The sequence below is a fragment of the Numenius arquata genome, chromosome 21 (genome assembly GCF_964106895.1).
Source record: "Numenius arquata chromosome 21, bNumArq3.hap1.1, whole genome shotgun sequence".
NCBI classification, from domain to species: Eukaryota; Metazoa; Chordata; class Aves; order Charadriiformes; family Scolopacidae; genus Numenius; species Numenius arquata.
In genome coordinates, this window is record NC_133596.1 from 4297721 (window position 1) to 4368310 (window position 70590).

At 50.0% G+C, this 70590-nt stretch overlaps 1 protein-coding gene across 3 annotated transcripts; it reads right to left on the reverse strand.

Moving 5' to 3' along the window:
- Positions 1–10941: 10941 nt before the first annotated feature.
- On the reverse strand, positions 10942–55803 carry RPS6KA1 (ribosomal protein S6 kinase A1). Of its 3 annotated transcripts, XM_074162152.1 has the most exons (23): positions 55632–55803; positions 48968–49012; positions 32057–32110; positions 27157–27273; positions 25086–25167; positions 24726–24806; positions 23890–23969; positions 22979–23085; positions 22349–22386; positions 22075–22217; positions 21448–21518; positions 21109–21197; positions 20813–20877; positions 19706–19808; positions 19268–19395; positions 18675–18800; positions 18126–18215; positions 17720–17878; positions 17338–17499; positions 16651–16727; positions 16363–16480; positions 14091–14228; positions 10942–13770 (listed from the first exon to the last, which is right to left on the reverse strand). In XM_074162152.1, exons 1-23 carry the CDS (start codon positions 55692–55694, stop codon positions 13648–13650), a joined length of 2259 nt encoding a protein of 752 aa, XP_074018253.1. In that variant the 5' UTR covers positions 55695–55803; the 3' UTR covers positions 10942–13647. The 3 variants fall into 3 exon arrangements, with proteins under 3 accessions (XP_074018253.1, XP_074018255.1, XP_074018254.1); XM_074162154.1 differs by lacking the exons at positions 32057–32110; positions 48968–49012; positions 55632–55803 and adding an exon at positions 30971–30980 and having other exon boundaries at positions 12622–13770; positions 18675–18821; positions 19274–19395; positions 27157–27266; XM_074162153.1 differs by lacking the exons at positions 32057–32110; positions 48968–49012; positions 55632–55803 and adding an exon at positions 29984–30031 and having other exon boundaries at positions 12622–13770; positions 18675–18821; positions 19274–19395.
- Between the last annotated feature and the right edge of the window lie 14787 nt (positions 55804–70590).

Genomic DNA, 70590 nt, shown 5'->3' on the forward strand with positions numbered 1-70590 from the left:
GCTCTTTCGGGTCCCGGAGTTTGCCACCCTTTAAACGTGGAATTGTGGATCCTCTCTGGTGTTGCAATGCAACTCTTTGACGCACACACAAAAAACCCCCCGTTCCTCTGCTGAATCCATGAGTTTCAGAGATGCTGGGACCACTCAGGAAAAGCAGGCAACACGTAATGAAATTACGTGGAAGAGAAAGATCCATTATAGCAAGTAGGTACCCATAAATCCTGTTAGCGACCAAGCATTTCCATAGAAATTTCCTCATTCTAGATGCCCGGCACTTCTCAGGAGCTTCCATTTCCTTAACGCCATTCTCTAAATAATGTTTGTGGCTTCGTTTACAGACCTAAAATCTGAATGTAAGTTGAGGGTGAAGGTTGTCCTCGACCTCCTGATCTCTCTGAAGTCGCTGTCTCCTTCATCAGTTTTAGCTCTAAATCATGTAGTTCAGGGTCTACTGGAAAGTGCAGCCTCCAGCTCTTGAGGACAAAGAAACATCTATTGGCTTTACGCTCCTCCACAACAAAGTCAATTAATGACTATCTGTGCTCTGTTTTAGGCCGCAGCTCTCTTTTAGTATCTTTTAGTTAGTTGCTCTCTTTGTTGCACTTCTATTATTTCAGTCTTTGTACTCCAATCAGTACAGAACGTCTTGTAAATATATGTATTTATTCTGTCAGTCTTGTGCTGCTTCCCTTCTACCATCAAAATATTAAAACACAAAAGCTCGCTGATTACTCATCAGCAGATCTGCGAATTTACTCACAGACAGCTTTCTTTGGAGCAAGTCAGCAAATTAAAAACAACGCCTTCAAAAAACTTTGGCCGAGAATCGCTTGTTTCCAGATCCTTTTTTTTTTTTGCCCCCTCAATAAAAAAGGCAGGTCCCGGGGAAAGCCAATAAACAGCCGCTATTGAAAAGCCGATGGCGCACCACATTCTGATGCTGGTTGTTTCGGAGTAATTGCAATCTCTCTGTTTAGATAGCAGGGAGATAGGAAAATGTCACTTTGTCTGTGAGTCCCATAAGAATAAATCATCCTGGATGCTTCAAGGGGATAAAGTGTCTACCAACAAAGAGCTGGTTCAATAGTCTTAGACTGAAAAGCTTTACGTTGCCTGGTAGATAGTTTAAATTATCATGGAAGGATTATCAAAAGCCTAAAAAAAAACCAAACCCAACATATTAAAATGAAGAACTCAAATTCTTCTTGTCCAACTGCAGGAAATTTGAGTGTTGGAGAGAAAAAAAAAAGCCCACAGCTCCCTCATTTCATGAACTCTTAATTGAGGAAAAGTGGTTTATTCCTAAATGTCCTTTTAGTGTGCTCTAGTCTGAGTAAGTTATTGTTTGTCCTCTTGTTTTTATGGCAACCACTCCACCATTGACTACTTTAATATTAACCACTTGAACGTTTTCAGGGATTCCTGAGAGCTGTGAGTGATAATGTGCCTCCCGCGCCCGCAGCCCAGCACCGGGATCCTCCGCACGACTGGGTAAGATGCAAAGATGCCCCTTGAAAAGTTTCAGGTTCTGTAATTAAGCATAAATCAATTATCCTGGCTGGATTTTGTTCAACTAATGATGTTCATTGCCTGGCCGGCAGACAATTTAGAATTTGAAACCACTTCATAACTGATAGGTAAAGATTTTGCAGTTGGAAGTGATTTACCAGTATTGTTGATAATAGATCCACTGCAAATCCCTCTCCTGCTGTCACGTTAGCTCCCTAGCGCTGGGGAGAAGGGCAATCCTGCTTGCTTAGGGCAAAAAAAGAAGATAATGTGGTTGAGAATTGTGCTTTCTTTTAAATAATTACCAGATCTGGTGTAGTATTTACACCTGTATTTTTAATGTTCCAGCTGACAACGTTTCTTTTATTTTTAAAGTTACTCCAGCGAGCAGAGATCACTCTCGATCCGGACTAGCAGAACATAGTAAAAAAAGGTGTTAGTTTTATGTAGCTGCCGTTCTCGCGCTAAGCGCATATTAAAGAGGGAAAGCTGTGGTTATCAGACCCGAGTACTTGATACTCGCTACTCCCACATGGTACGTCTGAAGTGATGTTACTGAAATATACTGCAGGAGATTCCGCTCTTCATCTTTCAAGCCTCCTGCTAGGCCTCTGGCGGAGGATGAGGGAAGTTTACAGGAGATTCCCAAATGGGAAAGGAAGGAAAAAAAAAAAGTCAGTTAAATGATGTATTTGTGAATCAGCAGCTGAAGAAACATTGTCATGTGAAGGGAATCCCACTATTAATGAAAGAAAGGTTTCCATGCCTGCATGCTTAAGTGAAAGCCCATGTCACACTGCAGTCCAGTCACAGCTCCTAAACCCAGCAAGCTCACACCGTTTCCGTGCCCCAAGCGCAGGCAGCGCAAACATGGGGGAGCAGAGAGAGGAGGCACCGTCTGGTCGAAGGAGCAAACCCCCGTGTTCACCTCCTCACTGGAGCCAGCGCTGCGGGTCCCAGGAACTACAGTCACGAGGATGAGGAGAGGTGGAGATTACCGAGCCAAAGCAAACACGTTAGAGAAGTCAGGCGAGTCCTTTTGGAGGAGGAAGTTTCAAGCACGCTTTTCAACCCATCGCACGACCTGCTTGGGATCGGGCAAGGCTGTGTTAGTCCTAAGGCCAAAGAAGTAAAATGCAGGTAGAAGGCAGAGGTGTCTCCTCTCTGTGGCTGCCGAGGAGAGGCAGTGAGGAGAGAGCACAAAGACAGAACAAAAAATTGCCAAGGCAGCATGCTCACTTTTCAGAAAACACCCATTAGTGGAATTGTTTTCTTTGCTCAAATTTGACAAATCGGTTCAAGCCCACACACATCCTGCAGGATACATTACACGCCAGTATCCTCATTTCCCAAACAGCTCTGTCACCCTACCAGTGATCATCTGTCAAAGGCGCCTCATTGTAAGTTGTAGGCCCTCAAGACAAAAGAATTCAAAATGTTTATGCCCTTTTTTTTCATGAACAGAAGATGCTCCTACGTATAAGCTAAAGACAAAGTAAACATCAACAGAAGCGGCTAACTCCGTTCTATGTTTTCTGGTGATGTCGAGTTGCCCCCTTACATATCTTTTTGCTGTTCCTCTGGCCTCAACAGATGTAGAATGGTATTCCAAAGACCGCTGATTATTTCCATTAACTGGAAAGAGAAAGAAGCTGTAGATGGAGTTAAGAAGAGAGAGAAAAGCAGTCTGTGCCCCAACCCCCAAATTTTCACAATGCACACGGGCTGGTTGTGTGAACTAGACACAGAGAGCTACAAGGATGTTACGCTGCAATCCTACTCTAATTCTTGCACATTTAAGGCTGTATCTGATTCTGCATTTCTATATTTTCTATGTAATTACAGTACGTGCAGGTTATGGAGTAAACCCAGTTGGGAGTGGTGCAGTGAGAAGGGGAGAAAAGGTCTGTATGTGGGTGGGTGGGTTTGTCTGTGTTGGTGATTGCAACAATGGGTGAGTGCAGTGCGGAGAAAACTCTTGTCTGGGGAGAAACTGAGATAAAAATCACGACTTCGTGCTGCGAGCAGTTATTGCCTCCCTGTAGAATTACAGAGCACCTGCTCAGGCATAATCCCAAGCAGGTTACAGCCAAGGAAATAAAAGTTTCAGGCTTCTCAGAGTTGAGGAGTTAAAGAAATCTAAGTGTCCTTGCTGTAAATGGAAGGTAAATTATTCATTCTCTCTCCCCCCACCCCTTCCCTCCCTCTAGTTCAGTTTTTCTTTTCATGCTTTAATCGTTTTGACACCAAGCTGTACAAAAGTAATTTAAAATTAACATGACTGACACTTGGTAGATAGCAGGACCTAGCGCAGGGCTCCACCTTCTACTCAGGACTGTGGAGAGGGGCTCTGGATTGGCTGCAGGTCCTGAGGCAGCTGATGGGGACCAAGGAAAAACACGGCAAACAATTAATTTGCTAATTTAGTTTTCTGTTTAATTTGAAACCAGAAAATTGTCAGGCGCTCATCAGCCCACGAGCAAGGCTGAGTGGACTCGGGGCAGAGCTGCGCAGAAAGGAGGAGACACATTTGATCAGCCAGCAAAGTGATTTCTTCTGCCGGTACCAGTGGCATTTAATAGGCTCGATAGAGTGTTTTAGCGCTGAAGTTCTGCAGCACGGGGTTTTGTGTCACCTCTCCTCGATCCGGTGCATTTTGTGCCCGTGTTAACAGCCTCTTTTGCTGGGAAAGAGGTAACGCGCACACGCCTGTTACAAAACAGCCGTGAAAAGTTCCCACCTCAAGCCCAGAACACGCCGTAGCCCTTCGTTGAACGTGGTACCTCCAAACGATGCCTCGGTCAACCAGAATTCTTACAGGGATAGCTCCTGTGCACGATAAACGATGGTGAGGCACAACAAGCCAGTATCAGGACTAATGTCCTTTGATGGAGAAAGAAATGCTCTAATTTGATTTCCTCCCTTCAACTGTGAAGGAGAGTATGTAATTTCAGATCTGCGTGCCGTGGGCCCTTTACGCTCGGTTTTGGGCCCGTTTTTGATTTAGTAAATTGAATTGTATCGTATTTATTTCACACGTCCAATTCGGGATTTCACTAGTGGCTCGTCAGAGCAAAATTTACTGGTGCTGAGAAACCACCGCAGCCCTGAATTTCGTCTGGTACATTGGCAAGGATTTGCTGTTGTGCGCGCGAGTGGGTGTGCGAGAAGTTGCGAACACATTAAATCAATTAGTTGGTTACCAGCAGAGGGAGCGTGGGTCAGGGCCGGGTTCAGCAGGGAGGCAGTAGGCTAAAAATGGGACCGTCTCCCAAGGAAGAGGCACAGCACAGCTCTCTCAAAGAAAGACTGTTGCAGCATCAGCAGGATTCGTTTCCTAAATCCAAATGAACCGAGAGATAGGATCTCATTTGCAAATCTGGGACCTTTCTTGGCCTCCCTCATTCACGGATTTCCTCTTCCCTTTCTAAGTGATGCTCTCTCTAAGTCCAAGTCACTAGATGGTACTGTTGCTGTTTAATATTGACGCCCCTGTGGGCCAGCTATTTGGGAAACTCGGATTTCTGCTGAGAGCTGAATAAGGGCTGTGTAATTTGTCAGGGAGACGCAAGCGAGGAGCCAGGGAGAAGAAGTAGGTCAGATCCGGTTCCTCGGATTCAGTTGTCGGAGGGGGAGCAGAGGGGTGGCAAAGATCTCATCCGAGCTGGTTTGCTTCCAGGTCTGCTGCCCGAAGGGGACATGGGATCAGGCCCTCATGGAAACCCTGCGAAACCCAGGTCTGGGTCAATCTTGCTCATCGTTAAGTGCTGCTGGGGGTGGCTTGGGCTCAAGAGGAAGGAGGAGCCCTCTGTGCCTGTGGGTGGTGGAAGTTGTGTTGCTGATTGACCTCGGTGCATGTGGACTCAGGCGGCAAAACTCGACCTCTACAGCACACTAAAAGCCAGCCCGAGTTGAGCCACTGGTTGCCCAAATCCCTTAACCGTTCAGAAACACCCCCAAGCTTTCAAATGACATCATTGCCTGTGTCCCGTCCCCGTTAGGAGGTCACCAACCTCTCCATGGCGCATGGTAACAAACAGGTTATTGTGCTCTGCTCCGCAAACAAGCCCCAGCCTTCCCAACCCCGGCAGAGAGAGACTCCTTCCTCGGTCAGGCAGCCCACGGAGAGCTGCCTGCCCTGCCTTCACTGGGGTTTCTATTAGAGGGGAAAGTCAGGCCAATTAAATCAGGCAGCATTGAATCTCTAATTGACATAAATGAGACAGACAGACAGCTGGGAAGACTGGGGTGGTGGGGGGGAGGGAAAGGGGAGCAGGTGCCCTGGATGAGAAAGGGATGGAAATCCAACCTAATAGTACTGCTGCTTTTCTTACTCGGTATGTTTATATTCGCTAGCAACATCTTGAAAAGTGGCTGAGCTCCCGCTGGAGAGAAATTAGTGACATAAATACGAGTTACAACCATTCTGTAGTTGATTAGGATGTTCCCCGAAACCTCCAAACAGACCCAAAGCAAAAACAAAACAAAACAAAACAAACCCCCAAACCCTCAAAATTACTTTTTTATTTGTGCAGTTAAGTAAAAAAATCTGTTTTTCCTCATGCAGTTTGAACAGAAGGCCTCGCAGCTGAACAATTACAAAATAATTTTAAATCATATTTGTTTAATTTTCCACTTCTGAGCAGTGCATGTCTAGGTATTTCCCCCTCTCCTTTTAACCAGGGAGTGCCCTTTTTCCTTGAACAGACCCTTCGAATATTAATTTATACGGAAATAAGTTATTTAAATTCATACGTTTCAGAAGAACGAGGCATAAACGAGGAGGAACTTACCGAAGTCCCATCCACCGGCACCGCGGCTGGAACCAGAATTACCAGCCCTTGGGCGGGCGGCTCCCCAGGAGATCCAGCTGCCTCTCCCAGGGTGGTGCCTTCATGGAAACACAAACTCTTGGCCGTTTTCTCCAAACACCCATCTGCGGGTGAGCGGAGGGAACCTCGTGGGCAACAAAAACCAAGGGTGAAAAAGCAGTGGTTGCAGGTTAACAAATTGGGGGGAAATTTAGTTTTGCTGTGCTGGTAAATCCCCCAGTAGCACAAAAAGCAGCAACTCTGGATTAGCTCTTGCAAACCAAAATTAAAACAACCTGTATCTTATTTTTAAAACAGCGAAGATTTGCACATCGGGGTGCAAGAACGCCAGAAATGTTTTTCACTTAACATTTCCAGAAACTTTTGAAGTCTCTTCCCGAATATTTCAACACATTTTCCTTCACCGTTTTCCCAGCTGGGATCATTTTTGCCAGTACAGACAATTCTTCTTGGTATCCATGGGAATTGCCTCCATAATTAGACGTGCACCCAGTGCACAGATCAGAGCCTTCAAACCCAGCAGCTGGAACTAGGAGGCGGGTCTGATTAAATCTGCTCTGCCACAAGGAGAAAAGCCAGCTTTAATGAAACATCAGAAGCGCTCCCTACCCCTTCTTTAAACAGCGCAGGCAAAGGGACTCCGGTTTTACTTGGCAAGTCGCTGCTCATCACGAGCTCACAACTCGCTGAACAGAGAGCGAGCGTAGCAGCAGCTCATCTGGGGCCTTGAAATTGGGGATCTGTCTCATTAAAAAGGCTCTAATTGCCAGCAATGGCATTTATTAACGGGGGCTCACAATATGCCTCCAGAATTACAGTGAGGACTGGCAATATTAGCAGACGCAGACCTCGATCGTTTAGGACAACCCTCGAGCCAGCAGGATCAGGGTCAGCTCCTAAGTGTCTCGTAGAAGAACAACTTCTCACCTGGGTTTCCTGCCCTGACCAGAAGCGACCGTTTGTGTCCATCCACCAAAACACACGCACAACCAGCCGACAACTCTTCTGTTTCACGGGAAATAAACGATTCCTATCGCTGCACACCCAGTCTGCATTTAACAACCTGCTGTACAGAAAAGGGAGCTGGTGAAAAGAGGCAGATGGTTGGATAGAAATTATTAATCCCGTACAAGCTTTTTTTTACCTTTATTTGCTGCTTCCGCTTGGTGTCACAAACCCCAGCACTACTGGGGGCTTTCCCCCGGGCTGACACCGAGCTGAGCGGTGGCAAAACCACGCTGTAAACCCGCATTTCTCTACTTTTTTAAAAAAATAGAGCTGGGAGCTGGGGTGGAGAAGACACGTTAAAATTACAAGTAGTTTGGTGGGTGGGAACAAAAGCGACTTTTAACAAATAATGATTTTCCTACGGCTTACGGCAGCAGAGGACACGGCGGGGGCTGGGGATCAAACACGGCTCTGGTCTAGACAGAGTTGCGATCCCCACCTGCCTTAGAAGTTCCTACAGCGCGGGATGAGGAGAATTTAGCGTATCGTTTCCCTGATATGATTAAAATGCAGCTCCCTGTCCTGGGGTACTGACAAATCCTGGCATCTAGAGGGATTCAAAACCGCGTCACCGTTTCCGCTGCTGAAGGAGTCACTTTGGGAACACGGGAGGGGAGACAAGCGATGCTCATGGATCCCAGCTAACGGAGGTTTCCTTAAGTGAAGTTTGAACTCAGCCCTTCTTGTAATTCTTGTAATTTGAATATCATTTTCACAAACCTTGCAAGATGCAGATGAATGAGAGATTCCTGGCTTTGAGTCAAACGCTGCGGTAATTAAATGTTTATAAAACACTCTAAGCATGCAAAGTGCTATTATCGTAGACAAGAAACCAACAGACTATGGCAGATTGGAGCCGGATTTTGAGGCACAGCAGCAAAACACAGCTCATTTCTCCCGCTACATTTCTCTTTTGGAGTTGCTAACGGAGGATTACGGAGAACATTACCAGGTTCCTTTTATTATAACCAGAATAAGTCAAACCAGAATTGCTTTCTTTTGTATTAACATGTGTGATTCAAAAGTTTTCCCCTCTGCAATAAATACCCGAGCAGAGGGCCAGCTTGCTGCTCATCTCGTGAAGGAACTACCCCAAGGGAAACGAGAAATTGCTGCTACTTCTGATCTCTCACATAAAACTGAAGAGGATCCACCTGCTACAGGTTTCTAACACCATCTGCTGTTTAAAAATAAGACAGCATTTGAGCTAAGCAACACACGAGAGTCTGTACTTGTTTGATAAACCAGAAGTAACACCAGCTCGTCTAGGAGGTTTGTGCAATTGGCACATTTCACTTCTTTTAAGCACTGAACATATTTCGGCTTGATCTTAATTATGAAGTGAATTATTTCTTTGCTAGAAGACCCAGAAACCCAACGAGCAGCAGCTGAAAGCCAGGGCCGCACCACAGAACTTAAATCTTCATCCACAGTCGTGAGACCTCAACCTCTCGGTACTGAAGCAGATTTCGAAGCAGTGTCACTCCACTCCAAAGCCTGGCCCCAAAAACACTTTTTAAAAAGCTTACAAAAGAAAACAGCTTTCTTAGGAGAGAGCCATAGACTCCACAGGGTGTGAGGAACTCAAAGAAAATCAATCTTTCCATTAAAAATAACTAATATTTACCTTTTGCTGTGGCACACTGCTGCCTGTATGACAGGATAAATACTCCAGCCAAGGATTTTTTCACTGCTTCCTAATTGGAAGCGATACAAACTTTTGTCCCAGGAAAAACAACAGAGCCCCGGAGTTCATTACACACCTAAATCAAAGGACTCGCCACCAGTTTTTGTCATATGTGTTAAAAAGCAAAGAGGTATTCTTAATAACAACACTTTTTTAAAAAAAAAGTGTGTTCTCCAAATGGGCCCTACGGAGCCCGGCCATTCCCCCCGAGATGATGCAGAGATTTTATTGCTGCAGGTTTAGACAAAAATCACCCCAAAATTTTAAAAGCCAAACACGGAACAGAGGATACAGCTCTGCAATCCTTCTCTGGTCGTACCACGGCAGCCCCATTTACAGCATCACCCTCCGTATCTCACATTTAGAGCCCCCTCCGCACACAGCATTTAAAGAGTCAGGGGCTCCTTTTGAAAAGCGATCGGCTTCTCACCCCAGCACTTTACATGCACTTTGCGACAAAAGGGACCTTTTACATGTCAATTTATTTTCAGACAAGCATATCTGAAAGGGAGTTTCTCTCCCGAGCGGAATTAGTATTAATGGCAGGTGTTCCAGTGTAACACAAAGGGAGGAAGGCAGCAAGTTAGCTCAGCTTAAGTAGTAAGACAGCTTGATGTTTTAATAACCAGAGGCAAGAAAATGGAGTGGCAGCGGACCTCCAGCTTTCATAGCATGAATGAAGGTTTTATTCACAGCCCCCTATGTACTCGCAAAAGAAGGCCTTGAAATATTTTAAATGTTTTCTTTGCGTTAAAAGAGGGATTAAATTGTTGAATATTACATGAAAGCACAGCAGCCGCCCCGCGTACCGTCGAACACGCTTGCGGTCACCGAGTATTTCCGAAGCCTCCCCTGTTCTTGGGAAGGCGGCAGTGGCTGCCACGAGGAGGTGGTGGCATCCAGGAGGCCACCGGCTGCACAATTCACTGTCCACGAATGCCTAAAGATGGAGGAAAAAGAATTAGGTGCCCTAACGCGACGGTGGGGATCTGAAGAGTGTACTGGCATTCGTTGGATGGAAAGTTAAAAAGCAGATCGGTTCCTCAGTGAAGTTTCACTAAGGAAAAAAAAAAAAAAAAAGAGATGATTTCTGAGAGAGTTACCGGCCTTCGGTTTTAAAGACAGCCTAAATAATCATGATGGGAATATTTATCGGCCAAAATACATTCATTTATGCTGTGGTTAATTTGACAGAGGTCAGTACCACATCATTAAAAGGAAGGCACGACTACTTCACACAGTGGGAAGAAGGAAAACGGCCTCTCAGCTGGGTCAAACTCTTTTACAACAGAAAAGTTGCTGATTTATGCCCCAAAAGGGGAAAGTTTAACCTTTCTTATACAGAAGCTGTATTATATAGAGCGGTTCAATATTATTTTCAGGCTCCTTGTCTACGGATTAACACGCTATTTCCACACAGGTTAATTGCAGGTAGACTCAGCTATTCGAGGCTGGATTCCGGGATTTCTGCTCCCTTGAGCTTTTGTATGGACGTACAGGACAAAAATCTTAAAGGTCAAGTCGACTATTAAACACCTGAAATAACACAAGCAGTTTTCCTTTTCAGGATTTCCTTAGGTATGAACGTTAAATACATTTTTGTCCCTTTTCAAATCAAGACAAAGGTAAATTGTATGTCCTTTGTCCCACATTAAAGCTGAATGACCTCAAACTCTGGTGAGAGCAGATCATTTGGTCTTCTCTAAGACACCCACTGGCTCCCCGCAACAGGCACTAGAGACCCAGCCTGCCACAGGCCCAATTTTCACCTCAAATAAAGCAATTTCAGTTAAGTTGGTCCCAACTGTATTTTGGCAAAGGTTTAATATTGTCGGGACAAAACCAGAAAGGGAAGGAGGGAGCCCACCCGACCCGATACAAACACCTACAGTTCTCATACGCAGAAAGATCAACAAGTCCATTTTTATTGAGCACTGGAATTAAAAAAGTAACAGCACTTGGTTGATTTGGAACTAAAATCAAGACTTATTTTTACTTATGGAAGGATCACTCAAAACAACTTGGTTAAAAGCACCCCAGAAAGCGAGGTGCAGCCCTTCTTGTTCACTCTGTTCTCCAAAGTCATGGAGGTCCCAGAAGCTACAGCTGCACCAAAGTTCCTCTGAAGACCCCAGTGAGGCTGGGGGGGTTTCATGCCTTGGGTATCGTCTCATGGCCAGAGCGAGCCTGCAGCAACCATGGGCTGCTCTCCTTGTGCCCGCCGAGCTCTGACCCTGGTTGTCATACGCGCCTCAGAGTTGCCACTAGTTGGCTTCACACCAGCACCATTACAGGGAGGATTAAGCAAAGGTTGTAACGCTTTTCCTGACTGATATTTGAAAACATTTACAACTCCGTACAAACAAGCCGGCTGCCACCCAAGCAGGATGGATGATTGGTTTAAGACCCATCCCATGCTGTTGCGAGGCTCACAGCGAGTGGTGATCGCCACCAACACGTCCAACCCCATCCACCGTTTCAGACACCACCCTTGAAGTCCATCCAACGGAGGAAACATTCTGAAAAACTGTTGAGGAATCTGCTTCAATCCCAACAGCGCCCACCAGGACTGACCCCAGCTCCAGAAAGAAGCTGTTTATAATTATTGTAGTTGTTTCAGGTACCTAAAATTCACAAACCTTTTTCACTGGCATGAGAGTTACTGCACAGTTGTAGGAAACATAAGGCAGGTTCAGTGGCACCAAGGCAAACCTTGTGCCAGAGGAGAAAGCAAGTATTTTTAAGGAAGGCATTTTGGGTGGTGGAGTGTCCCCTCCCCAGCCCTCAGCAAAACAGTAGATCCAGCTCTGCAAAACCAGCGAGAAGATCCCGAGTGCACTGGCACCAGCCTCCTCCACTCAGCGGCACTGGACACTAGGGCAGTACTTGAAATAAATATAGAAAAAAATCGTGACTATTTCAGCTTCTCACTGGCTGCTCCGGGGAGTAAAACAGGACCTGCCTGGATGAGGGTGGAGGAGGAGAGAGCTGTACATCTCTGAGAAACTTTTTTTGAGGAATTCTCCATTTTAGAGTCAACTGGGACTGTTGAGCAAAAGGGAAAAGCAAGAGAAAGCTTCCCCTCGTTATACGATCAGCCAAAATAGCAGAAATTCACATGAGAACCTTTGCTGGTTTCAGTCGCATCCTTGAGCACGCGAGCGTTTGAGGTCCCCGTAGCTCTCCTGCTCCTCCCAAGAAATGGCCACCACCAAACCAGGGAGCTCCAGCAACTCCCTGCAAGTCAGAATGGGTCAGGAATTCATTTCTAGCACAGTTTGTCTCCCAGTGTTGGTTTCTATTAGCACTAAAATGTCCTGAGAGTAAGAAGTTTCCCTCCGCAGCCCGCGTCCTGCCACTTTTCCTGTTGATGACGGCCTTATTCCATAACTGGGTCTAATTACTTCCCACTGCAAAGCGAGGTATTGCACCTGAGAGAAGGTGGCATAAGATGCAGCCCTACTACAGTACTGCTGGTTTTCCCATCACAGGACCAGAAGAAAAAGCTTTGCAGACCTCCCAAAAGGCAGGCAAGAATCATCATCCCCATCCAACGTGGGGGAAATGACCAGGGTCGCTTATTCTGCAGCTAAAAGTCAGTCAGTAAAAACCATCAACTGAATGACACGTTTATTGTACAATTCAGAAAGAAACCCTGAGTTACCAGCTGTAGAACAAAGTTAAATTAAAAAAAAAAAAAAGGAGGGATGGTTTGTTTCATAGGTTCCTGCTGAAAGAAAGGAAACCCAAAAATGGTAAAAACAGCAGCCAGAGCCAGCCCGAAACCTCAGCTTTGCCGAGGAGAAGGTTCCTTTGTCATCTCCACCTGTGTGGGTGACAAACTCCCCAGGGAGCGATGGGGAGAACACGAAGATGGGAGGGCAGAGGGAAGGAATAAGCCAAACCCGGCCCGTATTCTGGAGAGCCGAGCATCTAAGGGGGTGTTTGGAAAACCCGTGGTTTATTTTGTTCAGAGAACCCCTGTCTGGGCTGGGGGAGGGCAGGAGAGAGGAAGAAATGGGGTCTGAAAAAATCGACCTTACACTCTGAACACACACGCACGAGAAGTGCAGGGGAGGGAAATCCTTTACAAACAAGAGCGTAGCTGGCTAGGGGTCTGCAGGGCTGACTTTGGGAAGAGCATTCCTTTTGGGAAGAGCATCCAAAGGTTGAAGGGAGGAAAAACCCCAGATCCTAAAAACTCAACTTTTCCAGCTGCAATGGCGTTGGAGAGGATCAATTCCAAGAAATGATGTAGCTACAACAAATACCTGGCCCTACACGGGAAAAAGTGAATCAGAGCTGCTTTTTAGTGCCACTGGACATCAGTTATACATTCTAGTTCTCATATACACAGATGGATGTCTTTAAAAATTGACAATTTACACTTCAAAAAAGTTTTACAGTGAAGTTCTCTCGGCAAAGATCAGTCCACAGAAGGAGGAGCCAGTCTTTCAGAAACAGAAAGGCACTTGGCCTTTTGAGAAGAAGTCCTCAAGGGAGCTCCTATGCAGGCATCGACTGCCCCATCTCCTGCCCCCCCCGTCTTCAGTAGCTATTCAAAGCCTGCTGTGCCTGCACCGCGCCGAGCGGCCGCAGACCCTCCCAGCTTCACAGTGTGGTGGAAGGAAGTTTCTTCACCCGCCTCTGTGCCAGGATGGAGGATTCGATGGGCTTCAGCTGGGGGCTTGGCTTGGAGCTGTTCAGTGCAGAGTATGTGGCAGCCATCGCCCCCTTGGAGAGAAGGCACGAGAAGTCATTTAGATGTAAAGAGGTATTTCAGACTCACAGCTTTATAAGATGAGGGACCAGAGTAGCCAGACCCACAAACGAAGCCAGAAGCATCTTTCTTTTTCCTTTAGATCTCCCTCCCATCCTGACATGCCGTTAAAGAACCTCCCTAGGTTTTCCTACCAAAAAAATAGCTTGTCTTGTATTGTCTCCCCTTCACAATCCTCTCCTGCCCACAATCTCCAACCTTCCATCCTGCTTTGCCCACACCACCATCACCCCCAGACCCCAAAGTACCCGAGGAACCAGCCCAGACTTTGTACCTTTACAAGCTGAACGTCCTGGTGATTCAGCTGGCTCTGGGGTAAGCTGTCCTTCTGCGTTATCCACGGATGCTGCAGGACCTGCTTGGCTGTTAGACGCTGGTGAGGATCTACGTGAAGCATCTTTGATACCAGATCCTAAGGGCATTGTTTGGAAAGTTAGACTTTAAATTCAAAAATACCATCTGTCCGTCCCTAAATTGGGATTTAAATTCAGAGGCCAAGTTTCAAGTCCCCAGACATCAGCCTCCTTTTGTACAAACTATGTTTTCGGTAGGCCTGGGAGGTGTAACACGGCACCAAAGCCCGGATGGGTCGAGCACGAGGTGAGTGTTGGACACAAATATTCACAGCCAGAGCTAAAACAAATCACAGAATCACAGAATCTTCTCGGTTGGAAGGGACCTTTGAGATCATTGAGTCCAACCAACAAAAAACAAACAAACAAAAAAACCAACACCAAAACCAAACCAAAACAAACACCCACCCAGAACTACACCCCACACCCACCCACAAACAGACACAACCCAACAATCTCGGGCACTAGAGCACGCCCTGCAGTGCCATGTCTACACGTTTCTTAAATACCTCCAGGGATGGTGACTCCACCACCTCCCTGGGCAGGCTGTGCCAGTGCCTGACCACTCTCTCAGTGAAGTAATTCTTCCTAATATCTAATCTAAACCCCCCCTGCCCCAACTTCAGACCATTTCCTCTGGTCCTGTCATTATTCCCTTGGGAGAAGAGGCCAACACCCACCTCTCTACACCCTCCTTTCAGGGAGCTGTAGAGGGCAATGAGGTCTCCCCTCAGCCTCCTCTTCTCCAAACTAAACATGCCCAGTTCCCTCAGCCTCTCCTCCTATGACTTGTTCTCTAGACCCCTCACCAGCTTGGTGGCTCTCCTCTGGACACGCTCCAGCAGCTCAATGTCCTTCCTGCAGTGAGGGGCCCAAAACTGAACACAGCCCTCGAGGTGAGGCCTCACCAGTGCCCAGTACAGAGGCACCATCACTGCCCTGCTCCTGCTGGCCACGCTGTTCCTGATACAGGCCAGGATGCCGTTGGCCTTCTTGGCCACCTGGGCACACTGCTGGCTCATGTTCAGCCGGCTGTCCACCAACACTCCCAGGTCCTTTTCTGCTGGGCAGCTTTCCAGCCACTCAGCCCCCAGCCTGGAGCGTTGCCTGGGCTTGTTGTGACCGAAATGCAGGACCCGGCACTTGGCCTTATTAAACCTCATCCCATTGGCCTTGGCCCATTGATCCAACCTGCCCAGGTCCCTCTGTAGAGCCTGCCGACCCTCAAGCAGATCAACACTCCCACCTAGTTTGGTGTCATCTGCAAACTTACTGAGGGTGCACTCAATCCCCTTATCTAGATCATCAATAAAGATATTAAACAAGACTGGCCCCAAAACTGAGCCCTGAGGGACACCACTGGTGACCGGCCACCAACCGGATTTCACCCCATTAATCACAACTCCCTGGGCACGGCCATCCAGCCAGTTTTTTACCCAGTGAAGAGTACACTTGTCTATGCCATGATTCGCCAGCTTCTCCAGGAGAACGCTGTGAGGGACGGTGTCAAAGGCCTTACCAAAGTCCAGGTAGACAACGTCCACAGCCTTCCCCGCATCAAGAAGGCGGGTCACATGGTCATAGAAAGAGATCAAGTTGGTTAAGCAGGGCCTCCCTTTCATAAACCCATGCTGGCTGGCCCTGATCCCTCGGCTGCCCTGCTCTTGCCGTGAGAGCTCACTCAAGATGATCCTCTCCATGATCTTTCCCGGTACCGAGGTCAGACTGACAGGCCTATAGTTTCCCGGATCCTCCTTCCGGCCCTTCTTGTAGATGGGGCCATTACATCATTGGCCATCATTACATCATTGGCCACCCTCCAGTCATCTGGTACCTCTCCTGTTGACCAGGATTGTTGGCAGATAATGGAGTGAGGCTTGGTGAGCTCTCCCGCCAGCTCCCTGCGTACCCTTGGGTGAATCCCATCCGGCCCCATGGACTTATGCGTGTCCAGGTGCATAAGCAAATCATTAACTACTTCCTCCTGGATCACGGGGGGGTTGTTCTGCTCTCCATCCTAAGTGGGGAGAAGAAAGCTTATGGATGAGACACGCATGGGGTAGAAGCTACACTGCTGGTTTTCTCCTCTCTCTTCTGCCCTCCCTTCCCAACCTGCTTTAAACTTGCCTCACAGAGACTGGCCATGCTCGACCTCAACCCTTTAATGTAACGCAGATGAATATCAAACCCTACCTTGGCCATGTCAGAAATAGTGTCCCAGTTGCCTCCACTGACGGAGAACTTCCCCCTGCCTATCCGGGTCAGGATCTCTTCTGGAGTGTCACTGGGACCATTTGCAAACGGAGTGGAGCTGAGGATGGAAGAGACAGCATTTGATTTGCTGTCCTGTAACCCGGCCAGGGAGCGCCTCCAGGCAGCAGTGACCGATGAGGAGAGGTCCAACTGCCACCACGGAGTGTGTCTGAGAGCAAGGTGGTCACAGTCCCAGCTGTTTCCTTCCAGCGAGACAGAGGCGCTTACCCTGCGAGCATCGTATACAGGAGAACTCCCAGGCTCCAGATGTCACAGCCCTCGTCGTAGCCTTGGCGTTTTAGTACCTGAATAGAAATGCAAAGGAAAAAAAAAAATATAAAAAAGTGTGTTTGGTTCCTGTTGTTGAGCTCACTTCAGCTCTTGAAGAGCGTGCAGAGAGCCTAGAGCCCCACTTGGACTCAAGATCAGGAATCTAATCAGATTTTGGTTTCATGGAACAGCGGAACCCCCCCAGGCACATCAAAACAACAAGCGACAAAGGAGCCATGTTCCAGTGCAGTGACACTGCACACATGCTCCACCACGTGCCTGGTCTTTTTCTCTATTCTGCACCAAGACAACTGAGTGGAAGTTCATCCCATCTCTTTTATCAGGTCAGTTAATCAGGAAGAGAAGCAGCCTAGAAGAATAATGGGATTTTAAATGGGATTTTAAAGTCTCGGTACCCTAAGCAGAGTCCCCCATCAGGGCAGTACAAGTCGGAGGACTACACATGAGATCTCCTGTGTGTTCATTACTACAGGTGGTATTTCTGTAATTACCTACTCCAGGACAGAATACGCCAGAGCAGGCTGGAGGCAGGAATGGGACAGACCTACCTGTGCCGAGTGGGAGCACAGTCTGGGGGAGGGATGTGAGAGCTACCGAAGGGTTTCAGGGCAGTGAGGTGCTTACCTCGGGTGCCACAAAGTTTGCCGTGTAACAGGGAGTCATGAGAAGGCCGTTCTCAGCCCTCAGCTGCTTGGCAAAGCCAAAGTCACAAATGCGAATGCTTTCGGGGTTTCCTGACTCATCCACGTAGAGAATATTGCTGGGTTTCAAGTCCCTGTGAACAACCTGTGGAGCAACGAAAGTGTCATTCTCATGCCTCTGGAAGACAAAGGTCTGAAGCTGCATCAGGACACTCAACCCCTGCTCTGGCCCCACATCTGGTTCGCCAACACAGCAACACCAGCAAGAAATAATAGTCCTGACAGGCACAGTTACTGCCTGGAGGAGAGGGAGCGCAGTGCAATGCCAGGCAGCTTCCCAGGAAAAGTGATGTCACCACACTCACCCCTTGGGAATGCAGATACTCCACCGTTTTACAGATCGTGTGCAGGACCGAACTGGCTTCCCTCTCCGAGAAAAATTTCTGTTTGAGGATTTTATCCAGCAGCTCCCCTCCCCTCATCAGCTCAGTCACCAGATACACGTACTTCCCGTCATCGTACACCTACCAAAGCAAACACGGAGGTGTTAACCGAAAAGTGCTTCCAGAGCTTCCCTTCTGTACTTCTACCACCAAGCAGCAGACAGAAATCAGCAGTGCAGGGAGGGGTCCAGGGATGCTTCCCCACCCCAGAGCGGTACCTGTAGCAGGGCATTGGGATGCCCATGCTGGAGCTGCACTGCTCCCCCCAGAGACCAGTTCTGCCCTTCCTAAACCAAAATACAGGAGAAGTCATTCAAGTCACACTCACATCTTTCAAGGTGATGATGTTTGGATGCTGCCCGTATCGCAGGAGGATTTCTATTTCCTCAGAAGGGTCTCGCTTGCTCTTGTCAATAACCTGCAAGAGTATGGACGAGCGTTAGCCACAACGGGGTGGGAATGGGGTTGGGACAAAGCAAACAAGCTGAGCCTTTGGAACCCTGCAGAGATCCTGCACCATATCCATTCCCTGTCCCCTGGTCTCTTTAGCAATAAGGTCCTAGTTCCTTCATCAGTTCTGTGTCCCCAAACTCCAAAATTTTTATGTCTGGCGTATTTGTTAAGAGCTGACACAGCCCCAGCAAGCTTTGCAAAGAAAGGTGAGATACTGTCCTCCCTCCGAGAGAGGAGAACACTGCTTCCCTGCTATTCTTAGATAAGAAAGCTTGTGCAGTTACATGCACGGCAGCACAGAAATTGTCCACTTAGGCCCTAGGCAAGCAGGGAAAGCGATTTCATTCCTGGATGTTATTTTGGTCATCGTGGGGATGAACAGAAGTCTAACAGGGGAGTTCAGTTCAGATGGTAAATCTCAGACCTTGACTGCGTATTCCATGTTGGTTGCTTTATGAATGCAGCGTTTGCACACCGAGTAGGAGCCGACGCCGATCGTCTCCTTCACCACGTAGCCGTCGTTGAACTGGACATTCTTGCCGTGCAGCTGCTGCAAGAGGAGAGGGGAGAGCTGATGAGCTGGGAGGGTTCAGGGAAGGGTTTGTGCAACGTGATGAGTTATAACTGCAACACAGAGCGAGCTGACAGACGGCTGTCGGCTCCATCCCACAGTTCTCCTCCCGGCTGGGGAGAGGCAGGAGAAGAGAAGGCGGCAGATGTAGGTCAGTGGGCTAACACTATCTGCATCTAGCGTGGTGCGTTGCGGTGGCACCTATCAACCCACAGCCCTCCCGCTAGCACGGGTCCACCCGGGGAGAGGAAAGCAAAAAGACTCGCGTTGCCCTGCCGACCTGTGCGCACGACAGTCAACAGAAATGAAAGAACAAGATGCAAGAATTCAAAACAGAGCGACGCTGCCTCAGGCTTCCCCTGAGCTCTGCTCCAGATGGTCCCCGAGACCCACGCTGGAGAATTACTGTGGCTTCAAAGAGTTGTTCCTCCGTCCCCGCTTTTTACCTGTACCACCGAATGCAGAGGCGACTGGGCGGGTTTCACCTTGCCATCCTCCATCAATCCGGTCGCCACAAAACTGAAGCCTCGGAAGAGCTGATGGGCCCCCGCGCTTGGGGGGATGCCTGGGGAATCTGCAAGAGGAGTTGAGAGACAATTTGAAAAGGGCTGGCCCTGTGGAACCAGAACCCTTCTCCGTGCTCCCCAGAAGCTGTGGCTCCTCTGTAGGTTATTCGAGAGAAGAGCCACATCATGTAGCACAGAGCTTATGCGTAACACCCCGCATCCCTATGGCCGGGCCACCTCCTCAGCGCTACAAGCATCTGGAGCCGGCAGCAGGAGCAGGAGGCAAACCTTGCCCTCCTGGCACCGGCAAACCGCTATTTAAGCCGTACAGTATCATGTCACACAGGAAACTTCGGCTTTGCGTGAATCCATACAAACCTTTTGGTGTACGCGAGGTAAATTCTGTGTCAAAATAAAAGGTGTCATCTGGCTGGCCTACCGCAGGCTTGAAGGGCGGTTTGATTTCCCGGCGGTACAGCTTCTGCAAAGCAAAGACAGCTGGAAAGTGATCCGACAGGTCAGCGCTCTCGTACGAGCTGAGAAGGGCGCAAAGGCTGGCTAGGAATGAGAGGCCAAGCAGAGATTTTTGTGAAACTAGAAACAGCTCTGCGGCTCGGCATTTCACTGCGGCTCAGCGGTGCGAGGGAAGGCTTCTTGGCCAGTGGGGTGCTTTTGAATCAGTTTGCGGAGAAATTCTACAAATTCTACCTTATAATAAATCAAGAAAAGCAAAATGTTTTACATGTAACTTGGCCCCACTCCAAAAGCAGTATCCATAAAGTATTTACCTCACCGGGCTCTTCCACCTCCTCCTAACTCCCGTTAGGGCTTTGCTGACACATATCTCCCCAGGGACAGCCGGAGGAGATGCCCTAAGGAGGACGCTCGTATCCCAGCACTCCCACAAGTTGCCTTTTTAAATTGCTTCTTGAAGCAAAAATTTGAAATCAGCTTTAGTGGCATTGCCCGAGGTTCAGGCTGGCAGCTTGCTGGGTGCCTCGAAAGCACCGAAAGGCTGATCTTCAAAATCCCTCACCAAGTAAGGGAAAACAGGGAAGAAACAAAATTACGTGGTAAAGCAGGGAGTTGGTCAGAAGCAATTGGGAAATGCTGGTTCAGTTATCGCCCTGCTTCTCTGCACAAAACAAGGTATTTCCTTGCCAGAAATGTTTCCCCGAGTCCTTCCCACTTTGTGCAAGACGCTCCGTGTTGTGCCAAACCCCAATTAAAACCTGCACCTTACTGCTGAGGGATGAGTAAATTCAAACCGAGGTGAGATCATAGGCAAACTCAGGGATGAAACACTTATTTACACAACAAACAGAGTTTTAGTTTCAGGAAGCATTACTGGAAGAGATGGAAACCTGGACTGGTAGCTCTCCCGTAGCTGGTCAAGCATCACGACTGCGCTATTACTGCAGTCAGAGAATGGCATCACTGCTGCTGAGGGGAGTAAAAGTTTGCTCTTGTATTTCTGACACTCACGTTCCAGTCGATGGTGGAGTAGAAAGGATGGCGCTTGATCTCTTCTGCCCCGTCTGGTCCAGAACCTGAAAGATGCACCCGTGGAGTTGCATTAAATCAGGACCACCGACAAAGCGAAGGCTACTACCCTGTATTCAGTACAGCCAGGTATTATGGGGAACCTGGCTGTAATTTAACGAGCCCATTAACCGCACACAAGTGTGAACGTGCTGCTGACCCACGAGGATGTGAGAGGCCCCGAGACAGCGTCAGGTGTACTCAGAAACCAAAAAAAAAAAATATAATAATTGTCTTACCTAATCGGTTGGCTGGATTCCTTTTGAAAAGGGCTCGCAGGAGGCTCTGTGCTTCGGAGCTCAGGAACTGCGGCATGCCCAGCTTCGCTCTGCAGAGGAAGTTAAGCAATCCGTTGCAGGTTTAAAGAAGTCAACCCACAAGCCGACTGCAGCACCTCCACCCCCGAAAGTACAATCATCTGTTTGGCATTTACACTGCACCCTTCAAACTAACTGTTGGTACAAAACCGCTTGCCAAATAATGCCATTAAGTTGCGAGAACCCCCAAAATTGCAACACCCTCAGAGAAAGAGCAGAAGCTCATCTCCTGTACATACACGAAAGAGAAACTCCTCTTACTTGAGGATGAGGGTCATGGTCTCCTTACGATCCTTCCCTTGGAAGGGCAGCGAGCCGGTGAGCATTTCAAACTGGGAGGGAAAGAGAAGAAGGGGAGGTCACGTCTGAGCAAGTCTGATGGTTGCACAGATCCCACTGCACCTTCCTCTGGGAGCTCGCCAAAGCTAGCGACAAGCTTGTGAGGGATCAAAAACCTAGCTCTAAAAAAGATCGCAGACATCGTGTTTTCTCAGAAGGAGCTTGGTTCACAAGGTCTGCAGTGGGAACGTGATCGAGCCAGTGTCTGCTCCTGTAGGAGCCCTCAGATTCAGCAACCGCCAGGTGGTGGCACCAGATCTGCACAGACACCGAGGTCCCAGCGCTGGGGTGAACACAGACACCCCGATACTGGACACCCCACACCGTGCACCCCACGCTCACTGGGACCACAGCCTCAGGAGCTCTGCCTCCCCCAAGAAACCAGGCTGGATGCCTGGACAGCCTGTGCCAGACCTCTTTTGGGGGGTTTGGAGAACATCCCCAGGCCAGCACATCTGCTAGACGTGCAGAATCATGTCAGGGTGTTTCAGAGCCACCGCTGGAGCAGCTGCTGAGCCAGGTCCCCAAACCCACTGGCTGGGTATGTACCATTAACACCCCGTAGGACCACCAGTCAGCACTGTGGGAATGGCCCTGGCGATTCACAACTTCTGGTGCCATATACTCCACTGTCCCGCAGAAGGAATAGGCTTTCTTCTCGTGGTCTATAGCCTCCTTGCTCAAGCCAAAATCTACATAAGAGAAAACGTGTCAGCATGCACCCACGTGCTCTGAGCAACCACACAGAGCAGAGAGGCCTAAGAGAAGCTCTGTATTTCAAGAACCAATTGCTGGAGCATGAGGCTTTTGTGGAGTCCCTTACCTGTGAGTTTGATGTGCCCTTCTTCATCCAGGAGGATGCTACAGCATGAAAGAAAAAACCCAAGTTGTTACTGTCTGCGACAAGGGCTGGTGAGAAGAAGCACCCACAGTAGAGGCTGGTCTGAGATGCTCCCAGAATCCAGAGGAGAAAATTATCTGTCCCTTCTCCCAGTGCATTAAGCTCCATCACCAAGACGTGAGTGGGACAAGGAGCAGTTCCCTTCTCCCTACGCCCTCAACTTCTCATTAACCAAATGACCCACACAGGTGACACCACCTTTGATCCCCAGGTAAGAACACCCAACTCATGCAGCTGGTGGTGTCTCTGCAGGGGCCCAGCCTGGTGCCTTTTCCCTCCGAAGGCTCTCAACTGCTTAAAGCTGGAGCCCGGAGATGAGCCAAGGATTAACTGCTCGGACATGTGGTGCACACATGCTGCCTCCCCAGCGCTCCTGGCCGTAACTGCTGATCTGAGGAGCAGGAGCCTTGTCGCTTGGCACTGCTGCCTTCCATCTGGCTGGCCTCGGGGCACCGCTCGGCTTTGCCTCGGTGGAAGAAGGCTGTGCCGTTTGCTGACTACAGGCTGGGGACTGAAGGACTCTGTTCCCCGCCTCAGCTGTGCCGCACGTACTTCTCTGGTTTGAGATCCCTGTAGATGATTCCCAGGCTGTGCAAATGGTCGAGCCCCAGAGCCAGCTCTGCTAGGTAGAACTTCACGTCCTCCTCGGTGAACATGACCTGCGGGAAGGGAGAGGAAGCGGGCAGGCGCGGGGGTTACAACACTGGGGTTCCATCTCCGCCGTACCCATGCAAGACTTTTCACATCCGTGTTGCTCCCTCCTGCCTTTTCACACCCAAGTTTCCCAGGCTTTACCTGCCATACCAAAGTATCAATTAAGCAGCAATGCCAAAAAAACAAGTAGGGTTGCTAAGCAGCAGAGAAGTTTTTAAAAAACTCTTCGTTTACATTCACCAGGTTATGTTCCCGGTTGTCTTCACCTGGCACAACCTCTTGTTACCTCTCCCATTCCCTGCCCTCGCCCCATCCCAGTGCCGTGACACAACCAGCCAACACTTCAGCAGAACACTGTTCCCGCCTGGTTTCACAGAATCATAGAATCATAGAATGGTCAGAATTGGAAGGGACCTTAAAGATCATCAAGTTCCAACCCCCCCTGCCCTGGGCAGGGACACCTCCCACCAGACCAGGTTGCTCAAAGCCCCATCCAACCTGGCCTTGAACCCCTCCAGGGATGGGGCAGCCACAGCTTCTCTGGGCAACCTGGGCCAGGCTCTCACCACCATTGTCATTCTTAACGTGATGCTCAGCAGAGGTGAGACCTGCCTCCTCCGCTGCTGTTTTTCTGCCAGAGGACAGGGCTCCTGAGATATCCTCTCCCATTGCCAGCTCTGGGCTAGCGGCAGGTTGGAGGCTGTTTCCACCCCTCAAAGACTTTCCAAGGGTCAATCGCTTCTCCAGGCAATTAAGCCCAGATGAACCGAGAGCCTCAGCAACCCACCAAGATGCCAGAGCGTACCCACCTCTTTGGAAAGCCGAGTGAAAAGGTCACCTCCTCTGAGGAAATCCAAGATGAGATACAGCTTCCCCTCCGTCTGGAATGCTGAAACACAAGCCGGAGCAGGAATCAGAGCCCTCTGCTGAGGGAAGGCTCCACGGTGTTACATTAATCACTTAAATCCCAGTGGCTCCAGTTGTGCAGATGCCCTGTGTGGTTACTAGGTTAAACACAGGTAGGGATCATTATTTGGGGTAAATGAGATAGCCTGGCCGGGATGTTGAAATAGGAGCTCATTTCTGGCGCTGCAGAAAACCTTCATTTTATGGGGTGTTGGTTCCCTTTCAGCCAGCGATGCCCTACTGAAAGGGCTGTTTTTCCTCAGAGACGCACTGGTCACTTTACAGGGAAAGAAGCTGTCCTCGCCTTCCTCAGTCACAGCATTAATCCTGCCAAACTCTGGCTTGACCGGTTAACTCCGCTTTCTCAGTTTCTCCTGATTTAATGTTTTAATCCCAGGGATTTGATGTTTAAACCTCTTCTCCCGGTCTATGCTCTGTTCCCCAGCTAGAGCGGGCATGGGACCAAAGGCCTTTCCAGGAAAGGATTTGTGTTAAGGGGATTGTGACGGCTCCAGAGCAGCACAGCCATTGAGGGACACGGACTGATCTAGGCCTCTTCTCCATTTCAGGTATCTCCAGAAGCCTGTTAGGAACCATGAGGGGTTCTCAGCATCCTCAAAGCAGCTCATCTACCTGCTCGTGCCTATAGCTGCATCTTTCTTTATTGTGCTTAAAAGCAGTCAGTGTCTGTTCGAGGCTGCAGCCCCTCTCCCAGTGTCCCAACTAGCTCCACACTCACCGTAGTGGAGTTTCACCACAAAGGGATGGTTTACATCAGCCAAGATGTCCCTTTCTATCTTTGTCCTTACTCGATCACGCACTGTGGGAAGAGAGAGGAACAGCTCAGACACAGTACCCTGGAGTCAGCCTTGTCCCCAGCCTTAATCCCTTTGCATGAGGCAGCTCGAGCCAGATCTTTTCCCACCTCCATCACTGCAACAAGGATGGTTTTTTATAGATGAAAAGGAGGCTGTTTGGCTGAGATAAATATACTTCTCTTTCACCCAGACCATCCTGGGGCCAGCAGTGACTGCTGTGACGTCTCCCCAGTGCTCTTTAGGACATGGTGGATAAGAGTATCACAGCGAGAATCTCCTACCTTTCAACGTTGCCTTCTTGAGCACTTTCATGGCATAGAGGTGGTTGCTGTCTGGCGGTGTTATTTTTCTCACCAGGAAAACCTGAGGCAGAAGCGCACCACATTAGCCAAGCGCTGAATGTGAGCAGCAGGAGCTGGATGCCGCCCAAAGTGGCAAACCTCACAGTAACCCTAAGAAGCACCTGGCCACAGGGCTGGTAAGTTGTACCTCAAGCTCTCCATGGGAAACCCCATGAGGTTTTCAGGAAAATGCTGCGTGTAGACTCCTCTCACCCCATATCTCCAGCCATCGCAGCACTTGTGCTTTTATAATCATAGAATCAAAGAATGGTTAGAGTTGGAAAGGACCTTAAAGATCATCGAGTTCCAACCCCCCTGCCATGGGCAGGGACACCTCCACTAGAGCAGGTTGCTCAAAGCCCCAGCCAGCCTGGCCTTGAACCCCTCCAGGGATGGGGCATCCACAACCTCCCTGGGCAACCTGTTCCAGCGCTTCACCACCCTCACAGGAAAGAATTTCCTCCTAATATCTAATCGAAATCTCCCCTCTTCTAATTTAAAACCATTACCCCTTGTCCTGTCACTACACTTCCTGACAAAGAGTCCCTCTCCGGCTCTCCTGTAGGCTCCCTTCAGATATTGGAAGGCTGCTATGAGGTCTCCCCGGAACCTTCTCTTCTCCAGGCTGAACAACCCCAGCTCTCTCAGTCTGTCTTCGTAGAGGAGGTGCTCCATCCCTCCGATCATTTTCGTGGCCCTCCGCTGGCCCCGTTCCAACAGGTCCATGTCCTTCCTGTGTTGAGGACTCCAAAGCTGGGCACAGTACTCCAGGTGGGGTCTCAGGAGCACAGAGTAGAGGGGCAGAATCACCTCCCGTGACCTGCTGGCCACACTTCTCTTGATGCAGCCCAGGATGGGGTTGGCTTTCTGGGCTGCCAGTGCACACTGCCAGCTCATGTTGAGCTTCTCATCCACCAACACCCCCAAGTCCTTCTCCTCAGGGCTGCTCTCCAGCCATTCTCTGCCCAACCTTCTATTTGTGCCTGGGATTGCCACGTCCCAGGTGCAGGACCCTGCACTTGGCCTGGTTGAACTTCATGCGGTTTGCACGAGCCCATCTCTCAAGCCTGTCCAGGTCCCTCTGGATGCCATCCCTTCCCTCCAGCGTGTCGACCAAGCCACCGAGCTTGGTGTCGTCGGCAAACTTGCTGAGGGTGCAGTCTCTCACTTTCCTCCTCTCCCATCTCCCACAGTCTTCCTCACTCCTGCAGCTCCCGTGGGGCTGCGCCTGACGCCTGGGAGCTGTGACCTGAAGCACTGATGCTTCAATGCACCACGAAGCCTCCTGGTTTGACAGCCAGATCAACTCCTTACTGTTCAGGTCCTGCATCCTCTCTGGATTTTTACCTCCTTCCCTCCCCTGATGTCCCAGACTACCTGCTTTTAGGCAGCTTCAAAAAGACACCCCCTTTCTTTTGCACAAAGCCACTGGTGCATGTGCCCAGGCAACAGCACGGAGTCCTGTGCAAGCCCTCACTGTTAGCGCTGGTAACTGATTGACGTGAAGTTGATTTAATGGGTGAGCAGATGGTCTCTAAGAGACCTGGATTATTTACACACTGAAACAGATAAGAGTTACAGGCTACTTCCTTCCCCCTTCACAGAAGGGAAACTGGACCGTAAATAGGGGCCAAAACCAGATGCACACAGCATCATTTCTGAGAAGAGAGGAACGTGCCCGAGTCCTCGATTCAACTGACAGCCTGGCAGCCAGCGAGAGAGCCGCGGGAGGTCCCTCTGCCCTGTGCAACACCTGCATTCACAAGCAGGATCCTTTCCTCCTGATGGCCTGAAAAAGAATTACAGGGGAGCTTTGGACGCACAGGCTGGCCCTTAGGAGAAGGCATCGCTACGGTTGCCTTTCAAGTTAGAAGCAACCATTTGCTAAGTGGGCTCATCAGTCAGATTCTCACAGTCTGGTGGGAATAAGGGAAGTGGTTTCGTTGGGGACAGTCCCTTTCGTTATCAAAATCATTTATCTGACATGACACATAGGAAGAAGTGAACTCACCTTGCCGAAAGAGCCCTGTCCCAGCACCTTCAGGAGCTCAAACTGCGAAGGATCGGCTTTCTCGGAGCCTTCCTTCACATGGTGTGTGATGTTGATTTCTTTCACAACACCTTCGCCCTGAAAAAGAGGGGGGACAGTCGATTGGGAATACACTCCTGGGAATATACTCCTGAACAAGGGAAAGCGAGCCGTATCGCATTAAAGAACAAGGATTGCAGCTACAGACTGACAGGAACCACATCTGAGAGAACCATAAAAGTTGGTGCTTGTCACAGGTACCTCCTGGTTTCAACATCTGGAATAAATAAGTGGTCAGTAGGCTTGCACCAGGCAGCCGAGTTAAATATCCAGCTCTCTCCCCAAGGGCCCCGCTCCTCGCACCGCAGGCGCTGCGTTTCTTTGAACTGCATTTCAGAAGAGTGCGTGAAAAGCACCTTCTCCTTTTTTAAGGCACTGGTGGCAAAAAACAGGAGTGTTTATGCCACTAAAAATCCCACAACACAAAAATACGGCTCTGTTGTCAAAACACGGCCAGGGCTGGCAAAAATCAGACATGTTGGAGCCCATCTGCTCAGCAATCTGAGCAACTCTGCAACATAAGTCTTAGTGCATCTTCAGCACATACAGATGATGCTTTAACAGACTCAAGCCTTCAAGAAGATTGAGGGGAAGCCAAGGTCTCTGGCACATGTTTTGTTTAAAACACATTCTTTTATTTAAAAAAAAAAAAAAAAAAATTAAGAAGAAAAAGAGATTTAATCAGCAGTATCTAGAATGAACTCACCAACGAAGCACACAAGAACAGCCACAGACCCCGAGGTGATGCTGAAACACCTCCTTTCCCCACCAAACCTTGTCCGTACCTCTGGTGCGTAAAACCCAGAGTTCAGCTCAAGAGAAACACCTTGTGCTTCTTTCTATTTGCATCCCAAACAGAGACTTTTTATCCCCCTAGTCTTCCAGCTGTGCCTTTCCCTCTACTTCTCTTGATCATACTTCCCCAGCATATCTGTGCTTAGGCTCTCTCCTCTGAACTTGACCTGTTCCACCCCACAGGGCAGGCTGGACTCAACGTCCCACTTCTACAGACACGAATCTTACTCGGGCCAGAAATCACGTGTAGCTGTATGTCTTGTAAGGGCAAGTCCAGGCTTCTTAGCACTTTGGTCCCACATTATCCGGTGTTAGACATGGTCTGGTTGCTATTTGGACCTGGAGGCTGGCAATTATGTTCCAAAGGGCATTAAACTCGGTTGCTCTCTGACCCTAGGGCAGGTGTGGCCATCAGAGGCTGCCAGAAAGCTTGAACTACTATTTAGTTTTTCCCCTTGCAGAGTTGGAGGGAAAAAAGTTACGCTTTGTTTTTCTAAGACTAGTCAGGTACTTGGTCTGGAACCCATCTAATCAAAGCAGCTTTTGAAAACAACAGGAACCGAGTTTCAGGCTCTGCCTCTCCCCTGCACCCCGGCCCTGCGCTCCCCACCCTCCCCGCACCGTCTCGGGGAGCGTGGCCTCGCCAAGCGCCCGCGGATGTGGTTGCCTACCTGCACCCAGCACCCTTCCCCTCCCGCCCTCGCGCTTGGCTTTTCTCTAGGTTAGGAAGTGGCTTTGTTTCCACGTTGGTAGCTCTGCTCTCTCAAGACCCTGCATGATTCAGACATTGAGACCCAGCAGAGAAGCCCACGCTCACAGCACGCACAGCCCGAGCACAGGGAGAGGGCAGGGGGGCAGGAGCTCCCCCCGGTGTTACCCTGCCTTTTGCTGGTCTCAGTGATCACAGACAAGAAAGACCTTATAATCCCTGTAACAACGAGTTTCTGTGTTCCATATGATCTCCCAGCTTAAAGCAGCCACCTTACACTTCTGGTTTCGTTCGGAGGCTTTGGCAGACGGCTGCTGGCTGGGAACAGCTTCCCACTGCTGGCCACGAGCCTGAGCGGGAGCCAGCCAAGAGGTCTCCTCCTGCTAGTCCTTCCAGTTCAGCTCCCCAGGGAGAGACCCCACAGCAGGGAGAGAGCCGGGGATGGGACCAGTGGAAGTTGTAGGCTTTTTCCCTCCCCCTCATCTTCATGAAAACACTAGAAACCAGGTCTACAGAGCATCAGCACTTGTACAGCCGGGCACGTTCCACCCTGTAGCATCACACACCTAAGGAAAGAGGAACATTGAAAACGAACTCCTGTATCCACCTCCTCTATCCATCCTCCTACCACGGCTCTTCAGCAGATAGGGAATGATGTACTTTCCCAGCCGTGGGAATTCTTCGCCTTGGCCAGTAGCAAGACCCAGTGCGTTTAACTGCAAGCGGTTTGAGCAGCCCGAGCCGGATCTCAAGGCAGGCAGAGATTTGCCTACGCAGCCAGACCACAGCAGCAAACACACACGCGCCAAATAGACCAAACGTGGCATCAGCGGAGACGTTGTTGATGGCTTTCTGAGAAAAGCTTTGAGATAACATTTGGCATCTTGCTGGGAGATGCTTGCTCCCCACAAGGGAGGTTTCTTTTCTCCCATGGACTCATCCAGTAACTCGCAATTCAACAGTGAGGACTCTGGAAACCAGCTCCTACAGCCTGTTTAGCAGCCTGCCAGTCTCCAGCACAGAAGCACCTGCATGTCACCGAGCTGCAGCACAAACAGGCTTTGCTCTCACCGAGATAAGCTTCTTCCAGTGGCACCATTAAGCAAACTGTTAAGCAGAAAACGCAAAGCAAACCAGACTGCTCCAAATATCCATCCGAAGCATCAGGATGAGCAACCAGGGACGGCAAGAGAAGCAAAACGAGCTAACGGCGGTACTGACCGGGCTGGAGAGCTGGCTGGGGGCAGGCAGCTGCAGGCTGCAGGGCTTGGCTCGGTGCTTCCTCTGCAGCCAGAGCGCGAGGAAGGCGCAGATGCGAGGAAGTTTAGGGTCCCTCTCCATTCTCCCATCCCCATCACCATCGCGCAGCCCCAGTAACCGCCACCCCTGCGAGCTCCCGAGGAAGCTCGGCCGGCTCCCGGGGATGCGGAAGGCTCCCGGGGATGCGGGAGGCTCCGGCGGCGCTGCAGGGACGCCCCACGCTTGAGGTTGCCGGATGGAGGAGATACAGGTGGTTAAAGCCCAGCTGGCAGATGCGCAGTGGAGACAAGCGACTCGGTCGCACAGAGGCAGGTTCACGCTCCCACTCCCCAGCAACAGCGCTTGTGGTTGGGGCTTTTTTTTTGTTTTGTTTCTGGTTTTACTTTTTTTAAAAAAACCAACCAAACCAACCAAACTCACAGCTTGTTCACATTTGGGTTCTTTGGTTCAGACAAGACGCTGACAGAAAACATACATGGTCTAATTAAAGTGACTTCCATCTCGTGCCACATGAATCTCACATGAGGCTGTGGATGTGGAAACCCAATTTGGGGTTATTTCCATAACAGGGGAATATTCTGAAAAGCTGCTTACTCTTCAAAAAAGAAGAGAAAAACTCATGAAAGCCCACACAGGAGTCTGACACCACCTTGGAAAGCTGCACATCTCTGCTCTCGCCCTGGCACAGGGATGATGGCCACCCGTGATGGGATTCAGGGTGCATTGATCCCACGGGCAAATCCTCTGGCATTGCTGGGATCTGCACCTAGTCCTTCCTTTGATTTATGCTGCACAAGAGTCCTTGCCGTGGACGCTGGAGTTATCTAAGAGCCACCCTGGGAAGTTCCATGTGAGGTATTTTTAAGGGCATTTCTGATGCAGACAGCTGCTGAACCCCCTGCTGCTCGGATTTACCGGCAGGACAGAAGAGAAGTATTTAGATCCCTTGGTTTGCCTCTCTCCCCCTCCAACCCTCTTCCTCTTTGACCTTTCCATTGGGCCAGGACAGACAGATGTTTTCTGCAGCAAGACCCCAGAGAGGGCAGGTAAGAAAGAAACCCCTTGAAATGAGTAAAGAGACACCCACGCACCTTTGCAATTAGAAATAACCCCGTGTCGGCGCTGATTTCTGAATTTCTCCAGAGAGCGCAGTGTATGAAAAGAGGATCTTGGTTTAGACCCAGAGAGACTACTTATGACTGTCTTGCCTCCTCCGCCCCCATAACGTGCTCTTTGAGAACCGATAACGAAAGAAACAAATGACTTCAGACCAGCAAAGCAGCTGGTCCCAGCTCCACAGAGGGAACCTCAGTGGCCGGTGAGGTCCAAAGCAAGGGAGCCGGGAATCGGTGCCAGCACCAAACAGCCCCGTGCAGCGGCCGAGCACGAGTCTCCAGGAGACTTGGTTCGTGCTGACACCTCCTTCATTCTGCCACGGCCCCAGTGAAGCAGAAACCGTGTCGGCAGCGTGCAGGCCAAAGATGAGCATCGCCGCTTCCAAGGAAGCTTCACGCTGCTCAGCGAAGCCGTGCAGGTTGCAGGCAGCCAGCTCGCTACGCGTGGGCCCGGCAAGATCTGATCAATCTTGTCCCGACCGAGACGGTTTTGCACGTGGAGTTATCAGGCAGATGGCGCGGGGAGCGCAGCCTCAGAAAAGCAATCAAAAAATCCCCACTGTAGGTCCACGCCACCAAAACGCTGGAGCGTCCCCACCGGGACCTAACACCGCCCCAGCAAGCTGACAAGATCAGAAAGCCACAGGAGACATAAATGACAGCACAGAAAGGGGTTTGGTGTGGGGAGGAAGGAGGAGGAGGAGGATGAAGTCAAGTCCAGGATGTCATGTGAGCAAGTGAGTAATAGCTGTTTTCTGTATTAGCAGTCCCACCTCGCTGAGATGGGCTGGTAGGGGCGTGCTGCAAGGACGGGTTTGCTTTTCAGAGAGGTCCCTGCGAGCTCCGCTTACGCCCTCGCGTGCGTGGGACGACCCACCATGGGACAAAGCACGAATTAAACGCACGAGTCTCCTCGAGGTGCACATCTACAGCAGGCTCTTACCTTGTCTGCTGAGTCCACCAGGTCCTTCTCTATCCAAGTGATGTCTGACTTTGCCTGCGGGACAATAAACGAGTGTCAGCACAGAGGGGTTGTGATACTCTGCTAAAGTTTTCCCAAGAAACTCGTTTAGCGAGACCAGGTGAGCTGTTTGCTGGTGTCCCACCACACACCGCTCCTCGGGGTGCCATTCTGAGCTGTGTTGGTGGCTCCAGGAGAGCAGTAGGAGCCAGTTCCCGAAACTCTGACAGGCAGTGGAGAAGGACACGGTGCTGGCACTTGGTTACACATGTTCCCCAAGAATCAGATCACCATCACCAATGAGAGAGAATTAATTTCTGGCAGGTTGACTAACGTCTAGATCAGATTTTACTCTCAGCTACACCTGGACAAATTCCAGAAACCTCTGTTCTGGTATCGGTGTCCTGGGTCTGTGGGGAAGTTTGGCACCTCCATGGCAAAGAGAGGGCTTCTCTCCTCTCCAGGGGCACGCTCAGCATTTCTAAAGCACCAGCAGGAACATCCTCAAATACCAAAACTCACCACATCCCTCGAGGGCAGGGCAGGGCCAGCCCAGCTGCTCTGACAGGTCCCTGACCAGCCTTAGAAATGTCAGTTTACGCTGCCTCTGGGGCCAGATGCAATCCCGTCCAGCCTTACGGGGAGGGATGGAGAAGCATTTCAGGGGAGCTCAGAAAAGAACTGCTTCTGAGCTAGGAGATGGCTCCTTCTCCCCCAAAAACTCAGACTTAAGGGAAGAAGGAAGTTTTTGCAAGGTCAGTCCCCAAGCCCGCCGTGTTTTAATGAACAAGCATCGATCTGTCATCACATCTAGGTGCTCTTTCACCTGCTCTTGAGAAGAACGAAGTAAGTTTGAACAGAAAAATCACCCCTTCAAAAAAAATCAAATCAGATTTTTAACATTTCCTCCGAGAGGTTCAAGCCTTTGGCTGCGGATGAGAGAAAACTCATGGGACTGCAGACAGAAGGGATCTAAGAGAGACTCGAGCTGTGACTTCTCTTGTGTCTTTTCAAGCAGTTTGTCAGCACGACGGAGCCCGCGGTGCTGGCAGGGCTCTTCGGCGCCAGCCACGTCAAGCGGGTGGGTGCAGCGTGAGGCAGAGAGACCTGAAAGTAGGACAGGAGCTATGGAGAGGCGAGAGAAGAAAAAGCAAACCTTGAGGGAAGGGAGGAGCCGCGTGAAAACAGCGAGATTAGAGTTAAGAATTAACTGATTTTCAGCTCCGGAAGGACTGAATCAGATCAGAGGGGGCCCCCGCAGTCACCCTTTCCTTTCCTCCCCTCCATCGCTCTGCCCTTGATGCAGGAGCAGCCAAGATCTCTTTGGGTCTGGGAGAAGGTGGCTGTCCTGCTGTCACCGTGGGAAGCGGATGCCCGGAGCAGCCAGCTCTCACATCTACCAAAGCCACAACCAAACTCCTTCCCCAGCGCCCAAAAGCGATCACAAACCCCTCAGCGGTCCCTCCCCGGGGGATCACACCCACCCACTGGGAAAACGGCTCCTCCACGGCTCCGACCAGCGAGCGGGCACCAAACCCTGCCTCGGATGGGGATGGGTTGATTTCTCTCCCACAAGCACAGATCTCCCTGCAGGTCCATCCTACCAGCCCAAGACCCTGCTCCTGTGAGCTACCAAGCCTTCTCCTGACACCCACAGCCTCGGGGGGGGGCATTTTCCACAGGAAATTATATTTGCTGCTCCTGGAAAATAAAAGCACACCCCCGGCCACCAGCCAGGTCTGAGCCCAGGAGGTCGCTCAAGTCAGAGAGGAGGAGACAACTTCTTCTGAACTTCCCAACGCCACCTTCGAACTGCACAGATGGCTTAGTCACCCTAGATCAGAGGCCGGGGACGTACGTACGGGGCTTTGGGTTTTTTTTTTCCCAACACCAAGTTCAAAATGCAAGTCCTCTTTCCTACTTTCCCCTTTTTTGAGGAAGGATTTTTACAAGCCAGAAGCCAAGAGACAGGTTTGTTTTTGCTCGCGTTTTGTCACTTTGCTGGTTGAGACAGTCACATCTAAATGCAAGAGGAAAAAAAAAAAAAAAAAAAACCTGCAAGAGCTAGAAACAGATTACGCTTTTGGCATTTCGCTTCCTATTCATCAACAACTAACCAGAAGCTGTTTTAATTTCTGTTTCTTCAACACATGCTCTGGTCCCCAAACACTCCCAAATTCTGGCAGCACCTAGGAAAGACACTTCTTAGAAAGCAGTTTTACCATCGGAAATGCCTTTTCCAAAAGAGAAGTCGTTAATTAAGGCTGGATAAAGCCTGGCTCTCTAAGGTCAGGCGAGTCACCACCCTCTCGTGTCCTGCAGAAGAGACAGAGCACAGCGCTGCACGCAGAGCAGACATTTTATCAGACACTTGCCTCCTGGATCCTCGGCTTGGTGCGGAAGAGGAGCCTCAGCATCTCCAAGGCTTTAGGCTGCTATTCTCCCATACTTTGCAAGCTGGCTTCTGAACTTAGAGAGCTCTGCGGCACCCCGACCAGCACGAGAACCCCGAGTGTAGTAGTTACGTCACTGGGATGTATTTTGGGAGTTTTCGCTGAAAGGAAACTGTGGTTTCGTATGGGGAAATCGCATTGTGTGGCGATGGCTGCACAATACCAGCAGCCAGATGAAAACACTGGATGGCTTTACGGGTGCTTAGGCATGGCTCTTTCCATCAGCAAATCTCAGCAGGCTTTTCAAGAGGATCAGTATAGAGTCCCTTGTGTCACAGACAGGAAAGCAGGCACAGAAAGAGCAGTTTCTGTCCCTACGCGAGGCAGCAACAAGCAACTGAGGGTCTATGTAGCTTTCTTCCCCAAAGTTACGCTGTCCCTGCTCGGAGCAGCACAAACGCTGATTGCAGCCCAAACACCCTCCCCGTGGGATCAGCTGAGCCGCAGGTCTCCAGGGAAGGGGCCAGGAGGAGGCAGCTCCCGCAGCCGTCCCTGGTTCGTCCCTGCCCCGTGGCGGAGTCGCTGCTTGGTCATCTGCTGTGTCAGGTCTTTGGGACGCTGCTGCGAGGCCCCGCGTGAGGTTTGCAGGCTGACATCTTTATGGGAGGGTTGCACAATCCTGCCTGCTTGCTCAGGGGTCCTGCACCGTGACACTGCTCTGTGCCCCGCTCTGACACATCCAGGGATGCCCCAACAGGGCCGGAGCAGGAATGAGGTGGGAACTGGCTGAGTCAGGCAGCGCAGACACGGGGAGCAGGGAGGGATGAGGGGCTTCAGCCCCATGGCTCTGAATCAATTCTCTCCCCAATTTCAATGTTTGCAAGGAAAAGAGTGCTTACTCCCAGTTCCCGTCAAGGGGCCATCTGCATTTCATCTATGCAAAACACATGCCCTAGATGGTTTCAAAAGTTACCCAGCTGTTTCACCAGTGTCACTGCGAGGTCCTTTGCTGTTTTACAGGATCCCTTCAGCTGTCCCCGCTCCGTACCTTAAAGAAGTCACAGTTCCTGCAGAACTTCTTTCCGCATCCATGCAACTTTCGCAGCTGTTGAACTGCTCAGTGCTGCCCTGGACTGCAGCGTTCCAGCTGGAGCTGTGTCTACACGGAGCACCCCGATAGCTCTTTCTCTCTCCTAGAGCCTGTTTCCCAGGGGGAAACACTCCCTCCTCAGTGGCAGGAGGCACAAGGGGTCTCAAAATAACTTTGCAGCAGAGAAACACAGAAGCTGGAGCTTACATTTGGGCAGGTAGAGCTTGTGCAAGGAATTAAAGCAGCTGCAGAAGGCAGCCGTGCTTCAGTGTGAGACGGGATGATGCAGTACCCTGGTTTGTGGTCTGGCCTCTCTTCTGATGGGTTTTCTCACCTGTGTGCTAACGTGGACACAAAGAATTGCATCTGCACCCCCGTCCTGCCTTGCCAGGGGCCTGGCTCAGCCTGCCTGCCCCTTTTCTCCCCTAGAAACAGCGCTTTGAATTCCTGAGGCTTTTCACAAGGAGAAGTCCCATCCTGAAGCCCCTCTGCTAAACCTAGAGACCATAAACCAGTCTTGGTCAGAAGCAGAAGCCATCAGATCTTTGCTTCGGGTGCAGTTAACAAGCCACGGAGGGACCGGCTGCTGCTGGAGTGCAAACCTCCACTGCTTCGCTGTCTCTGCTCCCAAGAGGAGGGACCAGAACCAGTCAAACAGGTAACAATCCCAATAGAACGTGATTAATCTAAAGCAAGAAGCACAGACCAAAGGAAACTGCGGCTCAGGCAGCTGCACGCGAACAGGCAGGTCGTGGGTCTAAGGGCAAGAGACACGTGGGCTGAGCCGAGGTAAGAGCCTGCCCCCATCCCACTTCCAAATGACCTTACACATCCTGGCTGAGTTTGATACTTTTAGGGCAGAATTAAGTCACTTCTAAGCCTTATTCCGTGTTTTCTGAAGAGGGAAAAGTTGGTGACAGAATTGGGTCTGCCAATTCTGTTCTTTCTGTTCCTCTACCCACGGGTGCTGGGAGAAGCAAGATGCTGCTGTCGGAGTGATGGTGGGACAAATGCCGGTACCGAGGTGCCAAGACCTGGCTGTAAACTCTGGGTGAACCCGCCATCGTTGGCACATCAGTCTGAGGAAAGACCATCCCCAAATCCAGTGGTGCCAGATCCAAATGGTTCCCAGTGCAGGGTTTCAAGATGCTGAAATCCAAGACCATAGGGCCGAGCTCCAGCGAGTCCCAACATCAGCTCCATGAAACAGGACATTATCCCTACGGATTTAAATCAGAATAACCAGGGGCTGCCTTTGCCTCCTGCCAGGATCCAGTTACACCCCACCGAGCACTGGGAACAGCATCGGGGAGGAAAGGAGCAGGGTTTCATAAACAGGAAGGTGATGGTGTGAAGAACTGCTGCCTGAAGAGAGACAGCTGCTGTCACATCAATATGCTTCAGAAGTGGGACTGGTGGCCCCGTGCTAGACCAAAGGGATGTCCCAGCAGAGGTCTCAGCTGCTGGCCAGGAAGCACTGGATGAAGAAAACATCTACTGGTCGTGCAGACCCCTCCAGCGCAGACTGCGCCTGGGTGCCGGCCTCAGGAGGGGGGAGCTTCAGGCTCCTGGACTTTTCAGGACATTGAGTTATTTTATGCAATCTACTCCAGAGCAATGACCTCCCTGCAGAGCAGCAACCCCAGCTCTGGAGAGAGCTTGAAATAAATGGGAAGCAAAAGATGCTGCAACTTTGCAGAGGAAACAAAGTCTGCTTTTCGCTGCTGTAAAGAGCACAGAGGCAAAGGCTGCTCTGTCTGGGGCTTTTTTTTTTTTTTTTTTTTTTTTTAAAGTGGTGGTTCTCAAAAAGGGGAACAAACAAAGCGAAGAAACCTCGCCAGCCACCGTCTGCCCTCCAGCAAAGGCCTTATTTGGGCAAGGCTGACGGTTGGTCTCATTTGCAACCAAAGAACTGGCCAGAACCCCGTACTTCTGTCTGCATTTCTTTGGTGGATCCCCCTCCGTGCTCCTGGGAGCCCCCAGACTTGGTCCCAGAGTGAGAAATCCTGTGGGACACTTGGTCCCTGAGCAGCACCGGTCTCCCTTGAGCAGAGACATCTTCACAAAGCAAAGGTCCTTCAGCCTGTGGTACCTGCATCGGAATGGACCCACCAGCCAGCACGGGGGACAGACTGGACCTGTTTAGAGAGATGGGACGGGGAGAAGGGAGCTGTGCCTCGAGGCAGAGCCATTTTGACACGAGAGGAAGTGCTGCCCACAGCAACGAGATGGTCCTATCAGCAGCTGCAGATGTTAACGCGCTTTGTTGCCATCCACCGACTTCCAGGAAAGCAGGGCAGGCGATGCTAACTACCCCCACAGGAAACCTGCCCTCCCAGCGACGCCTCTCGAGATGTCTGCAACTGCTCCGGGACCTCTCGGGAGCTGAGAAGTGTCCACCTGTACCTGTGTGACATGCACATCCTGCACGTGGGATGGTCACCACGTCAGCCCACCGCCGCTGCTGGGGCTCGGCTGGGAGGGGAGAGCAAGAGCTGGGTCAGAGTTAAGGGGTGCTGCTCCCCCGGTATTTATCAGGAAAGGAGACGTTTCCTGACCTGCTGCTCACTGCAGCTCAGAAGAGAAGCTGAAAACAGAAGTCCAGCCAAGCAGAACGTTCTGTGAGATTGTACCGATTTCATCCAATTGCTGAAGTTAAAAAAAAAAAAAAAACAACCCACACCTGAGAGAATTCAAGAGTTTCACTCTATCTAATTAAACGGGCATTGCAGTATCAAGGTTGTATTCAAAGATTAAACGCCAAAGCCATCTCTCTCCTGCTTACGCACACCACACATGCAATTAAAGAAAAAAAACAGTAATTTGAAACCTCAAGCAGATTTAAAAACCTCTCTGCCCGAGAGGAGACTCTGTCCTGTTCTCCCGCACATGTTCCGACGGGTTTAATCCCAGCCCACGCTCCCTCGGCCCCACAGCTGCCCTCCCTTCCAGGTATGAAACCTTCTGGGCTCTGGTTTTCCTGCTCCAGCATCATCCCCAGCATCACCGACCCAGCACCACTGCGGGGCTGCCTGCTCAAAGGGAGGGTCCGAGCACCGTTTTATTGCATTTTATAAGAATTTTATAAGGGTGAGTTTCGCTCAGTATGCGCACGCCCACATCTGAAAAAGATCGGGGAGAAAAGCCACGAGACCTCTGACTTGAGCCCCTCAGCCACTTCCAACCACGCTCGGAGCAGGAAAAGCTGCAGAAGAATTCGGTCTTGGATTTTTTACAAAAGCAAGCAGCAGATGGAGGGAAGAGGAGTGCCCATGCCCCTACGAGACATCAGAGAAGCAGCAACAGCTTTTGCAGGAGGAGGGAGAAACGGGACGGCGTAAACGCTTTGGGTCACGGCCAAAGCTTAAAAGAGGAGGGAGATTCTTAGAGCAACCTGGGAGGATCCACAAGGAAAGAGACGGCTTCGTTAGTCCTTTAAACTAAACTCACGCTGAACAAGGGCATTTGCTGTTTTGACAGACAAAAGCCTCGGGAGGCAGCCGGAGCCGGGGGGAGGCAGGGCCCACCGCGGGGTGGCTTTGAAGATGGAAGTCTTGGACAAAGTCACTTCCACAAACACAGCTAAGGAGCACCGGAGACTTCGGCAACTGGAACTTCCCGATAAGTGGATAAGGACGGGGGCGGATTCCTGGCAGGAGCTTTGCTGCTAGAGGTTTGCAGGAAGGGATTAGTGAGAGGGAACAGCGCTGCGGTGGGACAGAGGCACGTTTCACCCTACACCGTCCCCCAGGACCGTTTTATTGGTCTTCTGAAAAACAAAACAAACCCAAAACCTGGGAAGGAGAAGGGAATAAACCCAGGACACAGAGTCAGAGCTCTGCACAGCGAGGCTGTCGGTAACGCTGGCGTCTAGAGATCCTCCTCATCACTGCCTTCACACACAAACGCTTATGGGGCCAAGGCAGCGAATGACCAACTCCATCATGGCACAGAAAACGCCAGAAACCGCTCTGTATGGCTTAAACCAAAAGCCTTTGGCTCCAAGCATCCTAGAAGCACTCCGCTGTCTTCCTCAGGGCAATTCCTCCCCCTCAGACAGGCAGGCAAACGCTCAGTGTAAAATTAATTTGGTCACCCTTGGGAAGGACTCTGCTGCCACTCCGAGCAGCGATCTTGGCTCCCCTCAATGGGGGTTACAAACAAATCCCTAAAAAGGGAAAACCCAAAGCCAGGCAGTGCAGTTTTATTTACCCTGTTTGGTGTTTAGATGGAGCAGTTCCACCCTTTTTCATGGGCCCCTTCTCTTACCAGCAAGTTCACTTCTCCTGTACGTCAGAAAGTCACCCTCATCACCTCCTGTGGAGGGGGATGGAGCTGTCACAGGGAGGATGCACTGCGAAATCCTGGAGGCCACAAAGAGACACCATCACGCTCTGGCAACGGGCAGGAGAGCAGCAGGAACAGAGCGTGGAAGTTCCTGGCAAAGCGCCGTGGGACAGCGGTGACAGGTACAGCGTCTGCAGCTACGGGACAGGCTGTGTCACCCCCAAAGAGGCTGAGAACCCCAGGGGACCCTGCCAGGCTCTGCCCGGCCACCGCTCCCCCTGGAGCGCACTCCAGCAGGTGGCACTCAGAGCATTTTTAATGTCCAAAACGTGTTTCTGTTCTGAAAGAGGAGGGTGAGAGCCAAAAGGACCCATTTCATAAACACCTCTGTGGGAAGATTCAGCACGCCTAAACCAGGGGATTTAGGAACCGATTAAGGGGTAAGATGTTTTCTCCAGCAAAGCCCAAGGCTGGAGAAGTGGGAAGGCAGGAGGTGGCCTCACGCAGCAGAGCTCCCATGGCAAGGCATGTCCTCCTGCTTCACAACATCCTTTTTGCCCCGTTGTTACCCGATTTATTTGACCAGAAGCACCAAGGTATCTGCTTGATGCTGGAGAGCTGGGGATGGAGGGAGCAGGGAGGCTCAGGCACTGGCATCCCCCTTGGTCTCCCTGGTCTCCTCCCTGCTCCTGGCTCTCTCCAGGGGCATTTTGGCACCAGATCCTGCAAGTTTCTTAAAAAAATAATAATAAAAAAATATCTCCACCCTTTCCAGGCACTACAAGCCACAGCTGGCCAAGATCAGCTGACAATGAGCAGTTTGGGCTCAAGATACAAGCTCAGGCAAAAGATCTTCCCAAACCCCACCGAGGCTTTCCGAGAGCTCTCCGGTGCCAACGCAGCCTGGTGCGGAGCTGCGAGAAGCACTCACGGCAGCAGGACTTTGCACCCGGTGAAATGAGACGCCGGAAAGGAAAACACCTTTAATTGCCAGGAGATAAGGAACTACTTAATTAGGCAGCTTCTACAGAACAAATTAGTCTCCATTTAGAGAGTGCAAAGGATACTGCCTCCCCTTCCTGCAGCCCTACACACATTTCCCAGCAAGGAGGAAAAGTCCACTCTCAGCAAATTCAGCTTTGATGGCGGTAAAACCAGGATACCACGGCCCAGTTTTTTTCTAAAATGAAGAATATTACTCTTAGGAACCGCAATTCTCCATCCAGGCACAACACAGGTTTGCTACTTTCAGTACAGAAGGCGAAAACTCACTCTTAACAGAATTAGAAAACGCTGGTTTCACAATGAGAACCGAGACGGGTTTGCTGCCCCTGGAGTTATCGTGGGATGTGGAAACTATTCTCTATCACAGGAATGCAAGAATTCCATACTCCTCCCACAGCACACATGCTGCTGGCGGTTTGCTTGTTGCAAGACACACAAAAAGTGGTCTCAGGACTTGGTAAAGCTTGGTACCTACCAGGTTTTGGTATGTGGGATAACCCCGCTTTCTCCCACCCTCCAGGAACGACACACGTGTGAAATACATTGAGGGAAAAGCGATCATCACATTTTCATGGTGGCTCCGAACTTTATCAGCGCTGAAAGGAAAAAATCCAATGTCTAAAACACACCCTGAGCTGTGTGTTACCAACACCCCAGTGAGGGTGTACAGGAGGAGCACCTGCCATAGCACAGCACGATTTTTTCATTGAACGCTTGTAAAAACCACGCTGGCAGCGGCAGCCGCCCCCTCCACGGCTCAGCCAGGACACAGGCACACGCCTGCCCCGTGCGCTGGGGATGGGACCGGAACGTGAACATCACCAGCCCTCCCCTTCCCAAACATCATAGGACAGGAATTAGTCACCCCGAACACCGCAAATAACATCTTTTGTCCTGTTCCCCTAAGATACAGAAAATGCTATTTTAAGGAGCTTTTTTCCCCCAGTTCTGACCATGTGGAGACCCCGGGGCTCCCCTCCCTGTGCTGTTGCACAAAAGGAGTGAACCCCCCCAAACGCCACCGCTGCCCTCAAGCCCCGGTTGAGGGTGCAGAGCCACCGCCTCCCCCTCTCTGAAAGCAGACATTGCATATTCCCCATCTGCAGCCAGGCCAGCCCCAGCTGCCCGGTTCAATGCACCTCTCCGACGGCGAGGAAATCAATACCCCACGTCCCAGAGTGCTTACGGGAGCACAAAAAGATCGTGTTCGCAGTCCCTTCGGTGTCCCCAGAGCCACGCCAGAAGCTTCGCTGAGATCTCAAGGTTTCAAGTACAAAGGAGGGATAAACACCCTCCTTTTCCATACGGGTGACATTTCCTGGCTGCGCGCTGCTCCAGGGCTGGCGAGGGAAGGACCCAGATTTCACACCGGAGTTGGGAAACTCTTTTTGCCTGAGAGCATCGTTGCGATGAGATCAGCTCGAGTTTTTGGGAGGATGCCTCTGCTTCCCCTCGCCACGGAGGCAGCCCCAGCGAGGGGCTTTTCCTACAGGGTGAAGGAGAAATAAATGCTCCAGGGCAGGCAGAATTCCTTAGAGGACAACTGGGACTGTCCTCCCCAGATGGTCCCCAGCCTCCTACAGTGCAACTGGGGGAGGGAAGTTATTGCAGGTTCACCTGGAGCTATAAAAGGAATTTACTGCTCTTGTCAAAACTAGGCTTCAGCTTCCAAATAAAGCTGAGACTTGCAAAGCTGCAGGAGATTCAAGGAGATGGCTTGTGTGTGGAGGGAGAGCCCCAGATCGGGATCTGAGCCAGCCATGGAGCCAGTGACCCCCCCAACAAACCCAGCCAAAGGGACTCAGAGCTCCCGGTTGCCAGGGTGGCATCCTCCAGAGACACAAGCCCACCCTGACCTCTTCAAAACTCAAATGGGAATAAGTTCTTCAGTTTGAGCTCCTGAGGGTCCTCTTCAGTGCCAGCTCCCTGCTGCTGTCCCTGGCACAAAGGGAGCTGCCGGTCTCCATCTACCTTTCCCCAGGGAAGTGCTGGCAGAGCTCTGGCCTCGCTCACCTTCCTCCTGGGTCCCCAAGGAACCTGACTTCAGCAATCCCCTGCCCTCTGTCCCCAGGCAGTGGGGGGATGCCTGGCTGAGGAGGGGTGACAGGAGGGTCCCTCACTTTGCTGCGGGATCAAGAACTCCTTTAACTCTGATGGGGAGACAGATGACACGGGTTTCCTCCAGCTACAGCTCGCAGTAAAATATTATTACTTTACTTTACTTTTTTTTTTTTTTTTTTCCCCAGTAAAAGAGGCTTTCTGGAGACAGAGCTCGAGTTTCCATTAACCCAGGAGGGCAGTGTGGAAATGGAAGAGAAGAAACCGGAGCAGTTTTGATGGGTCGGCATGCCGTGTGTGAGGGCTGTTTGAGTGCTGCTCGCCAGCTCTGCAGACTCTGCTGCATTCCTCGTGTGCAAGTCCTGTAAACTGACCCCTCTTCAATTATTCATTAGAGTCTGCAGCTCATCAGAGACTCTGCTCCTCAAACAGGCATTTATTTGGTGGGGGTTTTTTTTGTTGGTTTTTTTTTTTTTTTTAAGAGCTCAGAAGCTTGCTGTTAACCATAACCCGGCCTTGCCAAGGACAAAGAGCAAACGCTCCGGCAGGAACCAGCCAGGCAGCTGTCAGGCATTACATTAAAAACAAACCCACTTGATTACTTCAACTGACAAGACGGAGCAGCCAGTTTAAACCAAGAGCTTTACCACGGACGGGCTGAAAGAGCCGAACGTTCAGAGAGCGGCAATAGCTGCAGCCCGGTCCCTGCGGTGCGGAGGAGAAGGTGGATTTCCAGGCAGCACCACGTCGTGCTCAAGACGTTCTGTTCCCAGCAGGTTATCCCAGCTCCTAGGGGACCAGACCGGCTGGAGCACTCGTGGCCAAGCAGCTGGAAGCAACAGAATAGGGGCAGTGGATGGAGAAGGGATGTGCCGAGATACCTGTCTCTCCCCACATTCAATAGCTTTCCAGTTCTTGGAGAAAACAGCAGCAGCTGTGCAAACACGCAGGGCCTGTTTCAAAGCAGAGCGTTTCACTTGTTTGTTTTAAAACCCTTCATGTTAAGAGGACGGGATGAGAGTGGTGTCCAGCAGTGATGAGGATCACATCGCTGGATGTGTCTTCTGTCAACACGGTCTGTATCCAGCCCGGAGCCATACTGGCAGCAGGCAGGCTACGCAACGAGAGCCCTCCATCTCCTGGACATTAGGTGGGCACACAGGACTTGCCCTTTGGTGGCCAACAGGTCTCAGATAACTTTCCTCCTCCCCCACTGTGAAGAGAAGGTGCTCCAAGTTTCCCCTCTGACCACTCACTCGGTGATGCAGCTCCAGAGAGGACAGGACAAGAGTCAATGGATGTTCTGCCAGCAAGGGAAGCCCACAGCAAGAGGCACACCACAAGGTCTGGCTGAAGGAGAGAGATGTACAGCTGGAAAGCAGAGCCGTGAGCAAGCACTGATGCAGCGTGCCACGATGGAGCAGCACAAAGCCTTCATCCCACTGGAGGAGCATGAAGAATTCCCAATTCATGACTAGAGGGCAGAGCAGGATTCCTCACCAGCAGTGAAGTCCAGCCTGCAGGAAAACTGCTCCAGCCACATCCAGTTTGCAGGTGGGACTGAAAAGCTGGGCTCAAGTACCTCGGCGGAGGCAGCAGGAGCGCACCAAAACCAAGAACCCGCCATAAGAAACGTTGGCGTTTCTTAGAAACGTTAGAAATAGTTCCAACAGCAGGCGACTGCCACTGACCCACACAGAGGACTGGCACAGAGCTATCACAGGTCGATGGCTACAACCCTGTTTCCTCCAACTCATCCCAAAGAATTACACCTCAGAGCTGTGACCGACACTCTACTTTGTCATCACTAGAGCGTTACAGGAGGGTGTTTCACCCAGAACAACACCTACTAATGGTAACGCTGGCAATACAGGTATTTCTCTGGCCAGAAGTGTCCATTATCCAGAGTTCCTGCCTATGGCTTCCCTTGCTGAAGATGCTGCAGGGGAGGACCTTTCTGCAAGCTTTACCTGGCCAGGACACGAGGATAAATCAGCAGGAGCTACACGGATCAGGGAAAGAGCCATGTCTTTCTCTTTACTGCATTCCCACCGCGGTTTTTGCTGCCCAACAGCAAGGCTCAGCCTGGGCAGGTGGGGCACCTCGTACCCAGTGTGTGCAGCAGAGCAAAGCCCTCGCTCCAGTCTCAAAGGTCTCTTTTATGGTGCAAAGCAGAGCTGGAAGAGGTTACTTATTCACTTCCCCAGTTTGCATTGCACGCTGTGATTATCACCCAAGAACAAGCTGATCAGCACTCCCAGCCCGCGTTACCTCCAGAGAGAGAGTGGGCACACTCAGCACAGCAAATCCACTCCTCTGCTCTTCATTATGAAGTGATTTCACTAATTGGTTGTTGTACTTTCATGCCTAATTCCTCACACTTGGCACCTTCAGGGAGCACAAGCTCACCCCTCAGCCAAGCTGGCTGCAGAGCAGGCTCTAAAACCCCAATTATGAGAGGTTCCATTTTCCCACTGAATTCAAGCCCTCCGTTGCCGTTCCCCAGCTGAACAAGGATCAATCTTCAGCCTACCTGACAATTAAAATCTAAAGAACGTAGGAGAGAAGGAGGTTCGGTACCTAGGGACCAACGCACAGCGCTGCCGATTAGCCCCTGGGGCAGAGCAGCTTTTGAGAGCAAGGCAAGAGACCTCCCGTTTTGCTCCTGGCCTGCACGGGAATGCAGCTGAGGTTAACCCAGGGCTGTCACAGGAGATGCTTCTCTTGGTGTCAACCCAGGCTGCGTCGAAGGAAACGGAACAGGAAGAAAGCAAGCCCTGAGCCCTGAAACGCAGAGGATATCAGGATAGCAGTCCTGCTCCACGAGCATCACTCCTGCTCCTCTACCACCACGATGAACGTGAAAGAGCAGCTCCTCTGTTCAGGAGCCCACAGACGTTGCACTGAAACCTTGCACAAACCACGCCACTGCTATCCTAAAGCCAACATCAAATTTAAACAGGGCCCAACACCACAACCAAAGAGGAGAGGAAAACAAAAAAGCCCTCCTTGTACCTATCTTGGCCAAAGGCTCCTGCTCAGTGTAACGCTGGATTAACAATTTGGTTTTAGGGATGAGGTCAGGATTGCCTGGCAGATAGCGAACCCTTATGGTAGGGACACACCGGGAACACGTAGATAATCAGGGATTCAGGCATGAGCAATGATTGTACTCGCTGTCAGGAGAGGGCTTGGCTTGGAATTCCTTATGGCCACGGAGCTGGAATGCTGTTGGGATGGCCCTGACAGCAGACCCAGGCTCCTTCCTCTGCGACCACGCGAAGGGAGGCAGACGCTCCAGACTCTCTGCCCAACCTGTAGGATCTTGCAGGCATTTCCAAGATACTCAGATAAACACACCGAGGTACGGTGCTTGCAGGGACTTGTGCACCACAATTGTTCTTGAAAGGTGGGAATCCGCACAGGAGTAAAAGCCACAAGAAGTTGTGAAATGCACCAGCTTTGGTGGGAAGCTGAGCTAGAGCTACAAATGCAGCTAGAAAATACCAGATCTCAGCCAGTCTGGCCCAAAACACCCTCTCGCTACCTCTGCAGTGACCATTTCATCATGTTTTACGCCCAAAGACCTTAATGTGCAACAACAGCAGGTGAGATGATGACGGAGGCAAGAGACTCCACCAGTCTGGTGCTACCAGCTGCGAAGTTCCCAACTCTTTTGAGGAACTCTTGGATTTCCTCCTTTGCAAAGCGTCTTTGGTTATTGCCCAGGCAAATAACGATTGTACTTCTGGCAGCATCCTACTTACTGGGACGAGGGGGAGGGATGGCACTTCAGCGTGGGCGTTGAGTAATCGCCGCTGTCGCAGCTTCGGGCTATTTTTAGAACAGATCACAGAATTAGCCGCAAAAGGATAGCAAGTACAAACCTAGAATAAAGGTGCCTCTTCCCCTTACAGATCTCCACGCACAGCTAGAACAGAAGGGCACGGGAGGGATCCTGAGAAACCTTCGACTTGAGAATAGCCAACCTCAGATGTTTACAGCCACTTACTTCTCCTTCCTTAGTCCTTGCTGTAGGTAAAGCCAGAGCTAGAAGCTGCTGCTGCTGCTGTCTGCCCCAAAAATGAACAGAAAAATACACGGCTATTCAGTGCGCTGCCTGCTCCCCACATCTGCAGCACCACAGCTGGTGCCGAGCGCCAGAGTTTGCCCTGAAGTTGAAGGTATGTGTTTATAGGAGGGAGTTCATTTGTCTGTGCTGGTAGCAAATGTACCTTGTACAAACTTGGAAAACGCCACCAAAGTTATTTCAGGAGCACGTAGCAGCGCTTCATGTGTTCAAAAGTTACCGAAAATGGGATTGTCTGACACCGCTCACAGGCATTTTGGCCACGGTGACTTGGAAAAGTGCAAAGCAGGACACCTGCGCGCAACACAGGGCTCTTGTGCTTTCCCTGCTGTGGGAGGTTGGACAACTCGCCTGCTGCTCTGCTCCAACTCCCCAGCTGCGACGGGGACAGCACCTCCCTGTCCCACAGAGGGACAGACACAGAGCAGCAAAGACAACCCAAGTGCTTTTTTGGCCTCCATTGCCTGATATTTCTGTGGGGCTGCATCTAAAGATGGAATCGCCCAGGGTTTGTCCCAGAGATGTCCTTCAAATAGAAAAAAAAATAATCCTCCATTATTTTTAAAGCAACATCCTTCAGCTGCTTTTACAGGAGGGTGGTTTAGCCAAGTGTTTGAAGATGAAAGAGGCAAAGTCTCAACTCTTAGAAGCCCGGCTGGAATCCAACCAGAAGAGACCGATTATTATTTTTTTTCCATGCCAGAGATGCAGGCACAGTGAAGAACCGTAAAACCACTATTCTCGGGGGAGGGAAATGGCACAGTCTCATTGACCTGAGTTCATCTGACCCATGCCAGGTTTCTGTGCAGGCCGCTGGAAAAGCGCCAGCCCAGCAACTGGGTCAGAAATGCAGAACACATAGGTGAGATGCAACGGCAATGCTAGAAGCATCCGGGATAAGTTCCTGGCAAAGAACTACCTGAAAAGCAGACAATTGGTTTTTAGATTTAGATTTCTTTTACTCAAAATGCGACAGTAACCAACTGGAAAAACAATACAATAAACCCCCGTGGCCTTTAGCACAGATGATAATTCAGAGAGAGAAACTGCTACAGGGCACTCACCGAGGGTAAGGTGCAGGACAAGCTCTTGACAACTCGTTCAGCAAGGTCTCCCAAGCCAAATCAAACACGTTGTGTCATTCTTCACGGTTATAGCATGTACGTATCAGAAAAGGAAATCCTGAAAGGCTTATGATTTCAAGGTGCTGATATGGCTCTTATACCCTGCACAGCGTCTCGCAGGACAGAGAAGTAGGGGCACAATTAGGAAATACCCACGTTAACAACATCCGCCCTCGGTCTCGTACTTGGAGAGGGCTCACATCAGAGAAATCAAGTCCTTCAACACCACACTGCTCATGTGTGGAGCAGGAAGAGCTTTAGGTGTCTGAAGAAGGTCTAGCAGACTAAGACCCTTGCCCAAAATATGGAAAACAGCAGCTCAGTTCCCTCTACCGTTCCCTGCCGATGTTACCGGGGACGCAGAGGGCAACCTGACAGAAATGGAGCTTCTCCCAGCCCCACCAAGGCGAGAGGATAGACAGATAGCAGGCACTCAGCAAGGGCAGCTGTGCCAAAACCATCAAATACTCTTGCATTTCTCATCCCGTCTGGCAAGATCACAACACAGAGAAAGGTGTAAACACAGCGCTGAAACACCCCAGGGATTCTCACTTCTAGCCCTCTGCTACGGCCTCCAGTCCATCTCCTGCGTGCTGTGCTGAGGTGGCCCTTTGGGAAACTTTCCAGATATATTCGCATGACCAAAGGGACAGGAAGAAAGAGGGTTTATCTTTTCTCTTCCCCTACTCCAGCCCCTTACACTCCCACACGTACTCATCCAGATTACAAAAGCAGCAGCTTACAGGATTTAAAAATAGCCGTCCCCAACCCATTCCCCAAGTCAGCTCCCAGCCCCTGCGCAGCTCGGAGGGGTGACTTAAAGACGTAACCCCAGAGCATTGTTACCTTGGATGGAGGATTCCCACCTTCTTCTGGAGCAGCCTGCCCATTCTGCAAAGGAAGAGAAGCTGCCATTAGCACACGCCAGGGATGGGACCGCTCCTTACACCCCCTTACAAAGGCTCTTGGCCTTGAGAGCCCTTCGCGCAGGACAAACAGGGGAGGATGTCACTGTCACATGGCTGAACACTCCCCATACTCCGAGGGGACACTATCTGCCAAGGAGAAAAAAAAAAACCGTTTAAAATAAAAAAAAAAAAAAAAAAAAAAAAGGTTCTCATACAGAGAGTCTCTCCACTCTTAGCCCAAATGAAATTAGGGCTGTTTTTCTACAGCCCATCGCTCATGGGGTGAAGAGCACCCCTGTACTCCTCAGGCGTGGGTCCCCAGGGCGGGGGGGTGCAGCATCCCCACCCTCGGCAGCAGGAACAGCTCGAGAGACACAGCCCCGTGGTGTCACCATCCCACCTCCCGCACCCTCGCTGTGGATACCCCCTCCACCGCTTCTCTGAGTCAGCTGGGAGAAGAAAGCAAGGGAAACCAGGTGAAAACGGGAAAGCAGTCCTAGAAAGCAATTAACAGCCATTTTGCCACCACGTCGGCTTTAATACGAACATTTATGAGTTATTTATTACCCTATCACAGCTGATAGGGCTGCAGGAAATCCGCACCGCTTACTTGGCTCCAGGCCTGGAAGTCCAGCCCTTGCTGCTGGAGCTCTGCACAAAGTCACGGTGTGACCTGAACCGCCTGGAGTGGCATCGGGCCGGTGACGCTCGGCGCTGGCCCAAAGCCCTATCGGGTTCAGCACAGCACCGTGCCTGGAAAAGCCGGCGGGAGCAGAACTGGGTGGGATTTACTCAGACACAGAGTCTCAGAGCAGCATAAGCAGGTACAGAAGTTTTTTTTCTGCAGACTGTGGAGAAAAACAAGGGCAAGAAGGTTTTGCTTTGACGTCTATTTGCACTACGGTCTCAGGCTCCAAAAATTCATGGAAGTCCGCTCTTTCTTTGAAAGAACAAGGCAAATTTATACACTTCTGTTTTGATGTTACGGTCCAAGAGACGAGATGCAATGCAATTGTATTTCAGCCTCAGATTCTCAGTGCCTGGGTTTGAGAGTCTTTCAGGAATCTAACAGAAACAAAGCTAGATGCTTCCCTGGAGAAGCAAGGGGACATCAACCTGACATCCATCTTAGGACTACGCTCCCTTCTGCCTCCCAAATTTAACTTACTTCCTTTTAATACAAAGCACAACTTGCATTTGTTGATCTTGAGAGAGGCTTTGGGGCCACCAAGAAAACCTCCTCCTAACACCATACTTGCTTTCTACAGCATTCAGTGGGTGCTTCCAGGTTCACACTCTTCTGCTTTACAGGTGGTCATCACTGCTGTTTTCAACCTGCTTGCTCACAATAAAAGGTGTAACACTAAAGAGCTAAATTTAAACACAAGTTTAGTTTTCAGACACTTCAAATCCACAGACAACAGTCCAGAGCCTCCATATATCTTCATATTTAGGTCTCTCCCCTCCCACCTCAGCCCAACCTGTGCCTGCAGCACCTCACAGACCAGCTTGGTCCTACCACAACGTGAGGTACCACCACATCAGCCAGGGAGGAGACCACCTGCCGCTTGGCCCTGTAATATTTACATTATATGGATCCACTCTGAGCTCCGTAACTCACCTTAGCACCAACTGAACCTGGGCTCAAGTTCCTAAGTACTTTCAGCCAACAGCACTACCACGTGAGCCAAGTTCTTCCAGATGCCCTGATGTTTACGCAGAGCTCTTGGTGCCATCAGCACAAAGAATAGTTAAGAAGTGAAGTAAGATTTTGTGTTTATGTGTAGCCTCCCCAAAGAGGGAGGGGGAGAGACGCCACGCTCAAGATAACCAGGCTTGGAAACACGCTTATGTTTACTGGCTCAGCTGTCACCGATCAACAAATCATAACTCGCTGCTAATCCAAACCACAGCTCGGGGAGGGCTCTTTATCTCTAAAACAGCTCAAGAAGTAGAATTTCCATGTTGGACAGAGGGACGTAGTGCCTGGCTCGTGGTCTGGGGAACACATCTATAAGGCACGTGTCAAGAGAGAGGCGAGTTCATGCGTGGGACATGGTCTTTTATTCCCTTGGGAAGACCAGCACGTGGCGAGTGAGTGCAGCGTCTGTCTAACCCTTTGGCTTCAAGGATAAGCGAGGAGACACTGGTGCTACCTCCAGACCTGCCAGACCTCGAGCGCTGCATTTCATGAGCTCCCTACCCTGAGGAACACTTGTCCTACACCCTGCTGTTGACAGAAATCCATCCTACCTGGGATGGAAGGGATGCGGAAAGAAACAGAGCAGCATCCAGCCCTAGGAGATTTCCTGGGCATGTAGGTCTTAGAGGGCTCCTGATGAAACAGTCCTTTTCTCAAGCTGACATAAGGCAGATGTATTAGGAGAGAACTACAGTATTTAGAGCCAAGTGCTTTCCTTCTACCCCAGAGCAAAACCAGTCCTTATTCCCTCATATGGAATTGAAGAGCCATTTGTAAGCGTCCAAGATGGAAACGCACTCACAGCTACAGACTCATCACCTCCCAAGATAAAATACGGCCATTCGCCGCGTCCTAAGTAGAGCTGAAAGAGTTTGTGGGTTTCTTGGTTTGACGTTTGTCTCTTTAAAATGCTTTATTCCTGCACTCCCCCCCGCATACCACGCGTAGCGTGTTAGCGAGTGTATGTGTGTTGGCCTCCGTGCCAGATACCCCCTCACAGCACATTGTTCTCGGGGTTGGAAAGGAGCCTCCTGAATGTCCTTCTCTGAAAACAACCCCCAAGATCTCCTGGCAGCAGTAACCAGGCAATACCCGCTGTGGGAGGGAGGCATAGCTCCTTCCCTTGGGTGCCCAGGGCAGTAAGGAGCTGATCCGAGGGTGGCAGAGCAGGGCTTGGGCTACCAAGAAAGCAGTAGTACGAGCCTCACCGGGGCCAGCAGCCTGTCCCTGCAACTTTCCATCCATCCCTGCTCCGGGGCAAGCGGAAACGGGGATTACAGAGCTAATCTGATGGGCACGTGGAGCGGCAGCCTGGCAGTGAGGGCACCTCTGGGCGAGGGACAGATCAAACTGCCCGAGAGGTAACGCAAAAGCCCTTCTGCACACACGCCGCTCTAATAAGTTTTCTTAACAGCAGGCAGGAAAGTACACTGGAAAACCAAGTGCATTCGGTTACACAACTGCCAGCCTGGCCGAACTTGGGAGATATTTATCTTAGGACATCTTGCATTTTAAATCCTTTTAATTCCGCATAATCCGCAGCACAGGGAGCAATTTACAGAACAGGCCAGCGCTGCCCTGATCTGAAACCCGGATGAGTGGCACCCCCGGCAGGACCGCGCGAGCCCGTGCCCACTCCCGCTGCCATCGGGGGCTGCGCTCTACAGTTAGCACCATCAGCACAAATCAGCCCGGATTATCGACAGCTCCGCTTAGAAAAGCAGCCAGCTGCTATTTCGGGACCTCTAGGTTTTGACTAGTCACTTTTGAGATGCCCATACACGACACAACAAGGGTTACCAGGGACCCAGAGATGCTCTTTCACCCAACTCCGATGAACCGTGAAACATTCAAGCAGGAAGGAGCGAGGGAAGAAAAAACCCTTCAACCCCAGAGGGTGTTTTGTCAACACTTCTGCCAGTTTGACATAAGAACAAGGCATTTTATTATTATTATTGTTGCTATTAAGTGGAGTTTACGGATCTTGCCTATTGCAGTTTGGAGAAAGGAAATGATTGTGCAAAAATAAAGATCTCCAGAAGAACTCATGTAGCCCCAAAAGACAGAGGAGCCTATGCACAAGGCATATCGGAGACAACAGTTGCTCAGCTTCCTCCTGTATCTTTTGATCAGTTTTATGCATTGTTCAGCTAAGATGCTTGAAAAAGATAGTTATTCATGAATAGCTCCTGCTCAATAAAGGATGATACACATATACAGGGGAAAAAAAAATAATTAGCTTGAAGTGGTTGGCTTTGGCGTAATCCCGCGTCAGTTGTGTTGCTGTATGTTTGTGTAACGAGACAAGAGTTTAAAGGAAAGCACAGCCCCGATGACAGTATCCATCGCTATGGTGATGAAGTCATTCAACTCCACTCTCTATCGCTTGTACTCTGCCCCAGCCGGAGTAGGGTTTTTCTACCACGTAAGCAATATTCTGAATAATATAAGCAGCAGAGAGAACAGGGGGAAAAGAGAAAAAAGGGGAAAAGTATTAGCAAGCTAGATCTGTCCCCAGGACAGAAGGGCTTGTCTCCTGCAAGGGATCAGTTCAAGATCCCACTGACACCCACTCCCATGTGTTTTCCCAGCACGGCTCCAGGCTGAGCTCTGGTGGGCCGGAACAAGGGGGACCAGCCGGGACAGGGGAGACCAGCTGGGACTCATCCCCAGCAGCAGACGACCAACACTCCTGGAACGCAGTGGAAAAACCCCAAATCCCTTAACAATAGGACCGATGCCTGCACCAGTGCGGTGACAGCACCTCTGCTCCATGACTCAGAAAGCAAAGGTTGGAGGAAGCCGGTTTCTAACCTGGATGGCAGCGATCCCAGGGCAATTTACGTAACTGGTGTTCCAGAAAAGTCTCCTCGGTTTCTCAGTGGTGCCACCTTGCCCAGGAGTGGTGAAAACTTTCTCCTTGGGCCCCTGCCCTTGGTGATTTTAACCTCAAGGTGCAAAAGTCTCCCCCCAAGCCCAAGTCCCTCTCCGCTGCTCGCAGATACGCTGTTGGACTTCAGGGAACCCTCTAAAGTCTGGCCCAGGTGACGGCAGCCAGGTTTAGAGGTGAAGAACAACCCTCCTGGAGTCAACTGCATGTACCTGCTCACCTTAACACAAAGGGAGGTAAACAGCCAATGTCCCACTCGTGATCCCGAGATGAAAAAAGACGGATCTGCAGAAATACCACCTGCACGTGGCTCCTGACCCCGATCCAGAGCTCTGGGCAAGGTGAGACAGGGGAAGGGGACAGATGAAGCCGGAGACAGGCCCTCCAGTTTCAGTTTACAGTTAACACACCCGTTACTAATGCAATGGGGAAAACAGCCCTTGCTGCTGCCGTGATCTTCACAGCTGACAAATACACCGGACCCCCCCCTCCTCCCCCGGGCCATTCGTTTCTGCTCAGGAGGGATCCCGTGATGCTGACACAGCGCCTGCCTGGCACCTGGGAGACCTGGGATTAAGGAGTAAACCGATCTCGCCCACGACACTCACCACCCTGGGCATTAGTTTCCTCCCATTACAATCCGATTTGCGTTTTCTGGCTTTTCAGGCTATCTTCCTGCTTGGGAAGGGAGAAACCACAAACAAAAAGCCCTGTCTCCCCGCAGTAACCTACACCCTGGCTCTGGGCACGCGACGTGGCTTCAAGAAGGATTTCCCTCCTCTCCCACCTTCGAACACAAACCCGTCCTCACGGCTCAAGCGATGCTGCCGAGCAGATGCTCTCAGCCCAATGCAGGGTCTCCCCACACCTTTGCACCCCCAGCACAGATGGACCCTCAGCACAGCACCCACCCGCACCGGGGGGTCTTTAGGAGAAGCCCTGACATACTTGGCCGATGACAATTAAGCAACCTCACCTCCCATCGCCATAGACCTCCCTGCTGTCATCGCAGCAGTGGTGAAACGCTGCCTCCATTCAAAGGAGAGATCTCTTAAGAGGCAATTTTAAATAGGAATGAGCAAATCTGACCGATTAACCATCACCCACATCCCTGAACACGTCAGAGGAGGGTGGCAGCACCAAATCCAGCCAAAATGATGGGAAAGCACCAAGGTCTGAGCAAACACCGGAGACAAACCCCTCACCATCCCTCTGGTTTCTCCAGGAGAGCTGCTAGTTCCAATTTGGATGAGAAGATGTTTAACTAAAGAGTGTCAGAGCGCAGTGCCTCAGCTGGCTGCTCTGCCACGGGTGACAACTGCTACGAGCTGTCCCTTTCTTCTGAAATGGCTGTGATGCAACCCTGCAGATGTGGACAGATGCTGTGCACCAACCTGCACATCTGGCTCGGAGGTCTTAATTAGAAGGAAAAGAGCAAAGCAGGAGGGAAGAGCGGACAATCCAGCAAAGTGACACGGGACCGTGACCGGAGTTTGAAACACAGGCCCCGGGAGAGCCGCTGGGGAGGCGGACAGCGAGGAAGCCTGGAGGAGAAAGACCCAAAATCGGAGATATTTATTCCCTGGGCCTTCAGGGGGGACAGTTTTCCTCTATGTCTGGGAGGAGATTTTGGCACACGCTGCTCATGCTCCCCAAATAATCAACGCCTGGAAGGGCAGCAGCGGAGCCAGGCAGCCCCCGCTGCCCCAGCCCCACGCCGGCAGAGCCCCACCGCGCACACCCCGACCCCCGGAGCCGCCGGCGACAGCCCCCCCCATCGCCGGCTGCGACCCCCCCCCCACCACCACCCCCCCGCGGCCGCCAAACCCCCCCGTTCCTTCCCAGGGAAGCGCAGGGGACGGGGGGCGACCGCAGCCGGGAGGGTCCCGCCGGACCGGGCGCTCCTTTGTTCGGCGGAGACCCCCGGGGGGGGGGGAGCGCGGCGGAGCCGGGGGGGTGTGTGTGGGGGGGTATCTCCGCGCCGCCGGGAAGGGCCGTTGCCCCGCTCACCTCCGTGTCCAGATGCACCAGCTCCATGTTGGGCCAGGGTTCGGCCAGCTGGGCGAGCGGCATGCTGCCGGTGGGGAGCCGGGGGGGGGGAGCGAAGGAGGGGGGGGGGTGTAGGAGCTGCCCCGCGGGGCTCGGAGCTGCTCGGGAACGACGGCCCGGCGCTGGGCACCGGCTCCCCGGGCCGGGCCGGGAGCGGCGGGGCGGAGCGGGGCGGCTCCGCCCGCCGGAGGGAGGGAGGGAGGGAGGGAGGTGGGGGGGCCCGGCGGGGCCCGGGGGAAGCCGGGGCGGTGCTGGGGAGGGGGATACCTCCAGCCGGAGGCATCCAGCCAACAGCTCTTCCCCCCCACCACCACCACCGGCGGCGGGGGGATGAAGGGACAAAGATGACGAGCCGCGGATGGATGGCACATGGGAGCGGCGAGGGTGCTCGGGGGTGACCCGTTCCCCGCCAGCTGCACCCTTCCCTGGTGAATTTTGGATGAAAACAGAGCTTAAAACCTCTGGGAGGGGTTTCTCGTCCCTCCCAAGGTGAGGGGGGCACTCACTGCCTGCTCATGTCTAGCGAGGAAATCCTCAAGGCATCAAAACCACCTGAACACCAAATATCTACTGAAAAATACCCAGCACCGAGGGTCCCACTCTTCTGTGCCCTGGAAGGATTAATTTTTCCCCCTCTGGGAGCATCCGGCTGTCTCACTGTACACACAATGGTGCACAGCATCACCAGAAGAAGAGGTGACGAGGATAAACTGGGTGACACAATTCAGATCGCTGCTTAAAGCAGGAAACTGCTCTGGGAAATCCGGATTCCAAGTTTGAGATGTGCAATGAGTCACCACCGCTCATAGCCGCCTGCAGTGTCCCCGTCCCGACCTCTCCTTCCCTCCAAAACCCGGATAAAACACATATCCACCTCTCTAGGGAGCTTGGAGATCACCAGAGGAAAGGTGCCTTAAAAGCACGAGTGTTCACAAGTGTTCACAATTCAGGGCTATTCTCACCTGCTACGTTTCTCAAATAGGAAAAAGTTTTCTTCTACTCACATTTTACCCAACCCCAAAGCCCCACGTTTTCATGTTTCATTATAAAATTGTTAAAAATAAATAAATTAATTAATAAACATCTTTTTAAAAGGGTGCATTGCTAAGGGTTGACTTCATCAAGGTGTGGCTGGAAATATTTAATGAGGGTAAGGGAAAGCACATACAGCTGAGGTTTTGCATTCTGAGAGCAGCTCTCCCAGGAAGCCGGGGCTGAACCTGTCCAGGGAGGGCAGCAAACCCCAAAAAAGCCGAATTAAGACACAGCCCAGGATTTAGGAAAATGCCAGTTAATCTTCACAGCCCTTGAAGCTAATCTGTAAGTCATCGCCAGGACCCGCTTGTGATTTAAGGCTAGAGCTGTCATCTTTTTTGCACGTGGGGGAATGGAGTGTAGAGGATTCCCACGGTGACAGTAAGTGTTCGAGCCAGGCTGGAAACTGCCGCCTCCTAGTCCTGTGCTCGGAGCCCCCCTCTGTGCCGTAAGCGTTGGAGCCCCAGATGAAGGCATTAAATAAAACAAATCCACCCAACTGGTACTAAGTGAGGTCCTGTTAGAGCCAATTAAACTCATGTCACTTACTGTCGGAGCAAGCTGGAGCAGATCTTGTGGAGAGTTATTCATTCAGTTCCGTAATTTCCCCTTATTGCCTGGGACACGGCGTGCCGTCTGGTTACAGCCATCCTCCAGCTGCTGCAACCTGCTTTAAATGGCATCAATAAGGCGATGATGTCAATACCAGCATCCCATTTACCTTCTTCATTTGTTCACAACACGCGTCTCCCTTTCCTGCTGCTCCATGTGAGACAGGCCCGGGGTAGGAAGAGAGAGAGGGAGGTGAGTGTAGGACAGAGCTCTCCGCATCCTTCCTGGAAGGAGAATAAAATGAGACACTGTTCCGTGACCTGCCGGGCTTTCATGCCGGGTCCCTTTGGATGTCACATCCTGGTGCCCTTGGAGCTTCCCACCTGGGTGACAAACCCACAGGGAATATTTAAGCCGTAATGGGAGGCATTTCCCATCAGGTGACCCACAGAATCCCTCCCAGCTTCCAAAGGAGGGTTATGCATGGAAGTCAGGTAGGATCAGGTGCTGAGCAGTTTCCTGCAGCAGCTGAGGGGATAATCCCAGCCCGGATGGTCATTAACTCCTGGGAAACTTCTCACTCCAAGGCCACGACAACAGTAAAAAAATACGTTAAAAATATGTTAAAAATAAAATAAATTATTTTTGAAGTGTTGAACAGTTATAGGGTGGTACAGTAACCAGCAGAAAAGCAAGTCTTCGCTTTCAAGGTCACAGTGAAAGGTTAATGGGCAATATCCAGGAGCCATCTAAAAGGCAGAGCAAGGGCTACCCCAGGGAAGGGAGACGGGAACCCGCCGGTGCTTCCATCCCCCGGTGGGTCTACTGAGATGCAGAAAGTCCTTCATGTTTCACGGCAGAAAGACAGGCAGGCTGACCCTGAACCTGACAAAAGACAGAAATTACTAAGCTTTATGGAGCAATGACTTCTTTAGGCTGGAAGAAAAAGACGGCTCTAAACCCCTGGGTACCACTGCACCTAAATAAAACTACTGAATTATCCTGCCCAGTTCTTTTAATAAAACAGCAAATTAAAGATGGGGAGAGCACAAACGATTTGAACATGATTATTCCCTGCATCTCTGCAGCTACTTTTGTTAAAGGCCAGGAGAGGATTACGCCGAGGCAGCTCTACAGCATCCTCGAAATTATACTAACACCCCAAAAAAGGCTGGGTCATACCACAGCAATGCTGGGCAGACCAGCGAAGGTCTCTCAGCCCCCAGCTCCAGGACTCAAAGAGAAACAATCTCTCTGCTGGTGGAAGGTATCTCTTATCAGACTGACCTTCCTCCGATTCCTGCACCAGGTAACGCTGAATCGTAGTTAATTAACAGAATGTGAAACCACATAACCTGCTGGTAAGGCCAGGGCAGGATGCCTGGGTAAGAGAAATGAGGTAGTGATCTCCCCCAGGGTTTACTTCCTCATCGAAGAACAGCTATAAAAAGCAGCCCCTACGCTGAAAGCAGGGTACAAAAAGTGTTCTTCGGAGCTGAACAGCAGAGTCTGCTGTTTGGGTGAGTGTCATGGCTAAATACAGTGATTAAAACATATATCCCGGCATTTTTCCGAGACAGTTGCAGGCTGGGGAGAGATGCTGCTACGGCAAACAGAGATCAGCTGGATGCCCCTTCTGTCAGTATTGCATTTGCTGAAAATTCAAAATGCTGCGGTTTTAGTTTGATTTTAATCAAATCCTCCTCAAACACAATCGTGGATATTTTTGCCTCTGCAGCTGGCTGGCTTCTGGTTTGTAACATTTTCCTTTTCAGGGAGGTTGACAACATTCCTTAAGCCAGTTATCCCCAAAGAGGCGCTTCCAAAGCGGATGTATCAAGATCTTATCCACACCACCAGATCCAGTTTTGCCTCGTTATTCCGAAAGCTGCCCAAGTGATTCCCCACCTAGCCACAGTGTCACCCAGTGCTTCCACGGCTCACCGTACCCATTCTTTGTACTGAAGCCAGGGAGCATCTCTCGTTAACTGCCCGCTTCACGCTACGCTGCTTTTACACATATAAGGAAATGTAAAAAGCTTCCAGGCACGAGAACTCGCACGGCCGAGTCCCAAACGCCTGCTACAATTTACAGACTCGTGTAATCTGCTTTGTGTTTACGCTAAGAGAGTCGCTTAATTAGAGCTCGCAGCAACCCTCTTTGTGTTTTTAAGATTGACTAATTAGTTCCATAGTTCATTGTTAGCCCCGTTGTACTAATAGGGAAACTGAGTCATGTTTTCAATAGGTTGTCAGACCGCGAACTCCGCGTCCCGTCTGCTAATCCCCAGCTCTCAATTCACAATCTCCTTTCCTCGCCTCTTCTGCTTTGTTTTTCCACTATGAAAGAAGAGGTGATAGATCACCTTGTTTTGATCCCAGGGACACATTTTTCCTTAGCGCGGTACAAACAGCACATTGAAGATATAAAGCAGGGGCCCTGGAAATGAGGAAACTCTGGCTGCGTTTAACAGCAAAATCGCTTTTTGCTTTTCTGACAGATTTCTTTCCGTTCCTTAGCACCGTGTGCGACTGCAGCTGCCTCAAATGCCAGCGTTTTCCAAGGCAGGTCCAGGCAGCGGTCGGAATGCAGAAACTACACCGCAGCAGGGTGAGGACTCCTCGGGGAACGCAGCCCAGGTCGCTCTCATCCCCCTGCACGGGGTCTGTCCCGGCTGAAGGCCTATTCACAGAGCAAACACCTCCAACCTCTGCCCATATCTCCCCCAGAGGTGAGCATCGTGCTGCCTTCCTCAGCTGACTTGCATTTCGGAAGGTGTCTAGTACATCTGAAACCCTTTCTTTTGCAGAATATATTGCATTTTGCCTCCCGGTTCTGCAAACTGACTATCAGCCTGCTAAACCCACCCTGCTTCTACGTGGTATTGCTCGTAAACCTTTCTGTTCCTCCACGGACCAGGTCTCCTGAAACATCTCCCAGGCTGAAGCACACACAGCTGAAGCCAGGGGAGAGCTTTTCTAGCACAATTGATTTAGCTGTTGGCTTAATTTGTGAATTTTGCACCTATCTCTCAGGAACACTGAAGTGCAGCCCAGAGGTTCTTTGAGGAGAGGGACCCGTCGGAGCCGGGATGTGGCCTGGGAAGGCAGGGGAGGCGATGGGGAAGGAGCTGTAGGCAGCGAGGCCATATCTGCTGGTTGTCATGGATACAATCGCTGCCGGTCTCCTGTATCAGTTACCTTCTCTTTCCTGGATGCGAATAACCCAGTGGTGGTCTGCTCCTCTTCCTATGCAGGCCACAACCCTCGACATCCAAACAAAAGGAGAAAAATCATCCGTTTCAAACCTAGACATCCCTCCTTCACATCATCTGAGGGGAGAGTGGGAGGTGATTTGCTTTTTCGGTATTCCAACTATGCGTGTCTGATAATGCTCTGCCCAATTGCATTTGGTTCTGTCCTAACCTTTGGCTATTTCCGAGGACCCCGGAGGAGCTGTTTGCAGCCCATTCAGCCTTTGCTCTCGCTCAGCCTTTTGGATTCACGACAAGCTGTAGGGCTTGGACTCTGCTGGCTGTACACGCCTGCTGTTGCCTCTCTGCACACACACCCGGGCTGGCTCCGGTGACTTCAGCTCCCTGTTTCAAAGACAAAACGTGAGGTCAAGTGTGGCTCAAACTACACCTGAAAAAGGCTTTTACAAAACCCCATATAAAACACAAGAAATGGCTTGCCTTTTTTATTTTATTTTTAATTTTTAAAGCAGGTTTGCAGCCCAGGTGGTAAGTTATTTAGAGCGAGTTACCTGGCAAATTTTGGTTTTAATTAGTATAGATACACGTTTGTTGTTTATTTCAGTGTAGCACTATGTGAGGGAGGGATAACATGAAAGAGAAAACTATTAGAAACTGTAAACAGAAGTGAAACTGCCGGGCCTGTTTTCACTGTCCCCTGGCCAGGGAGAAAGCTGAATAAACAACAGCGCTAAGTACAGTCAGGTTTTATGTTTCTTTTAGGTTTAAGAACTTGTAAACAAGTGATGAGGCTTTTAGGTGAATACAAATAGATGCCCTCAGTTTTTTGCTACTTACAGAGCGTACAGGTCCCAGTTTCTCCCGACAGAGCAGGGGAAAACAAAAACACATTTCAACAGAAACCCAGCTCCAGCGAGAGGAAAATGTCATTCCAGTGTTTGCGGTCTCAAGCCTACATCATGCAACTGAACAAGTCTCGTCCTGCTTAATAGAGGGCACACACAACTACCCGTCCCTAATTACCCCATTCCACAGTTTGGGACGCCATCATCCAAAGTAAAAAAAAAAAAAAAAAATAAAAAAAAAAATTCAAATTTGGCAGTGAATTGCAGAAATCCTGATGAGAAGCCTCAAGACCCCAGTAAACTATTTTCCTTAAGGAGGAAAAACAAACTTTATTTCCGATTTGTTCAAGACTGATACACTCATCACTGGCAGCGTTTTACTTCTCAGTCCTCTTAGAAAACAGAGACTGTTGCACACGTCCAGCCTTGAAAAGCCACATCCCCAAAATAACCAGAGAAATAAACTTCCAAAATATGAGAAATTATCCTGACTGGGAATATTTTGCCCTCACGACCAACTGTATTACACAGGAAGACATAATACAAGCAAGGTTTTCTAGAGAGGTGTGGGAAAGAGGTGGCTCCATCACTCAGGGAGGGAGAAGCAGGTCTCCAATTTTTCTTTTAATAACACTTGTTTTCTGTATTTTAGGAACTGATTCAGGCAGCGCAGCAGCACCGACAGGGCTTGGCTGGCACGGTCTGGCACCAGATACATCTACACGGTGCTCAATGGTTTCCTTGTTGGGGAGGGAACAAAAGGCACAAGAGGTTCAGGGATGTCAGAAACCCGATTACCTGGCAAAAGGAAATCTACCCATCCCTCATCAGCATCACAAAATAATAATAATTAAAAAAAAAAAGGATTCTGGAGTTACTGAGGCTCTTGGATATTTTGCAGCGTTGCATCTCTCGCAGCACAACATAAACGGTGCAGAAGTACAAGGCTGCTGCTTGGCTGTTTCAGACTATTCCCTCCTTGCTCCCCCGGGGACAGGATCAATACCTGACAGCAGAAGAGAATTTGCTAACGATGGGGGAACTTTTCGTTTCTGCTTTTTAAATTGCTCTTTTCCTCCTCTCACCTTCATGATGAGTAAAGGAAGGGAGCTTGGAAACTGCTCTTTAGACATCCCTCTTTCCAAAAGAGGCACTTACGGTTAATATTAGCAATGTAAGGACTGTCCAGCTGGGCCTTTTCTGGCTCTCAGAGGAGCGGTTTTTGGTGCGTTTCCTGGTGAGTTTACCCAGAGTACTTACACCTCTGCTGATGAGGGATGAACCACTTGATCCTTAACTAGAAAAATCCTCTTTCAGAATTATTCTCTGGTGACTATACAGGCATTCAAAGTTCAGCTTAAAAGGTTTTCTGTTAGCAGGCTAAAAATCCACCTGCCCGATTCCTGTGGGCTGCTCTCATTTCATTGTCATACTCCAGAATTGCTCAGAAAAGATAATTTCTCTGGTCAAAAGCAAGAAGCGTACTTTTATCTTTCTTCTGCTAAACTTTCTGGGTGATAAAAAGCCATCTCTGTTACACTGCAGCTGTGTCTTTCCTCTGCCACTGCAAAGAGGGGAGGGTAGTGTTGCTCAGTCAGTGAAGTTTTACCACTATGGACTAAGTATCTTCTATAGAGAAATGTGTCCCAATAGTCATATTCAAGAATTCATAAAATAAGCACATAAAACAATTTAAAATAATCAAAGACTATTCAGCGCACACAGAAGAACCTCCAGCACCCAGAGTGGTCAAGGGACACGTCCTCACCATCAGTGGGACCTCCCGTCTCCCCCACCTCTGCTTTGCTCGCATGAGTGTCTCCAGTCACTGAGGAATTTATGAAGTAAAAGCTTCAGAGACAGGTATTTTGTCACCCAACGGATAGATAAAAGCTTCGGTGCCCACCGTGTTGTATCAATAAAGTTTTTGCCAGAGGCAGTGAGGATTTTAAAAGGTTCCAACTCTGGAACACGGTTTAAGTTTTGCCGCTGACTTCAGAGGCAGCAAAGATGAGACTTGCACCGTAGGTAACAACTCCTTTCACCCTTTTGCTGTAGGAAATCAGGTCTTTGCTCACAACCTGGTTTCAGAAAGTCCTGGCCAAACCTCCTGTCTTATTTAAAATCTGCACAGAATCATTTTCCCCTTAACCAAAGAAGCGACTAACATGTTGGAGATAAATGTCCTGTGGCAGCAGCCCAGCATAAGATACGACTGAAATAGGGTCAACGTGTTGGAAATGGATAATAAATAACATCTAATGGAACGTTATTTAACTCAAAATCTTCCCTCAAATACAAGGACTCTGGGGTATGCTACAGTCCTTAAAATAGTAGAAGAAACACGGTGCTATTAGCTGTTAGCACTCAGTAACATCATCTACTTGTTGAAAGGTAATATTGATCAGCAGAGATGGAAAACAGTTTTTTGGCAGCCGTTTGCCAGCTCCGTGGAAATTAATATGGGAGTCAATTACCACCGGACAAATGTCCCTTCCACAAGATCACCAGCTCACTCCTGGCACAAGCTCACCTGCTGCCAGAAGCGTTTTGGAAGAGGAAGATACAGACAGAAACAGATGGATGTAAATATCACTACAGCTTTAGAAATTAATTGTCCAGTAAAGTGAAAGGGTTATGTCAGAAAGGAAACCAGTCTGGATGAAGAACAGGGTAAACCAGCCTACCCAGAGTGTCGGTTAATTGCCCCTTATGGTCCTGCAGTTCTTAGCACCAGTCACGGGGAAAACTGAGCTATTTGCCACCCAGTGTAAAATGGGGACTGTGTCTGAAATGCAAAAAATCTGCAGAACGGGAGTGTGGGTGAGGTGGCGATGCTGGAAGAATCCCTCTTGCGAGGAAAGCCCGGTATTGCAAGGAGATTTATGTAAGGCAGCTGTGCATGGGAACCGCTGCTGGGTTGGCTGCACACAACTGCAAAGAAGCCACCATTCTGTCCTCACCTACGTGTGGTTGTGTAAGGAGTGACCTGCTCCGACACCATTTCTTCATACCAGGCAGGAACCCAACGCCTTGGATTTCAAAAAATAAATCATTGCACTTCTCACCGCTCTGGTGCACAAAGGCAGCGAATGCACAAACCCGGTGCTGAGGACACGGCACACGAGAAGGACCTTGGGATGACATTGGGGTGTTTTATCTTAAACAACCTGTTTACTCATGTGTGCAAGCCAGGCACTGTATGGAATATAACCCCCCGAGCTGGGGCCAGTATGCTCCAGCCCAAGCACCGTGCTCGCTCGGGTGGCTACGGGGCTCCCAGCCCCACCAGCCCCGTGAATGACAGGAGAAAAAGCTCCACCAGCATCCCCAGTTCCGGGCTGAGACGGTCTATTGTTTTCCTCCCCAAATACAAACTGTAAGCTCAGCTTAAGGCTGGCTCATCCTTGCTTGGCTGATGGAAATCGTTCATTTACTGAGTTAATCAATAAACCGAACTCCCAAAGCGTTCCCATGCTAACAGATAAGAACTCATTTTGCTAATCACTGAATAATCACTGTAGGTTTGTTATCGAGGAACCAGCGGGACACGGTGACAGGGCCTGTTTAATGGAGACGTGAATAAAATCTACCTCCTATTTTTCAGTACAGTGCACGCTCAGATGTCCCTGAAACATTTAGTTTCAACATTTGCTACGTCTTCACGCCACAGCATTTGTACTTGTCCCTGACTGGAAATCTCTGCCTTTTCCCTGTAGTTCTGGGTGGTGTTTTGCTCATGTCATCCAATTAATGCATAAATCCCCACCCCAATAAACGCACAAATCCCTGCCCTAAGCAGGCACTGAGAACTGAAGAACAGGAATGAGTTTGGCTCACCAGGAGCTCATCTTTCCGTTTCGCATCCACTTCAAGGAAGTATCACGAGGGTGTCAAGTGCTCCACGTGCAATCTCACCGACTCCGGGAAGCAGCAACTTCCTTTCCAGCTTTACACACTGCTCCTTGGCAAAGGTAAACATGGAAAGCATATGTTAGAAGGAGATAACCCAGTGACTGAGGTATTTCATCATGTAAAAGTTGAAGGAAAAACAGCTCTCTGCAATCGATGGCATTGCTTCAGCCCCAAACACGTTACAGGATGGCATTCTGTGAGAACTAACAAATTAATTGCTGGTAAAAGTTGCTGCCTGGCAAACTGAGCACAGAGCTCTACAGCATCAGAAAAATCACGCTACTTCGACTTGAAGGAGCATCGTGAACTAGCACAAATATCACAATTTGATTTCCTACATTTAGCTTGTAGAGAAAAAGCAGACTCACTCAAAATACTGGCATGCAAAACCCAAAAGGAGGCATGACAAAAAGTGCAGGAAGCTTTTCAATAAACTATTATTTCTCTGAACAATATGATTTATTCTGTAATCTCAGGTTGAAGACTCAGCAAGTCTGATATAAGTAGTTTATACTAACATGCCTAAAAGCGACCAGGCTTATAAAATGCCTATTTAAATCTGGGTTTAAGATGAAGTATCCCTTCCCCAGTTGAAGACAGCTGAGATGGATAGGGGCAGCTCTGATTTAGGCTTAAATTTTCAGGACATGTGCCACAGCAGCTGCAATAACTGCCCGAGGAAGAAAAGGAATGGTCCAGTCATTCTTAAAATAGAATTTGGGAAGCCTAAGTTCAAAGGCTCGCTGTACCACGGAGAGGATCCTGTGAGATGTCAGCCATGCCTGTAAACCAACAATGAATTGAGCACTCTGTCTGGATTTCAAGCAAAATCATAACAAAAACCGGAAAGTGCTCACATCGTGTGATTGTATAGATCCATCGGAGAGGCTCAGAGGGGACTCACGCTGCTCAGGTGATTATCACTTGTCTAATGCTGAGCCTCCGAAGGCAGTGGACAGGCAGGGGGATGGAGGTTGCTGCAGGAGCGCTCCTCCCGCTTTCTAAAAGCAAATAACGCACATTAGATTGGGATAAATCAAAGCAAATAACACACGTTAGATTGGGATAAATCAGGACAAACGAGGCTCCAGTCTCCAAGTTTGCTACCAGGCAGCTTGAGCTGCATTTGGACACTGCCGGCCATTTATCGCCTTCCAAGCACCCATTCTGTGTTTCCTGATACCACCGTGTGGCGAAGGGAAGGAACAGGCTGTTAATCAAAGCGGTGGTTAATGAGATAAACAGCACTACACAAATCCCCGAGTCCACTGGGCTGTGGCAAGGAGGTACCGTGAGGCTGCCAAACCCAGCCTTCCCCTGCCAGCACGCCTCGGATCCAGGCTACTTCTGAACCCATGCAAGAGAAATTAATTCACTATCAATGGAATTTTCCTTCCTTGATTTCTGCGGGGTTTGCCAACAAGGAAGCTAATTTGGTCACGGTACAGCAGGGAAACCTGGGCGTCTCGAACCAGGCTGCAGTCCAACAAAACCTATTCACCAAACACCCACAGCATAGTAACAATCTCTGGTATTATCTCCAGTAAGAAGGAAATTACAAGAAAAACTAATTTAATTGCCTACGTTTACAATCAGTCCTCAGGCTAGACTCAGAACCCCTAATATACGTACATACAGTTCTTATACTTAGATAACACTTATTTCCATCAACAATAAGCACCGAGATACCACTTTATTAGAATAAAGGCACACAAAATCTCCTGGCTGGGCAATGCTAAAATAGTAATCTATCGTAACTGGATTAATAGTAATCTAACAGTAACTCCTCTCTGGCTTCGTGATGGCCGGATACACAGCAACAGCAACCAACAAGCTGGAGAGCAGGGGAGGGTTGCTTTGTTAAAAATCCAAACTCAGAGAGATAATTGAGCAAAAAGATAAAAAGAAATCCACCATCAAATCTGTTTAGAAGGGGAAACCTAGAAAGTTTGGGATTTAAGTAAAATTTAAGCAAAATGCGAAGTACCCGCAGGTGCTCTGGAAGGTGGAGTGATGAGATGTTGCACACCCAGGTCATCTGCAGCCACTGCAGGACCATCCCTTCTACATTTTCTTAGTGCTTTCTCCAGGCTGGTTTTATGCACCTTAAGGCAAAGAGACATTCTTGTTTGGAGGCTTTAATGCATTTTAATAGATTTCGCATTTAGGAAGCTTTCCCCTGTGTTTTCTGTTGCTCTTTCTTCTGTCACACCACAGATTTTCTGGCACCTTAAAAATTCCCTTTGCAAGGAGATGATTAAAACACAAAATTGTCAAAATAGTTTTTAAAGAAAAGCCCAGCCTTTCACATCAGAAGTCTTCCTAATGCCAGCTTATTAAAGCTCTTTATTAGTCAGTATCTCCTCCTCATTAGCCTTAATCAAACTTTACTCAGCATCAGCTCCCCCTGAGCCATCTCCTTCCCATCCCTTGCCAAGGCGGCCAGGCTCGCCTTGTAAATTGTGAGTTTAACTATAGCTCCATTTCATCTCTACGAGTTGCAGGATAAGGACCCATTTCTTAGAAATTATAGTCAGCAATATTAGTCCCTGGGTATGGCATTACCATATCTGGGATGATTTAGGGACAATGAAATCCCTGTGCCATCAAGCGAGGCGATTCTTCAGGCACAAATGATCCTCCAACTCAATATTCACCGGGTGCACTCACTGAAATTTAGTATGTTTTCCTTCCTCTGTTCCTTTTCGTACCCACCCCTGGCAGGGCTCGGCTGATGCAAGAAGTACATTGTCACTTTTTCCAAATAGAATTGAGCTCTGTGAGCGCAAGATGAAAACTGCTGCAGGAGGGAATTATCCTGAAACTCAAACCTGTTAATCCAAGGGCACCACTGTAGGAGGAGGAGGGACAGGAGTTTGTCGTTCTTGGGGAGTCTCCACTGGTTCTCTTGTCTTTTTTAGCCCCCTCAAATCCACTTTCACTTGAAAATAAACCCACGGTTGGGGTAAAGGTGGTTCTGTAGGATTACAATAAATGACCCACCGGCCTGCAGCGAGCTCAACGTTAACTTCGACTCAAGTTTTTAATCGTCACTTGCTTTTGGGGAGCGTCCAGAGACTTTCCTCTCTCATTTCTCAGTAATCGAAACGTTCTCGAGACCCCCAGCAAAAATCTGAAGCTTTAGGAAAACAAGAATCACCCACAAGCTCGGCTGGAAGCCTGCCAAAGGTCTCGGCACCGTTAAGAACTCGGCTGTTCTTCGCAATCTTGCCTATTAAGAGGCAAATAAACGATAACAGCAGTTTGAGTCTATTTCCCAGACAATTTGTGCTGAAATTAATAAACTGAGAAACAATTTAGTGACGCAGCCACTAAATTTCACATGGATTTAAACCACGCTGGGACATGGCTACTTCTTCAAGGGCTGGTAAGGAACATTGAACCTACTCATTTGCCTTTCTGTTGTCGGAGGTGACTTTCTGGGTCCTGGAGGTGGCCGTTCCCCTTTGCACACCAGCAGCTGGATTCCCCCAGAATATCGCATCCGGCTTCTGGTTCACTGTAGGTCTCTGGTACAAGTCAAGTTTTTCTGTAAGAGGAGGGATAAAACGAAGGTTGGAAATGTATCAGACAGCAGAACGAGAAAAATTATCATGTAAATTGACAGCGAACGTTCAGAACGAAGGTAATTAGCAGAAAGACAAAAAGCTTTCGTGTCTTGTTCTAAGAACAGGACACATCCATCACACCCAGCGCCGCCAAAAGCCCGGCACAGATTTCAACCATCAAAACTGAGGCTGTTGGAACATCACCAGGGTTCCCAGCTCACTTACCCTTCCGAAATTTCATCGCCGGTCCTCAAGATATCAACATTTGAGAAACACTGAAGAATAGCGGACAAAACAACCGGAGGATGATGTCTTCCACAAGAGAGCAATTCCTCGAGAGGATACTCCAGCGGAGCCCAGGAACGCAACTGAGCTCCGACAGTTCCGTCTATCTCTACACCCACGACTTGTATTTTTACCTAAAGTTACTGCAACTCGTGGTCTTTCCTAATCATCAGCTGCGAGCAGGAACCGTTGTGCGTTCCCAGGAGGTTTTTTAATGCTCAAATCCTCAGCTTGAGTTCAAATAGGATGCTCTCTTGTCTTTTAAATTAGAAAATAATTGCACATCACTGGTACCCTTCAAGGGGGTAGTTTTTAGCTTTGTTCCCATCAAACACCGGCGGTCTCCAGTTTTTATAAGCTCAAACAAATAGGACAAAACACATGCGAATGTGAAGACCACCTGACAGCCCAGCTTTTTAAATGCACCCGGCAGCATAAATCACATTCCCAGACGAGACACAGAGACAATTTTCCATGTAAAACGATTACAATTTAACAGAAAAACTTATTTTTAGCTCAAGGCGTTCTGGCAGCTGGAGATGCAGATTTGTGGCTGCTCTAACCACCAAACATGCACGGATTGCAGCACAGCCTTGCCCGCTCTTTAGCTTTTAATTTACAGAACTAATTAGTTGGATTTACTGTCTTTAGCATCCTTTCCCCTTCTATTTGCTTCAGGAGAAACAGATGAGCCTCGCGTGCGAAGTCAAGCCCACAATAAGCCCATAACCCCAGCACAAGGGCACGTCCAGTGGGAAACGCCTCGGATGCAGCAAGAGGTTGGAATCTTGCAGCAGCGAATATACGCGGCGCTTCACGTAGAACCCTTCCCCTAACGACGGGGTTAAAACTTATCATAGAATCATAGAATGGTTAGAGTTGGAAGGGACCTTAAAGATCATCGAGTTCCAACCCCCCTGCCCTGGGCAGGGACACCTCCACTAGAGCAGGTTGCTCAAAGCCCCATCCAGCCTGGCCTTAAACACTTCCAGGGATGGGGCATCCACAACTTCCCTGGGCAACCTGTTCCAGCGCTTCACCACCCTCACAGGAAAGAATTTCCTCCTAATATCTAATCGAAATCTCCCCTCTTCCAATTTAAAACCATTACCCCTTGTCCTGTCACTACACTTCCTGACAAAGAGTCCCTCTCCGGCTCTCCTGTAGGCTCCCTTCAGATATTGGAAGGTTCTCCTACTTTTACAGGTGGGGAGGAGAAGGGATGTTCTGAGCAGCAGGGAGATTCCAGACCAGGATAATAAAAAATACAGGAGTTTTGTAGCAAAAAATGAAAGCACCAATGCTTTCCAAAGCCAATTACGGTATCAGCATGAAGGAACACGTGTGGCGGAGGCATCAAAGCAGCAGGATTTGGTACACACGAGATGTAATGAGGTTTGGAAGTTCCCAGGTTGCAGTAAGACAGCGCAGCTGAGGAGCTACGGAGACACCACAGAAAATAAATCACTTTCCTCCTCGGCTGGAGAAAATGCCCCACACAGGA

Bases quoted from the DNA above. Each gene is read 5' to 3' on its own strand.
- RPS6KA1 (XM_074162152.1), bottom strand. From the start codon at position 55,694: ATGCCGCTCGCCCAGCTGGCCGAACCCTGGCCCAACATGGAGCTGGTG. The intron at 22,218-22,348 runs GTAAGGGACTCC...TCTCTTATGTAG, and splicing joins AGGGCACATCAAACTCACAG to ATTTTGGCTTGAGCAAGGAG. The intron at 14,229-16,362 runs GTAGGGTTTGAT...CAATGCCCTTAG, and splicing joins CTATTTCTGACATGGCCAAG to GATCTGGTATCAAAGATGCT.